This window comes from Oryctolagus cuniculus, chromosome 16 (genome assembly GCF_051225735.1).
Source record: "Oryctolagus cuniculus isolate XC-2025 breed Fujian yellow rabbit chromosome 16, ASM5122573v1, whole genome shotgun sequence".
In the NCBI taxonomy this organism is placed as follows: domain Eukaryota; kingdom Metazoa; phylum Chordata; class Mammalia; order Lagomorpha; family Leporidae; genus Oryctolagus; species Oryctolagus cuniculus.
This window is the reverse complement of record NC_142882.1, coordinates 23,682,682-23,734,014: the sequence shown is the minus strand read 5'-3', so window position 1 is coordinate 23,734,014 and position 51,333 is coordinate 23,682,682. Positions and strand designations below refer to the sequence as shown.

At 51.4% G+C, this 51,333-nt stretch overlaps 2 protein-coding genes across 2 annotated transcripts; both read right to left on the bottom strand.

Annotated features, from left to right (window-relative positions):
- Positions 1 to 23,393: 23,393 nt before the first annotated feature.
- CASP14 (caspase 14) lies at positions 23,394 to 27,426 on the bottom strand. Its single transcript, XM_008250693.5, has 6 exons — positions 27,362 to 27,426; positions 26,450 to 26,599; positions 26,120 to 26,345; positions 25,916 to 26,032; positions 25,695 to 25,798; positions 23,394 to 25,228 (listed from the first exon to the last, which is right to left on the bottom strand). Exons 1-6 carry the CDS (start codon positions 27,386 to 27,388, stop codon positions 25,124 to 25,126), a joined length of 729 nt encoding a protein of 242 aa, XP_008248915.3. The 5' UTR covers positions 27,389 to 27,426; the 3' UTR covers positions 23,394 to 25,123.
- Positions 27,427 to 43,789: 16,363 nt separating this feature from the next.
- On the bottom strand, positions 43,790 to 50,947 carry TEKTL1 (tektin like 1). The gene is made up of 7 exons (XM_070058809.2): positions 50,307 to 50,947; positions 49,081 to 49,185; positions 46,907 to 47,105; positions 46,262 to 46,428; positions 45,852 to 45,947; positions 45,628 to 45,741; positions 43,790 to 45,164 (listed from the first exon to the last, which is right to left on the bottom strand). The coding sequence occupies exons 1-7, from the start codon at positions 50,874 to 50,876 to the stop codon at positions 44,916 to 44,918; spliced, it is 1,500 nt and encodes a 499-aa protein (XP_069914910.2). The 5' UTR covers positions 50,877 to 50,947; the 3' UTR covers positions 43,790 to 44,915.
- Positions 50,948 to 51,333: the final 386 nt, after the last annotated feature.

The following is a 51,333-nucleotide window of genomic DNA, read 5'->3' as shown; positions in this document are numbered from 1 at the left end:
ATTGGTTCACTCCTCAAATGCCCACAACAGCCAGGGCTGGCTCAGCCTAAAGCCAGGAGCGTCAGGAGTTCCATCTGGGTCTCCCATGTGGGTGGCAGGGACCCAAGCACTTGAGCCATCACCTGTTACATCCCAGGGTGTGAATTAGCAGGGAGCTGGACTAGAAAGCAGAAGTGGGACTTGAACCCAGGCACTCTGACAGGGGATGCGGGTGTCCCAAACCCTCCCCCAAAGTCTGTACCTAAAAACATTGCATCTATTGCATGCAACAAGGTGTTTTGAAAATGTATGCTGGGGTTGGCGCTGTGGCATAGCAGGTAAAACCACTGCCTGCCATGCTGGCATCTCGTATGGGCACTGGTTGGAATCCTGGCTGCTCCACTTCTGATCCGGCTCCCTGCTAATGCACCTGGGAAAGCAGTAGAAGATGGCCCAAGTGCTTGAGTCCCTGCACCCATAGGGGAGACCTGGAAGAAGCTCCTGGGTCCTGACTTTGGATTGGCACAGCTCTGGCTGTTACAGCCACCTGGGAAGTGAACTAGTGGATGGAAGACTTTCTCTCTCTCTCTCTCTCTCTCTTTCCCACCCTGCCTCTGCATAATTCTGCCTTTCAAATAAATAAATAAATCCTAAAAAAAAGGAAAATGCATGCACTGTGACATGGCTACATTGAGGGACGTAACATACACTGAACCTCACATTTTTATGCTTTTAGGGGCTGGGGTGAGCACATTGCAATTTACTTACGTGATTTCCCACAGTACAGGCATTGTTATGAGCTTCAGTCTGTGCTGTACAATATATCACTGCACTTATTCCTATCTAACTGACCTTTCAATTTTGAAATATTTTGACTATGGGGGGCAGCATTGTGGAATAGCGGGTAGAGTCACCATGTGCAGTGCTGGCATCCCATATGTGTGCCGGTTCGAGTCCCGGCTGCTCCACTTCTGATCCAGCTCTCTGCTATGGCCTGGGAAAGCAATAGAAGATGGCCCAAGTTCTTGGGCCCCTGCACTCATGTGGGAGACCCAGAGGAAGCTCCTGGCTCCTGGCTTTGGATTGGCCTAGCTTCCGCTGTTGCGGCCAATTGGGGAGTGAATCATCAGATGGAAGACTCTCTCTCTCTCTGCCTCTCTGTCTCTTTGTGTAACTCTGACTTTCAAATAAATAAATAAAATATTTTAAAAAGTGATTTATGGTCAATAACAGGAGTCACTGAGCACTTGCTCCCCATGTAGGACCTCTGTCCTTAATGTGTTTTACTATGAGAATTAATGGTAAAAGTAGTCTTAAAACAGTACTTTATACTTGTGTGTCTGTGTGGGTGCAAGCTGTTGAAATCTTTACTTAGCATAGAGTTGATTTTCTGTATATAAAGATAATAAAAATGAATCTTAATGGAGAATGGGATGGGAGAAGGACTAGGAGGTGGGATGGTTTGGGAGTGGGAGGGCACGTATTGGGGGAAGAACTGCTATATTCCAAAAAGCTGTACCTATGCAATTTATCTCTATTAAATAAAAGCTTTCAAAAAATGATTTATGGGGTGAGCAGTTGGGGCAACAGTTAAGCTGCCACTGGGTTGCCTGCATCCCATATTGGAGTGCCTGGATTCCAGCCCTGCTCCGCTTCTGATCCAGCCTCCTATAATGTGCACCCTTGGGAGGCCGGCTGTGATGGCTGCCCATGTGGGAGACCGGTGTGGAGTTTCTGGCTTTTGGCCTTGGCCTGGCCCAGCCCTGGGTGTTGTTCATTTGGGGAATGAATTGGCAGATGGGGGAATCTCTCTATCTCTCTGCCTTTCAAATAAATAATAAAATTTAAAAATTCTGAAAAAGAATGTGTCAGGTACCATTTCTCTTATGATAAATCTAAGGGGACTTGAAAAAAATTTATAGAAAATTGAATTAAAAGATAAGTTGATTTTGGGATAAAAATGTTGAAATTCACTCATAGTTTTTTCCTAATATGCATTTCCATGAGCTTTTTGAGGACCCCTGGCAGGATGTGAAAACTCGTACTATCCCTCATGGTTCTTTCTCTCTAGAATAATAGGTTATGAGGTGTGAGGTTATTCTAGAATCAGGTAAAATAGAACATGATGAGACATCCTCACAGCATGACTTACCAGAGTCCTTGTAGAACCTTAATACAGTCTCTTCCCAGCCGAGAGGTTTTTCCTTTGTTAGCGCATTTCTTTTTAAAAATTATTGATTTGTTTATTTGAAAATTCGAATTACAGCAAGATGGAGAGAGGCAGAGAGAAGTCTTCCATCTGCTGGGTCAGTCCCCAGATGGCCACAACACCCAGGGCTGGGCCAGGCTGAAGCCAGGAGCCAGGAGCTCCATCCAGGTCTCCCAGGTGTGTGCAGGGACTCAAGCACTTGGGCCATCTTCCACTGCTTTCCCAGGCACATCAGCAGGGAGTTGGATCGAAAGAGGAGCAGCCGGGACTCGAACCGGCACTCACATGGGTTGCTGGCATCACAGTTGGCTGCTTAACCCACTGCGCCACAGTGCTGACCCTGGTCCTTGTGTTTTAAAAAAGCAGTTGCCAACGAGAATCCAGTGATAACTTTAATGACAGGATCTCTATGGGGTTGATTCTGCTCAGGAGCCAGGTCCCCCACGTGTTGGTCTCTAAGAGCTAGCAGGTGTTAGCTGTACTTTACCATCGGACTGGGGCTGATACAGGCGCTAGGGGTGTGCAAAGGCCCAAGTCTCTCACCGGCATTTAGGTGTCCAATTCAGCCACCAAATCTCACGGCTTCTTAGAGTTCCTGCTTGCAGACTCTGTAACTGGGTTTCCACCCTTTTGTACATCAACCAAGCACCTGAATGCTTTCACTGTTGACTTTCACAGAGGGACCCGTCCCGGGGCAGGGAGGGGTACACCTATACGGACATCCGAAGCACAGCACCCAGAGAGGCCAGCAAAGCCCTCCATCACTGTTTCGGATTAGGGCTGGAGGTTTCTGTTGTGCCATTGGCTCCCTGGCCACACACACACACACACACACACACACACTCATGGGCAGGAGCCCTCCTGGTGGGCAGTTCTCAGCCTTGAGCTCGTGTCAGACTCACCTGGAGGGCTTGCTCAAACAGACCCTTACACCCAGGATCTCCGGGGTGAGCCTGGTGAACTAGCACCTGTGGACAGATGCCAGGCCCTGGGACTGCTGGAGCTGATGGGTCAGGGTCACACCTGCAGAAGCTGTTTCAATCTCTCCTGGTCAGACAGGTGCACCCGGCTGCAGACCCCACCTGTTGTTCTCTGCTTCTCCTCCCCTGAGACCCTCAGGCAGCCTAGAATTGGTCTCAATCTCTTCTCTCTCTCCCCTCCTCACATCCAAGAAGGGCAAGGATTCCTCTCCTCTCCCCTCCTCTCCCCTCCCCTCCTCTCCTCTCCTCTCCCCTCCCCTCCTCTCCTCTCCCCTCCCCTCCTCTCCTCTCCCCTCCCCTCCTCTCCTCTCCCCTCCCCTCCTCTCCTCTCCCCTCCCCTCCCCTCCTCTCCTTCTCTCTCTCTCTCTCTCTCTCTCTCTCTCTCTCTCTCTCTCTCTCTCCCCCCTCCTCACATCCAAGAAGGGCAAGGATTCCTCCCCCTGGCCCCTGCAGCCCCGTCCCCTTCCCCATCTCCATCCCTCTCCCATCTGCTCACTGGGACGATGTTACCAAGGAGCTAGCTTTAGCAACTCCTCCTCTGCTGGTTATCTGAGCAACCTGAGGTCAGTGCTAAGCCCCAAGAAGGAATGACAACCACTCACTATGACAGCTGGAGTGAGCCTGGTGTCCCTCCTTCCCTCTCCCCCACCCCAGACCCAGCCTGGGGCAGGTGAGTGGGGGGCTGGAGAACAGCAGGAGGTTTATACTTCGGGGGCTCTTGGGGGCTCCATCCCCATGGCTCCTTGTTAAGGAGGAAGATTCTAATTATTCCGTTTCTACTGTGACTCACTCCCTAGGGTGTGCATGCACTTGGGGACATAAGGAGTTGGAGATTCACTCTCATTAGGACCTCTCCCCTGGGTCCCCTCCCTGCCCAGACTGGGCCCCAGGGTGCTGCCCAAGCAAGGTGGCGTGGAGTCCCAGGCGCTGAAGCCCAAATCTAAGCTGTCCTCTGCTTCATCTCATCGTGATGGAAACTCCATGAGAGAAGGGGATTTGCACAGTGGTGCTTTGAGAAAGTCACGGAATTGGCCATGAAATCTAAGGGGATTTCATTTCAAACATGTTTGCGATCCATGCAGTTTTTTTTCTCATCATACGTATTTTCCTAATTTTTTTAAAAAAGATTTGTTTATTTATTTGAAAGGCAGAGAGAGAGAGAAAGAGAGAGAGTGAGTCTTCCACCTGCTGGTTTACTACTCAAATGGTCACCGCAGCAGGGCTGGACCAGGCTGAAGCCAGGAGCCAGGAGCTCCATCCAGGTCTCCTATGTGGGTGGCAGGGACCCAATCACTTGAACCCTCACCTGCTGCCTCCCACAGTGCACATGAGCAGGAGACTGGATTGGAAGGGAAGTAGCTGAGACTTGAATCAGCTACTTCAATATGGGATGTGAATGTTCTAGGTGGCAGCTTAACTGCATACTATATTCAGGGCAATATCATAGAATTTTTGGGGCACCTGGTTGGTGTTGTGGCACAGTGGGTTAAGCCACTGCCTACAATGCTGGCTGCCATTCCGTATCAGAGTGCCTGTTCCAGTCCTGCCTGCTCTGCTTCCAATCTAGCTCCCTGCTAGTGTGAAAAATGCCATTATCTGTCAAACCCAGTGCAGCAAAGACAGCCCGGATAGCTGACACTTGCAGTGAGCTTCGTGCTATGTATTTTTAAAAAACTGGCTGCTACTTTTTTTCCTTTTTAATTATCCTTTTATCGGAGCAGGCCCCTCCCTTCAGGTAATTCACCCATAGATTTCCCAGGTAACTCACATCAACAGCAGGGGGCGTCCTGGTGTTTTCCTTCAAGTCTTCCTTCATACCTGAGACTACACTGTGTATGTGTCTGTAAAAGTTGCTTACTGCTTATTTATTTATTTTTATAAAGATTTATTTATTCATTTGAGAGGCAGTGTTACAGACAGAGAGGGAGAGAGAGAGAGAGAGAGAGAGAGAGAGAGAGAGAGGGAATCTTCCATCTGCTTGCTCACTTCCCAAATGAAGCCCGGGTCTCCCACATGGGTGCAGGGGCCCAAGGACTTAGACCATCTTCTACAGCTTTCCCAGGCCATAGCAGAGAGCTGGATCAGAGTGGAGCAGCCGGGAATGGAACTGGTGTCCACATGGGATGCCAGCACTGCAGGCAGATTAACTCACTATGCCATGACACTGGTCCCTTCTCATTTATTTTTTTAAAGCTCAGAGCACTTCCAGAATTCCTCCAGCTAAAGAGATGCATATCTAACACAGTAGCTGCATGACATCTTGTAGTGTGCGTAGGCTCTGATTATCCATTCATTACACTCTGAGGGCTTGTGGTTATATATTATATATATATTTGACAGGCAGAGTGGACAGTGAGAGAGAGAGAGAGACAGAGAGAAAGGTCTTCCTTTGCCATTGGTTCACCCTCTAATGGCCGCCGCGGCTGGCACACTGCGGCTGGCGCACCGCGCTGATCTGATGGCAGGAGCCAGGTGCTTCTCCTGGTCTCCCATGGGGTGCAGGGCCCAAGCACTTGGGCCATCCTCCACTGCACTCCCGGGCCACAGCAGAGAGCTGGCCTGGAAGACGGGCAACCGGGACAGAATCTGGTGCCCCAACTGGGACTAGAACCCGGTGTGCCGGCGCCGCAATGTGGCGGATTAGCCTACTGAGCCACGGCGCTGGCCCAGCTTGTGGTTATTTTCAACTTGGTCTGTCATCACCACCACAAACGATTCCTGGGTAAACACAGTTCTACAGGTGGAGTCTCTGATCTACGAATCCAGACAGGTGTCATCACGTGAATTTCCCCCAGCTGCAGTAAGTTGTCATCCCACTAACGGCAGGCATGCTCCTTACAACACATTGTTGTGTGTGCTGGGTCTTACTTGTTTCCCTCTGTGTATTTAGTGGTTGCCAGTCTCATTCGTGGAAAGCACCCATCATTGTTAACTTTCTTTTTTTTTTTTTTAAAGATTTCATTTGTTTATTTGAAAGTCAGTGTTACGTAGAGAGAGAAGGAGAGGCAGAGAGAGAGAGAGAGAGAGAGAGAGAGAGAGATAGGTCTTCCATCTGTTGGCTAATTGGCTGCAACGGCCAGAGCTGCACCAATCTGAAGCCAGGAGCCAGGAGCTTCTTCTGGTTCTCCCACGTGGGTGCAGGGGCCCAAGGACTTGGGCCGTCTTCTTCTGCCTTCCCAGGCCATAGCAGAGAGCTAGATGGGAAGTGGAGCAGCCAGAACTGAACCGGCGCCCATATGGGATGCTGGCACTTCAGGCGATGGCTTTACCTGCTACACCACAGTGCTGGCCCTCCATTGTTAACTTCTGTTTATTTCCTCTCCTTTACCTTTGTTCATTGAGTTGTTTATTTTCTTTCTCCTGGGATACCTCATGTCACATACTGCTTGCGTATTTGGACATGTTTGGGTTGCTGGTGATTTATTTGCAAGAGCTTACTTTTTCCAGTCAAAAATGTTTATTTAAGCGATCAGAGATAGGAGAGCTATAGTCATAGAATGTATTTTATAAATCACAGATTTATTTTATTTATTCCAAAGGTAGAGTTAGGGGCCGGCACTGTGGCAGTGTGCCTGCAGTGCTGGCATCCCATGTAGGTGCTGGTTCGAGTCCCAGCTGCTCCACTTCGGATCTAGCTCTCTGCTATGGCCTGGGAAAGCAGCAGAAGATGGCCCAAGTACTTGGGCCCCTGAACCTGTGTGGGAGACCCGGAAGAAGCTCCTGGCTGCTGATTTCAGATCAGCTCAGCTTGCCGTTGTGGCCATCGGGGGAGTGAACCAGCGGATGGAAGACCCCTCTCTCTTTCTCTCTCTCTCTGCCTCTCTCTGTAACTCTCCCTCTCAAATAAATAAATAAATATTTTAAAAAATGAAAGGCAGAGAGAGAGAGACTCTCAATGGCCCCCCAAAGGGTAATATTTTATGATATGAATCCAGTGCATGTCCTAGAAAATTCCTCTCTGTGACTGTAGCCTCTGGAATCCTCCCCCTGCTTCTCTGTTGCAACGCTGTCTTGTTGTTGTGATAGAGGCATTGATTATCAGCAGTTTAAACTCTCGAGATTAAACTGTCCTTACGTTTTTCTAAAGAGAGAAGCTAACCATCCAAATTTTTTCAGCATTGCGTCTTTGGCCCACTTCCTGAGAAAATAAGGAGATCAGATTTAATTAATACTGAATTTTTTTTTTAACGTGCGAAAACCTAGTTCTGGTTTTCGTTGACTTTTTTTTTTTTTTAACAGGCAGAGTTAGACAGTGAGAGAGGGAGAGACAGAGAGAAAGGTCTTCCTTTTTCCATTGGTTCACCCCCCAAATGGCTGCTACAGCTGGCGCGCTGCTCTGATCTGAAGTCAGGAGCCAAGTGCCTCTTCCTGGTCTCCCATGGGGTGCAGGGCCCAAGCACTTGGGCCATCCTCCACTGCACTCCCAGGCCACAGCAGAGAGCTGGACTGGATAGGAGCAACCGGGACAGAATCCGGCGCCACGACTGGGACTAGAACCCGGTGTGCCGGTGCTGCAGGCGGAGGATTAGCCTAGTGAGCCGCGGCACTGGCCTAGTTCTGCTTTTTAATGCAAATAAAAGGAATAAAAATATGCCACCATTCCAATGATCAAATGCCAATAAAAACAAAAAAATGCATCATACAAAGATCTAAGCAACTCACAAATACAGCAGGTTAGTAATTAGCACATCCTGTTATGATTTGGACTTAAAAAAGTTTGCTTGGCCGGTGCTGTGGCATAGCAGGTAAAGCCGCTGCCTGCAGTGCCAGCATCCCATTCGGGAACTGGTTCGAGTCCTGGCTGCTCCACTTCTGATCCAGCTCTCTGCTGTGGTCTGGGAAAGCAGTGCAAGATGGCCTAAGTCCTTGGGTCCCTGGACCCGCGTGGAAGACCGGGAAGAAGCTCCTGGCTCCTGGCTTCAGCCTGGCCCAGTGCTGGCCATTGTGTCCATCTGGAGAGTGAACCAGCAGATGGAAGATCCTGCCCTCCCTCTCTCTGTAATTCTGACTTTTTTTTTTTAATTTATTTTTTGACAGGCAGAGTGGACAGTGAGAGAGACAGAGAGAAAGGTCTTCCTTTGCCGTTGGTTCACCCTCTAATGGCCGCCTCAGCCGATGCGCTGTGGCCGGCACACCGCGCTGATCCGATGGCAGGAGCCAGGTGCTTCTCCTGGTCTCCCATGGGGTGCAGGGCCCAAGCACCTGGGCCATCCTCCACTGCACTCCCGGGCCACAGCAGAGAGCTGGCCTGGAAGAGGGGCAACTGGGACAGAATCTGGCTCCCTGACCGGGATTAGAACCCGGTGTGCCGGCGCCGCAAGGCAGAGGATTAGCCTAGTGAGCCGCGGCGCCGGCCTCTGACCAATATTTTCTATCAAATTCCATGTGCTAAGCAGGTGCAGCAGCCCTGGGTCTCCTTGGCGTCCATCAAATAGTCACCTTGAAAATGCACACATTTCCTCTGCTCAGCGTGGGGGCTGGGGAGGCTCGGGTTTGTTTTTCCCACTCGTTTTGCTCCTGGTGGTGTTTTTTAGACTGGAATTCGATCCCGTCTGCAGAGCTGCTTCTTCAACACATAGAGGGGGGAAGCAGTTTTGAAGCCCAGCATGACTGTTCCAAGGATTCAACTTCATCTCATAGATTGGCCAAGAACCTTGTCATCTAATTATCATGCACTTCTGAACAGCCTGGCCTCAGCTGCCTTTGTTTAAAAATATTTTTATTTATTTATTTGAGAGGCAGAGTTACAGAGAGGGAGAAACAGAAAGGGCTTCCACCCGCTGGTTCACTCCCCACATGCCTACAACAGCCAGGGCTGGCTCAGGACAAAGCCAGGAGCCTAGAACTCCATCTGGCTCTCCCATGTGGGTAGCAAGGGCTCAAGTTCTTGAGCCATCACTGCCTCCTCCCAGGAACTCAACAGGAAGCCGGATTGGAAGTAGAGCAGCTGGGACTTGAATAAGGCACTCTGGTATGGGATATTGGCATCCCAAGTGACTTTAAAAAGATTTGTTTATTTATTTGAGACGCAGAGTTAGAGAGAGAGAGAGAGAGGGACAAAGAGGGAGAGAAATCATCTTCCTTGCACTGGTTTGCTCCCCAGATGACCACAGTGGATGGAGCTGAGCTGATCTGAAGCCAGGAGCCAAGAACTTCTTCCAGGTCTCCCATGTGGGTGCAAGGGCTTAAGGCCATCTTCCACTGCTTTCTCAGCTCACCAGCAAGGAGCTGGATCAGAAATGGAGCAGCCAGAACTCAAACCAGTTCCCAAATGGGATGCTGGTACTGCATCCCACACTGCTGGCCCCCAGGTGATGGTTTAAGCCACTGCACCACAATGCCTACCTGAAACAAAACACTTCTGAATGTTTTCCACTTAGACGGTGAGTCTGCACCAGTATCTGCTGCTGTGGTTCAGTGGTCCACGGAACTGGACGAAGACTTCAGTCTCCTTGGGGACTTTGGTGATGGATGGGAAAAAAAAGAGAGGAACTTCTGGCGTTTTATAACTGGGATTTTGTTGAGGGATAATTGGAAAAGCTCAACATTGGGTTAGTCTAGTTTTAAGCAGTAGCAATATATATCTATATCTATAGATATAGATATTTAAAAGATTTGTTTATTTGTAAGGCAGAGTTACAGAGAGGCAGAGGCAGAGAAAGAGAGGAAGAAAGAGAGAGAGAGCGAGAGAGAGAGAGAAAGAGAGAGAGAGAGAATCTTTCGTTTGCTGGTTCACTTCCCAGGTAGCCACAATGGCTGGAGCTGATACAAAGCCAGGAGCCAGGAGCTTCTTCTGGGTCTCCCATATGGGTGCAGGGACCCAAGCACCTGGGCCATCTTCTACTGCTTTCCCAGGCCATAGCAGAGATCTGGATTGAAAATGGAGCAGCTGGGAACGGTGCCGTGGCTCACTTGGTTAATCCTCTGCCTGTGGGGCCGGCATTCCATATGGGCGCCAGGTTCTAGTCCTGGTTACTCCTTTTCCAGTCCAGCTCTCTGCTGTGGCCCGGGAGGGCAGTGGAGGATGGCCCAAGTGCTTGGGCCCTGCACCCGCATGGCAGACCAGGAGGAAGCACCTCACTCCTGGCTTTGTATCAGCTCCAGCCATAGTGGCTATCTGGGGAGTAGCGGCCCTTTGGGGAGTGAACCAATGGAAGGAAGACCTTTCTCTCTGTCTCTCTCTCTCTCTCGCTGTCTACAACTCTACCTGTCAAATAAAAAAAAAAAAATGGAGCAGCTGGAACTCGAACCCATGCCCGTATGGGATGCTGGCACTGCAGGTGGCGGTTTAACCTGCTACACCACAGCACCTGCCCTGCAGGAGCAATACTTTTTTTAAAGAATTATTTTATTTATTTGGAAGTCAGAGTCACACACAGAGAGAGGAAGAGGCAGAGAGGAAGAGGCAGAGAGAGAGAGAGAGAGAGAGAGAAAGTTTTCCATTCCACTGGTTCATTCCCCAAATGACTGCAATGGCCAGAGCTGTGCTGATCTAAAGCCAGAAGCCAGGAGCTTCATCCTGGTCTCTCACATGGGTGCAGGAGCCCAAGGACTTGGGCCATCCTCCACTGCTTCTCCAGGCCATAGCAGAGAGCTGGATCAGAAGAGGAGCAACTGGGATTCGAACACTGGAATCTAGTGCTGCAGGCCGGGTCTTTTAACCCACTGCGCCACAGTGTTGGCCCCAGGAGCAATATTTTTAAAAAGGATTTATTTATTTATTTGAAAGTCAGAGCTACAGAGAATCTTCCATCTGCTGCTTAATTCCTCAGATGGCTGCAATGGCCAGGTCTGGGCCAGGTGCCTTGCAATGCTGGCATCCCATATTGGAATTCTGGTTTGAGCCCCGACTGCTCTGCTTTCAATCCAGCTCTCTGCTAAGGCATCTGGGAAGGCAGTGGAGGTTGGCACAAGTGCTTGGGCCCCTGCCAGCCACATTGGGGACCCAGATGGAGTTCCTGGCTCCCATCTTCAGGCTGGTACAGCCCTGGCTCTTGTAGCCATTTGGGGAGTGAACCAATGGATGGAAGAGATCCCTCTCACCCTCTCTCTCTGTGCCACCCTGCCTTTAAACAGTAAATAAATAAGTTCAAGGATGGAGATTCAGAGAATTCTGCATCCAGGATTATAATCATATTCTTAGCTATTGAGTGCTTTGTACCAAGCACTGATCCTAAGCTCATGTGTTAATGATTACATTAACCATCACAGCAACAACTCTGTGAAGTCAGTGTGACCAAGCTTGCTCATATCAATACATGAGGAAACAAGTTCCAGGGACATGAACTTGCTTGCTTCATATCTTGTGTCTGGGGAGTGGTAGAACTGGAATTTGACCCAGGGTCTAGGTCCAAATTTCTTCCCTCTGTGGATTAGTATGATATAGATTTTCTTGGGTGTGGATAAATAGTAGTGATGGATTCTATTGATTGGGTACTTGTTACACACACTATCACTCATTTGCCCAACCCTGCAGCTGAGATATCATCAGCCCATTTCACTGGGGAGCAACTGAGACTCAGGCTGGTCACGTAAGATTTATTCATTGAGACCTTGCCAGCATCTTCAAGGTCATCTACGTGGCTCCCTTTTTAATTTTTTTATTTTTAAAATTTTTTTTATTTTTTTAACCAAAATAAAATTATACTTTATTTCCATTTTCCACAAACTTTTTAAAAAGAGATTTTTAAATTTATGTATTTGACAGGCAGAGTGATAGAATGGGTATGTATGTGTGTGTGTGTGTGTGTGTGTGAGAGAGAGAGAGAGAGAGAGAGAGAGAGAGAGAGAGAGAGAAAATGGATCTTCCATCCACTGGCTCACTCCCCAAATGGCTGCAATGGCCATGGGTGGTCCAGGCCAAAGTCAGGAGACCAGACCCAGAACTCCCTCCAGGTCTTCCATGTTTCAATAAACATTTTGAAGCATCCTCATGTTTTTTGAACTTTCACTGTGTTGTCCTTCATTATCATTAAAAAAGAAACACAAATAATTACACTTAAAAGTAATGTTCTCAACAAGCTTGGCTCCCTGTTGACTGAATCCTGCTTCGTGTGGTGGGAGTGGGTTCCTGATCAGTTGTTGTCAGTTCTCATTGTTAGCTTCTCATAATACCAGGTAAAGAGGCCCCTGCTATAGCAGGTAAAGCTGCCACCAGTAACGCCGGCCTCCCATATGTGTACCGGGTGGAGTCTCAGCTGCTCTACTTCTGATCCAGCTCCCTGCTGATGCACTGGAAAAGCAGCAGAAGATGGTGCAGGTGCTTGGGCCCCTGCATGCACATGGGAGACCCAGAAGAAGCTCTGGGCTCCTGATTTCAAATTGGCTCAGCTCCGGCTGTTGTGTGGCCATTTGTGGAGTGAACCAGCAGAGGAAGACTTCTGTCTATCTCTCTCCCTCCCTGTAACTCTGTTTTTCAAATAAATAAATAAATCTTTAAAAAATAAATAAAAAAGGAACCCAGTGGGGCTGGCGCTGTGGCATAGCGGGTAAAGCCACTGCCTGCAGCGCCGGCATTGCACATGGGTGCCGGTTTGAGTTCCAGTTGCTCCACTTCTGATCCTCCTCTCTGCTATGGCCTGGGAAAGCAGTGGAAGATGGCCCAAGTCTTTGGGCCTCTGCACCCACATGGGAGAAACAGAAGAAGCTCCTGGCTCCTGGCTTTGGATCGGTGTAGCTCCGGCCGTTGTAGCCAATTGGGGAGTGAACCAGTGGATGGAGGACTCTCTCTCTCTCTGCCTCTCCTTCTCTCTCTGCGTAACTCTGACTTTAAACTAAAAAAAAAAATCTTTAAAAAATAAAAAAATAAAAAGGATCTTATTTATCATGGCTTGGAGGATGATCCAATTTCCTAAGGATCCTAGATATTCCTGGTATCCAATTTCCTAGGGAAAAGGGAGTTCAAAGATTCCATTTGTGTTTGGATATTTGGACTTCATAAGGACTCAACCCTTTTGTAGGTGTTAATTTATACAATCATGGGGCCAGCACTGTGGCGCAGTGGGTTAATGCCCTGGCCTGAAGCACCGGCATCCCATAAGGGTGCTGGTTCTAGTCCAGGCTGCTCCTCTTCCGATCCAGCTCTCTCCTATGGCCTGGGAAAGCAGTGGAAGATGGCCTAAGTGCTTGGGCCTCTGCACCCTTGTGGGAGACCTGGAAGAAGCTCCTGGCTCCTGGCTTCGGATCAGCACAGCTCTGGCCATTGCAGCCAATTGGGGAGTGAACCAGCGGGTGGAAGACCTCTCTCTCTCTCTCTCTCTCTCTCTCTCTCTCTCTCTCTCTCCCCCCCCTCTCCTCTCTCTGTGTAACTCTGACTTTCAAATAAATAAATAAATCTTTAAAAAAATTTGTACAATGACATAAATGCAGGCAAAAATATTCACGCAGTTGGGTTGCACATTTAACAAGCTTCCAAGAATATTTTTCCCTTGGCTTTACTTTGGATTTACTGAATCAGAGCTTCTGGGCCCAGGGACATGCCTGTGATGCTCCTACAGTCAAGGTTCAGGAAACACAGGGCTGAAATCAGTGTGTCCCAAAATCTGACTCAGGAATCTCTGAACTTTAGGTTTTATGAGCAGGAAGAAGGTGAGATGAGGCATGGTGACTTAGCTCTGTGGTGCCGTAGAGCTGCGCCACGTTGGGCCACCTCCCAGATGTGGAAAGCCACACTCTTTCTCAACAGCTAGAAGCAGGCTTTGCCACACCCTGATGTGAGCCGCCATCCCTTCCCTTTCCATCCCCTTTGGAGGTTTGCTGTGACCTCTCTGCCCTTGTCCCCACCTGTGAAGCCTGACTGATCCCAAAGCCCATCTCATGGTAATCGACGTGTACAGAACTCCAGACAGAGATGGGACTGGCTTGTGACCACGCCTTGAAGCTTCTGTTTCTTTGAAGACAGAATAGCAGTGCATGAAAGGTAACAGTATCTGATGTGCAGGATGAAGGGTGGATGTGGAGGACCCAGTACAGTGGGAGACTCTGGGTAGAAGGCTCAGGCTTGCTGTGCCTCCCTCTCCTAATGGGGGCAACATGCCTGCCCATTTCTTCCTCCAAGGTCAGCATCTCGGAGTAGAAAACAGAAGGGGAAAGGATTTATCCACAGTTCCCCAAGGCCTCTAAAATGCTTGCAGTGAATGTTTCTCAGGATTTTCCAGCTGAGAGCCTGGGCAAAGCTTTTCTGGGAAGGACCACCGAGCAAGCGTTGTGGGGAGCAATCCGGACCAGACTAAGTTACTCGAATTAGGACTTATTCTATGCATCTGCTCTCCCACAATATGGCGCTGGGAGAGAAGTAAACAGCTTCCGCACAGCTGCCTCCAGTTCAACCAATTAACTGTAGGACTTGCTCCTGATTGGAGAGCAGCGTACTCGGCGTGTGGGCAGCCGAGTTGGGATTGGCAGAGAAGGACTATAAAGGAGGAGAGAGACGGCATGCACCGGGAACATCTATGGGGAACATCTGAGGGAACCCGTGCAGCCCCCAGAGAGCCGGCCGGCGGTGTGCCGCTCCCCTGCGGAAGTGGGGAATGCGGCCAGGGGGAACTGCCCTTCCACGGAGGTGGAAGGGATAGTAGCCAACCCGGGAAGAACCAGCAGCAAACCCGGGGAGGGCCGAGCAGACGAAAGAACAGCGCAGGGTCCTGTGTCGTTCCTCCACGAAGAGGGGGAGCGACATAATGGTGCCGTGACTCGGATAGGAAACCTAGCTCGGATAGGAAACTTAGGACGGATATGAAACTTAGGAGGGAAGAAACGGGAAGAACTGGGAAAATATCGGAGAGAGAGACTAGCAAATAGCCTAGGGAAAAGCCGGACGAAAAAGGTGCCGGAAGAAGCTATTGAAAGCCTAGGCATAGACTCGGATACGGACTACGGGGGGAAGCTGGGAGAAATCTCTAAGGTCGAAAGCGAAAGTGAAAGCTAGAACAAACAGACTCGGACGCGGACTGTGGGGAGAGGCCAGGAGAAATGAGGGAGGAATATCGTTGGAGGAAAGTTTGGGGAAACATACCGGGTAGAGAAAACTGTTAGGGAAATTGAAGCCGCGGGGGGCAGGCCAAGGCGGAAACGAAAGCCACTTTGGGATTCTCAAGTTAGCCCGGGAATAGGGGGCGAAAAGTTAAAACCAGAAGCTGAGACGCAAGCCAGATTGGGATCCGTCTGATTAGCCCGGGGAGCAAAGGACGGGAAGCCAAATCGTGGGGCGGAGACGTACGCTGGGTTGAATTCGCCAGGCTAGCCCGGGGAACTTGGATTGAATGCTAGTGGTGGAGACGCAAGCTACGCTGTGTTACTCGCGGAAGCCGCCGCGTGCAGAGAAAGCACGGGGCGTGAATAGATAGGGAACGCTGGCGTAGGCCGTGGTTCAGACGCGAAAGGGTTAAGCGTGAAGACCGCGGAGCGCGCAAAGCCGGGAAGCTGCGCAGATGAGAGAGGCGCGCGGGCTGAAGCGGCGCAGAGCCGGGAACCCGCCGGCGGGGCGAGGTGCCGGAAAGCTGCGGGGATAAGAGAAACAGAAGTTTAGAAGTAAAAGAGAAATAGGAATGTTGGCAGACAGAAGTAAAATGGGAGAAATAGAAATGCCCGGAGATAGAGAAATAGAGAAAAATAAGGCCTCCCCTCAACAATGCAACAATTAGGAGGCTTGGATTCGGTCTGCCTGATTTAAGGCGGTAAGCGCCAGCAAAGCTCGACCAGAGTATGAGCTGCAGGTCACCGAAGATAGGCACAAACCAACACTAATAAGTCTCCCCCACAATACGGCAATGAGAAGGCTTGGATTCGGTTTGCCTGATAGGTTTTGTAAACACCTGCAGGCAGTTCTAGCAGAGCAGAGTATGCGCTGCAGGGCACCGAACACAGGCACGCATCAGCGCCTAAAAACCTCCTCACAACATGGCGAAGAGAGGACCCGGATTCGGTTTTCCTGATTGATAGGACTTGTAAGAGCCTGTGGCGGCTCTAGCAAGTAGAGCAGAGTGTGTGCCGCGGGACACCGAGGACAGGCGCGTATCAACGCTAAAAAATAAAAAGAAAGGGGGATCTGTGGGGAGCAATCCGGACCAGACTAAGTTACTCGAATTAGGACTTATTCTATGCATCTGCTCTCCCACAATATGGCGCTGGGAGAGAAGTAAACAGCTTCCGCACAGCTGCCTCCAGTTCAACCAATTAACTGTAGGACTTGCTCCTGATTGGAGAGCAGCGTACTCGGCGTGTGGGCAGCCGAGTTGGGATTGGCAGAGAAGGACTATAAAGGAGGAGAGAGACGGCATGCACCGGGAACATCTATGGGGAACATCTGAGGGAACCCGTGCAGCCCCCAGAGAGCCGGCCGGCGGTGTGCCGCTCCCCTGCGGAAGTGGGGAATGCGGCCAGGGGGAACTGCCCTTCCACGGAGGTGGAAGGGATAGTAGCCAACCCGGGAAGAACCAGCAGCAAACCCGGGGAGGGCCGAGCAGACGAAAGAACAGCGCAGGGTCCTGTGTCGTTCCTCCACGAAGAGGGGGAGCGACAAGCGTTTCCAGCTTTATGAGCCGCATGGTCTCTGTGGGAACTACACATCTCTGCCTCTGCCATTCCAGAGCAGCCCCAGATGGTGCGTTAACAATGGTCATGGTTTGGCACCAACAAAAACTTATTTTGTAAGGCAGGGAGTCTTGTTGTGGTCTGTAGACCCCTGGACTAGGCTGGCATCGTCCCACATAAAGCAAGGTCTTTTCTCCAATACTCATGGCAGATGGTGGAATGCATCTTTCTCTCTCTGGCTCAGGGGTTGGGTTCCTGCCACCCATGTGGGAGACCTGGGTGGAGCCTTGGGCTCCTGGTTTCAGCATGGCTCAGTCTTGGCTATTGTGGGCATTTGGGAGAGTGAAGCAGAGATAGAATCAATCTCTCTCTCTCTCTCTGTCTCATTGACTTCCAGGTTGATTAAAAGGAACAGGGGCCAGTATTGTGGCATAATGGGTAAAGCTTCTGTCCCTGATGCCGGCATCCCATACGGGTGCCAATTCCAGACACAGCTGCTCCACTTCTGTCCCGGCTCCCTGCTAATGCACCTGGGAAGGCAGCAGGTGATGGCCCTAGTGCTTGGGCCCCTGCCACCCACATGGGAGACCAGGAAGAAACTCCTGGCTCCAGGCCTGGTTGTTGCAGCCAACTGGGGAGTGACCCAGTGGATAGAAGATCTCTCTCTCTCTCTCTCTCTCTCTCTGTAACTCTGACTTTCAAATAAATAAATAAATCTTAAAATAAATGAACTTGTTGTAGTTTTGTTGAATTTCGAGTCCTGCCTGGCATTGCTTTGGCAGGGTTGGACCAGGTGATTCCATGAGTCTTATGTAGTCTGTGGGCTGGACAATCCCCACCCCTTCATGAGGCTCACAGAGATCCATTACCACCCCACTCAGCAGAGAGAACTGTGTGGTGTTCCATGGGCTCGTAGCTACAGGGAGATGACAAGCATAGAAACAAAAATCTCCAACTCAACAAGGCAAAGGTTATTGCTGAGTGGATGTGCTGGGTGGAGGGGGAGGAGGCTGGGCCTGGAACCAGCCTGGTGTATTCCTAGCTCCTGGAGGAGTTTAGCATTCGCATGATGTTTGTGGGATGAACATGTGGATGAACACACAGGAGTCTCCCCTGTGTCAGGTTATGGAGAAGGGAAAAGCAGCCTGAAAACATGGAACCAGAATCTGGAGAAGCGACTGTTTGTGAATGTGTGTACATGAATCTTGTGGGCATGTGTGCACATGTGTGCATATGTGTGTATGAATCGAAAAATGGAATGATAGAAAGTACATGAGACACTGAGTTTCATCCCTGTGCTTTCCCCAGATAAGGTTGTGTGATCTCATCTAATTACGACTGTCATGCTTGCTTGCCCTTCCAGGAGGAGCCTAAGTAATGATTCACCTTTCTGTCCATTTACAAATGGTAGATAAGGCTTAAAACCCCCTGCCTGAAATTGGCTTCCTCTTCTGTTGAATCATCTCTCCCCCTACCCACCCCTGCCAAGATGCCTGGATCCAAGAGAGAGAACATTTTTTCTTTTTAAGATTTATTTATTTATTTTAAAGTCAGAGTTACACACACACACACACACACACACACACACAGAGAGAGAAGTCTTCCATCTGTTGGTTCACTTCCCAGTTGGCCACAATGGCCGGGGCTGAGCTGATCTGAAGCCAGGAGCCAGGAGCTCCATCTGGGTTTTCCAGATGGGTGTAGAGGCCCAAGAACTTGGGCCATCTTCTACTGCTTTCCCAGGCCATAGCAGAGAGCTGGATTGGAAATGGAGCAGCTGGGATTTGAACCAGTGCCCATATGGGATGCTAGCACTGCAGGCAGCAGCTTTACCCGCTATGCTACAGCGCCCCAAGGAGAGAACAATTTTACAGCTGGTGAATTCCAAGGTTTTATTGTCGGCTCATAAATCTCCAAGCCATCCTGGGAAGGCTTTGAGAGGCACCTGCAGGGCTGGAGTGGTTTGCATTTCTCTGAAGGCTGATGAACAGGGACATTCCTGGTGTGACTCGTTCGAGGGGGACGTCTGAAGCTTGGGGGGGGGGGTGGCAGGGCTGTGGCCACACCTGAGTCTTTTTTTTTTATTTTTGACAGGCAGAGTAGACAGTGAGAGAGAGAGAGAGACAGAGATAAAGGTCTTCCTTTTGCTGTTGGTTCACCCTCCAATGGCCACCGCGGCTGGCACGCTGTGGCCGGCTCATCGCGCTGATCCGAAGGCAGGAGCCAGGTGCTTCTCCTGGTCTCCCATGGGGTGCAGGGCCCAAGGACCTGGGCCATCCTCCACTGCACTCCCTGGCCACAGCAGAGAGCTGGCCTGGAAGAGGAGCAACCGGGACAGAATCTGGCGCCCCGACCCGGTGTGCCGGCGCAGGATTAGCCTATTGAGCCTCGGCGCCAGCCAACCACACCTGAGTCTCCTATCAGAGTGCTGGTTAGAATCCTGCTTACTCCATAGTGCCTTCCACAGTGGCTGCACCAGTTTGCATTCCCACCAAGAGTGGATTAGGGTACCTTTTCTCCCACATCCTCGCCAGCATCCGTTTTGTTGTTGTTGTTGTTGTTGATTTCTGTATGAAACCCATTCTAACCAGGGTGAGGTGAAACCTCATTGTGGTTTTGATCTGCATTTCCCTGATGGCTAGTGATTCTGAGCAATTTTTCTTGTGTCTGTTGGCCATTTTGACTTCTTCTTTTGAAAAATGCCTGAGGGTCAACACTGTGGTGTAGTGGGTAAAGACGCCGCTGCTCCCCTTCCAATCCAGCTCTCTCCCTGGCCTGGGAAAGCAGTAGAAAATAGCCCAAGTCTTTGGGCTGCTGCACCCTTGTGGGAGACCTGGAAGAAGCTGCTGGCTTCAGATCTGCTCAGCTCTGGCCGTTGCAGCCATTTGGGGAGCGGATGGAAGCAGTGGATGGAAGATCTGTCTGTCTGTCTGTCTGTCTGTAGCTCTGCCTTTCAAAAAAAATAGTGATGCTGCATGAAAAAGGCCAGTGGTGGGCGTGGCCCGCAGAGACCTCCCAGGGCACATGCACAGTCAGCCAGGACACACGCCCTTCGGTTGTGTGGTTGGGACAAGATGTGGGCTCATTCCGTCTTCCCACGGATGCTGGTGTCACCCTGCTCTGCAGCAGAGTCCATGGGGATAGTGCTGAGTGGGAGAGTTTGCTTAGGAAATGCACAGCGTCTGTTCCCTCCCTCCTCCCAGCCGCCCCTCACCAGGCATCTGTCCAAAGGCAGATCTAGCTTGCCTGAAACTTCTACCCAAGAAGGATAGAGCACAGTGCTTGAATGACAGGCATCCTTGAGCCCAGAGAGTTCTAACCCCACATGCCAGGAGCAAAAGCAAGGCAGGCATAATATCAGAATGTATGATTTGCCAGTCGGGAATTGCATTGTATTCTAATAGCACCACATTACAACACACAGACCCATTTACATGGGTTAGATGCTCCGGCTCTGATTGCCCTACTTTGCAACCGATGATGATGAAGACCTGTTGCAATCAGGGTGATAGGAGGGCAACAACAACAACAAAAAACCCAGTTATTATTATTTTTTGCTTGTCTTAATAAACTTTTAAAAAGAGATTTATTTAATAATTTGAGAGGTAGAGTTCCAGACAGAGAGAGGGAGAGACAAAGAGAGAGAGGTCTTCCATCCCCTGGTTCATTCCCTAAATGGCTGCAATGGCTGGAGCTGTGCCGATTCAAAGACAGAAGCCAGGAGCTTTTCCTGGGTCTCCCATGCAGGTACAGGGGCCCAAGCACTTGGGCCATCTTCTGCTGCTTTCCCAGGCGCAATAGCAGAGAGCTGGATTAGAAGTGGAGCAGCCGGGACTTGAACCAGTGCCCATGTGCGATGCTGGCACTGTAGGCAGTGGCTTCACCCAATACACCACTGTGTCAGCCCATACACCTAGTTCTTGTCCACCCTTCATCCAGCTTCCTTTGATGTTAACATGCACTTGTTAGAACCAACACTGACCAAGGAGCACTAACTGTGGACAGGACTGTCGCCTGTCACTTAAGGTGTCCCAGTCCCGCATCTGAGTGCTCCGGATTCCAGCTTCCTGCTAACGTGCACCCTGGGAGGCAGCAGGTGAGGGCTCAGGCAAGTTGAGTCCCTGCCACCCACAGGGAGACCTGGATGGAGTTCCCACCTCCTGGCTTCTGCCTGGCTGGGTCCCGGCTGTTGTGGGCATTTGAGGGAGTGAACCAGTGGGTGAAATATCTGTATCTCTCAAACGCACACATCGATGATAAAAGAAAGGACGACCAGCTCAACTCTGGACTTCATTCAGCTGTCTCTTGTTTTTCTACAAATGTCTTTTTCCAGTCATTTTGTTTCCTTAACGGCTTCCAATTTGCATTTAATTTTTTACAACTGTGGCTGTGTTCAACAGCACTGATTAGGTATTTTACAGAACGGCCTTCAATTTGAGTCTATTTTTCTCATTGTTAGCCTGTGGTCATGGCATTTTCGAAAAAAAAAAAAAACCCGCTAAATTTATCTACTTCCTTTAAAAACAAAACTGAACTCTGGGAGCCGGTGCCATGGCACAGAGGATTAAGGCACCACTTGCAGTGCCGGCATCCCATATGGGTGCCGGTTTGAGTCCCGACAGCTCCACTTCTGATCCAGCTCTCTGCTAATGCACCTGGGAAAGCAGTAAAAGATGGCCCAAGTGCTTGGGCCCCTGCACCTTCATGGGAGACCGGGAAGGAGCTCCTGGCTCCTGACTTCGGATTGGCGTAGCTCTGGCCATTGCAAGCCTCTGGGGAGTGAACCAGTGGACAGAACACCTCCCCTCCCCCACTCTGTCTCAACTTTCTCTCTTTATAAGTCTGCCTTTCAAATAAATAAATGCATCTTAAAAAAAAAAAAAAAAAAACCAAACATGGCGCTGCGGGGCCGGGGGCTGAGGATCGGACTGGGGCTGGGGCAGGGGGCCGGGGGCCGGGGTGAGGGCGGGAAGCTGCCGGGTGCTCAGCCCACCGTGTAGGTTTCGTTTCCTGGCGACTTGTGGTTTCGTTTTCCTGGGCGGCTCCGGGCCCGCCCCCTTCATGCGGCCTTTCCCACGGCCTCTGCAGGGTCCGGCCTGCAGACCTGAGTAGTTTTTCCTTCATTGTTCTTATTTTGTTTTTGCTTTTTTCTTCTGTTCTGGGGTCCAACCTGGAGCACCACACTGATAGAAAAATAGGCCCCTCCCCACTATCTGGTGAGGGGAAAACTCAACCAATCAGCTTCAGTGAGGAATGCTCATGTTATGTGCTAGAACTTGTCATTAAGGAGCTCTGTGCTGTTGTCTAGGTAATGAGAACTCTACAAATCTTGGGGAGTATTTTTGTGTGTTTGCTGTGGAGTCTTGCTTGGAACTGTCATCCAATTAGCCAACCATAAAAAATTGTTTTAAAGACTAATTTATGTATTTGAAAGGCGGAGTTACAGAGAGGGAGAGGCAGAGAGAGGGAGAGAGAGAGAGCGAGCGAGGAAGCGAGCGAGCCAGAAATTTTCTATCCATTGTTTCACTCCCCAAATGGCCTCAATGGCTAGGAACCCCATCCAGGTCTCCCATGTGGGAGCAGGGGCCCAAGCACTTGGGCCATCCTCTGCTGCTTTCCCAGGTGCATTTGCAGGGAGCTGGATCAGAACACAGCTGCTGAGACCCAAACCAGCACTGATGTGAGATGCTGGCATTGCAAGTGGCCCGTGGGAGACCCAGCTTTGAATTCTGGGTTCCAGGCTATGGTCTGTACCAGTTCCAGCCATTGCGTCTACTGGGTAGTACACCAGAGGTTGGAAGATCTCTCTGTCACCTCCTGGTCAAATAAATGAACACATCTTTAAAAAGGAAGTATTTTCAGCCTGCAGGGTGTGTGTTATCTGTCATAAAGACTCAAATCTGGAGGCAGAAAATGGTCACACACTGTATGTAAATAAGCATGTGTGTCAATAAAACTTTATAAAGACAGGCTGCAGGCTGATTTGACAAATGGACCACAGTTTTGTGAAATGCCAAAATAACTGGGTGTATGGACCATAGGGATGCACAGGGATGGGAGCACAGGACTCGATGTGTGCGTCACCCCAGCTACCTGGCCCTGCATCCCCAGCCCTGCCTTGTCCACCTTCTCAGCTTTCCAAGGATAAAGCTCCAATCACTGCATGGCTACGGCACCACCACGGCCCTAAGACCTCTGAGTCTGCCACTTACAATGTCCCCACAGGTGTCACTTGCCAATGAGGGGTTCACCTGGGTCAGGGAATGACCTGTCTGTGCTTCCTGGGTGCTGAGAAGAGAAACACTGTGAGGTTACAGCTGAGTTTAGTAGGAAAGATGGTGTGATTGATTAGTCATGTCTGCACTGGGCACCAGGATGGAGAGAGCAGCACACGTGGTAAATATTTGCAATCCTGTAACTAGTTGATTTCCAAGGCCCTTATAGCTTTGAAACAGTGTGGTTGAGTGTCTGAAGGATTCCTTGGGAATATTCTAGAGATGCCCAATCAAGTGTAGATTCTCTTATACCTCTGCCTTTATGATAGAGGCAGCAGGAGGCTCCTGATCCTCTCTTCGTGATGGACATACCTGGGAGGCGGCTGGCCCTCAGGAAAAAGAACCCAAAACCATCACTGCCTTCACATTATCCCCATGGTTGAAGCCCAGAATGAAGATTCAAACACATTAATTCAAAGCTTAATGAGCTTTTATTGAATACTCAGTACGTTGATCACAGTCTCATTCCCTGCCCTTTAGATCTGGAGATTACGGATTTTGATCCTGAGTCAGAAGACAGGCATCAGGTAGAAGGAATCACCTTCTGCAGAAAGCAGGGGTGAGGGACAGTCGTGAGAGAGGGAGCGCAGAGAGGACGCCTGGCTTGGTGGAATGTGAACAAGTGTAGGGGAGCCGAGAGATGCATTTAGCTGAGTGTTGATAGGGGGTGGGATTGGAAAGATGTGAGAACTCGGGATAAATGAGCTTGGCTTTGGTCTCTGCATATCAGGGATCCATTGAGTCTCCATGGGTGTTCCAGGGAGATGGTGGTGGGGAGGATTTATTGGACTGAGACAAGTTGGAAGAGAGGCAAGGGGAGACCTTGGGTGCAGAGGTGCAGATCTGGGAAGATGGAGCCTGGAATCTGAAGGGTTACACTCAAGGGGGAACACAGGTATGGGTGTCACCCTCGGTTGGGCATGGTGACTGGGGTTGCATGAAGGGTGCAGGAAGAGAGAGGAATCAAAGGTACAGCTGAATTCCCATCTTGGAGCCTGAGGTTGAAGATTCCATGGAATATTGGAGGAGGGACTGAGAAGGAAAGAGAAATGGTCGCCATGAGGTTGCTATGGTGCCAGATGTGGCTTCAGCCTTTTGAGCAGGAAAGAGCAAGGCTGGAGATGGTGAGACACAGATCATAGACATGGAAGACAGTGTCTGTGATCCAGCTCCTGGCCTGGTGCTGAAATTTCCCAGAGGTGAGCTTGGCTGGAGTTCTAGTGAGAACATCTACACATCTTCTGGAAAAGACTTCTCTTGGGCAGCTCTTCCAATGAAAGACATTTTCTAATGGACCAAGCAGGCTAGGCTGGAGGTGAGGACTTGGCCCTGCTCTGTCTCACTGTGTGGTTTCTTGAGAAGTGATTGAACCTGTCTGAGCCTCTACTGTGTGTCCTTCGAAGAATGAGTGGATCCCAGGGGACTGGCCATGGCGTCAACATGGTTCCAGGTGGCTGGAAGTTGCAAGTGTGAGAAGAGATTTTTTTTGGATCTCCTTTCTGGGGTAGAATGCAGAGTCCAGGTTTGTGGCTGGGGGAGAGGCATTAGGATGGAAAGAGCCAGAGCAGGAGGAGGCAGGGCAGCTGGGTTATCTAGAGAGGACATGAGGTCATTCCAAGGAGAATGTGTTGGGGCATCCAGCTGTTGGCCAAGGAAGAGAGGTCATGGAGAGACAGAGAGAGGAGGATTCTTGCCTCTTGGAATAGGCAGGATTTGGGAGAAGGGGATGGGTATGTGTTCAGGAAGAGGTGACAGCTCCAGGTGAGATGCAGGAGCCAGCAAGGGTGAGGTGGTTTAGCAGGTGGTGTGCAGTCTTGGCTTTGCTGGGGACACCCTTGAACTTTATGTGGTTTCTTTTGTGCAGGTTATTCCCAGGAGAAAGACAAGGAGAGGAGCAGAAAGTGGGATCTGAGAATGTCCTCTAGGTTGCACTAACCAAGGTAGAGAATCCAGCCTGAGAGAGATGATGTTAATGCTGAGGTCATGTCCCAGGCTTGTATTTGGCTGACTTTCTCTCAGAAGGACAGAGGCTCATCAAAGGGCTAAAAGTGTTGTAGGTTGGAAGATGGACTAGGTACCACAAAGTCTAGGGAGGAGGGGATGCAAGATCTCCGTATCTTCAGTATCTGAAGCTCAGCCTCTCCCTGCCTCTACTGCAAATAGAGCCGTTTTCGGAGGGTGCTTTGGATTTCAGGGTTCACTTTCCTCGCTTTTCCTTCCTGGAACAGCTCTGCTTCTGCCATCCGCCGGGTCACCTGCAGCAATGGGTGTGGTTAGCTCAGGGGTCTGGACCCTTGGGGGGTGGGCTTATGTATAGAAGGTTGGAGAACAGGGTCTGGTGGGTGCCCGTGATCCAAGATGAGAGAGCTTTATGGTCTCATCCTATGTCATAGTTTCTATGCAATCATTGATTGGACATCACACACACACACACACACACACACACATTCCTCCCCCAGTTCACTGGATAGACACATCAACATTAGAAGAGTAAAGTCTGTCCAACCATTGGTTCCATTCAAGGGTTTTGTCATAGAATGCTCCTCGAAACTCTCTTTGGGTTTCCAGTTGCTGCTAGAAGATGGACATCCTAGTTTCTTGGTGGATCCCAGGTTGGGTTGGGTACATAAGGGAGGGAGAAAGGGAAGGAGCAGGCTCAGCCCACACCACTCACTCCGTGCTTGGCCTTGATTGGTCTCCAGATGCTTTGTCTGGGCTCACCTCAGTCAGAAGCTCCAGAATGGGGCCCGTCCTGTTCATGAACACGTCGGTCAGGGTCTGGATGAAGCAGGAGCCCTTCTGGTCGTGTCTGTAGGCTATGTAACCTGGGAGACATCCAGAGGTGGGCTTGGGGGAGCTCCAGGGTGTGGGACTAGGGAAGACATTCAGGAGTCAGGAGCAGTGGGTGAGGGGGAGGAGCCAAGCCAGCTGGGAGCTCCTACCCTCCACTGTGGAGTAGACGTGGAGTGTGTCTGTGTACGTGGGGATGGTCTGGGGGCTGTCTCTGGTGATCGTCATCACCTGGTCTTCACCCACCGTCTCACCAAGGTCCCTGTGTTCTGAACACCAAAAGGAGGGAAAGGCAAGTCAGAGAGAAAGACGGGAAAGAGGTCCAGGTCTGTGATCGAGTCGGGCTCTGTTCCCACCTCCTCGGCAAGCCTGCACGATGTACACCTTGGGTTTGGCTCTCAGGGCCTTGCAGTTCTTGTTGTTGAGGACCTCGAAGAGGTCCTCCAGCTTGACCATCTCCTCGTCTTCTCCCTTGAGGACGCCTTCATCCCCATGAGCCATGAGCACCACGAAGGCACAACTGACCGGGTCTTTCCAGGCATCTATGGTCTGCTGGAACTTCTCCAGCTCCTCCTGGAATTGCTGGAGCAAAAGAGCAAAGAGCTGGCTCAGGGAGAGCCCCAGAACCCACCCACCTTGTGGTGCAACCCCTTCCCGGCCAGACTTTGGGCTACATGGTCACATACCTGGGCAGTGGGGTCTCTCTTCACAGTGCTCTCAAATCCCAGCTGCTGGAACATGCGCTCCAAGGCATCCAAATCTGCCTCGGAACCTTCCCGAGCTTTAGTGACGCACAGCGTCAGAGCCAGACGGGCTCCTGACATGTCATACCTCTCCTGGACCAAGGGTGAAAAAAATCAGCCAGGGAAAGGAGATTAAGGGGAAGCCGGAGACACCCTCCTAGGATGCCTGGGGTCGGGTCTCAGGTGAAATACAGGATGTCCAGTTATACTCAAAATTCCAACAAAAAGTTTTTGGTATAAATATATCCCCGATATTGCGTGGAATATACTTATACGATAAACTCATTTGTAGTTGATGTGAAGTCAGCTTAATTGCAGAGGACAGGGTTCTCTCTTTTCATTTTTCCCAACCTTGCAGTTCAAGTGTGAACTTGGACAAATCCCTGAGGCTCAGTTTCCAAACAGACAGACAATGAGAGTGTATGAGATTTTGGAGGTCTCTTCCAGGCTCATGTTTGGTGGCTGTGCCCCCTCTCCATTCTTCCTGAGAGAATTCTGAATATTCCTCCTTGACTTCCTCATTTGCAGAGACCTCAGAGTTTCTGAAGCTAACACTGAGGTGCTATCTACGGCATCTGAGACAGAAGGATACTGGGATCAAAATGTCTTTTTTTTTTTTTTTAAGAGGAGGTGGGGCTTCTTTCTCTGTACAATAGTGACAGGAGCTTCAGCTTTGTTAATTTCTCTCCACCTTGGGTTGCCCCTCTGATTTTTTTTTTTTTTTGCCATCTGGTTGAACACTAAGTGCCCTGTAGCTCCAAGTACCAATCATAACTGATCCCTCCCACTCTTCATGAAACATTTAGCATCTCTCATCCCTGTTCTCCTCCTCCCCTCCCCCTGCACCCAGCCCACCTCCTGCAATGGCCGAGGGTTGCTCATTTCTCCTTCAATTCCAAGCTGGCTTTCAGCACCCCTTTCGGATCCTGGTGATGAGAAGAAGGCAGGCTGAAGATCTCCAAAGGAAGGCAGAGAGGATCGGAGGACAGAAGGGTTTGTGTGTCTGGGTATTTGAGATTGAATAGCACCCCAGGGATGGGGACATGGTACAGAGTCAAACTTGGGCACAAAATGACAGTAGGTCCATTCTAGAGAGACAGCCTGGTAGAGCCTTCCATTTGGGATGTCCTTAGAACTCCTGCTATTCCCATCCCAAAATGTCATCCCTCTGGAGCTTCCCTGTTCATCCTTTAAAGCACCCACCAGCCTGTGACATAGTGAAGTTTCCCAGGAAGCATTGGATTGAGAAATAGGGTAAGGAGCTACATACTCCTCTTCTTTTCTATCCTTGAGCTGACAGACTGAAGGAGCATCAGTAAAGAGATGTTTGGGGGTTTGTTTAAAACAAGGATGTCATCCAAGTGAGGAGTGCTACTCCAATACTATCCCAGTGGTCTCCAGTCTGAAGAGGTCACTCTTCTTCCTTCCCTCTGCCTTGAGCGTGAACACCCATTCTACTCTCTCAGTTCTCTTCTGCTCTCCAAATGAAAGACTTCCTCTGGACTGACAGCATTTCCCCATCGCCTTGCCTTTTCTTGCATTTCTTCCTCAGCCTAGTGAATATCCTTCCTTGATGACTTGTGTGGCATGATATCTGCTACCCCTTCCCCTTGTCAGCCATTCATCCCACTCTTCCACTCACTCATCAATTCATTCACCCTTCCTTTCACACACTCATGCATACATCAACTCACTCACCCCTCCATGTTTTTCCACACACCCATTCATTCTTCCATCCAACTGTTGGTCCATCCATCCACCCTCCAATCCATCCATCCATCCATCCATCCATCCATCCATTTACCAATCCATCCATCAACCCATCCATCCATCCATCTATCCACCAACCCACCCACCCACCCATTCATCCATCCATCCATTTACCAATTCATCCATCCATCCATCCACTCACCCAACCACCCATCAATCCATCCATTCACCAATTCATCCCTCTAGCCATTCATACATCCATCAACCTGTCTATAATTCCATTACTCCATATTTCCACTTAACCATCCATCCTTGCATCTCCCTGTCTACCTACTCACCTATCCACTAAACATCTATCTAAACATCTATTCATCTAAACATCTATCTGTCCACTCAACCATCCATTGATCCATGCACTGATTCATCAATCAATCAATCGACTGATCTGTCCATCCACTTATTCACCTAAGCATCCGTTCTTCCATCTACTAGGCAAAAATGTTCTGGGTATGTCTATGTGTAATGTACTTGGGGTACACCAGAGAAGACTGGCATTCTTCTTGCACATATGTAGCTGTAATATATGACACATAAACATGAAATCTCCCTGTTTCTCTCTCTCTCTCTCTCTCTCTCTCTCTCTCTCTCTCTCTCTCTCCCTCTCACAGATACACAAATGGAGCAAGTACTGTAAGGAAAGAGGAACCCACTGTTGTGTAGGAGGAAGTGCCCAGTGCACAGTTCTGGAACCAGATCAACCAGAATCAGGTCCTGCTTCCATCCCACTCAGCACTGTGAGCTTCAGCATCTCATTCCCCTCGTTCAGACCCAGTGTTCCCATCTTAAAAGGACCTGGGAAGACACTAGATTCTGAGCAGCGATGGCAAAAGCAAGGTAGGTCTTGTGACCCCCTGTGAGCCTTCTGGAAGTTGCCTGCCCTTTCTGTTTTCCAGCTCCACCGGTTTAGGCTTGCATTACAGCCATGCCTTGGATTCCTATTCTTGTGACTGACCTGGCAGCTAAACTTGTGGGACTGAAAGCCTGACCCCTTTTTCTCTGTCTCCATCAGAGCTGACAGTGTGGGCGTACATACAGAGGTGGTGTCTGGGATATAATTTGTTGGAGAAGCAAACAATAAACAAATGAACAAGTAAAGGAAATCTTGGGTGGATGAATGGATGGGAATTTCTTCAGTTCTGCCCAAACTGATGAGAGTATCCATTCATGAGAGTGTGTGTGTGTGAGTGTGTATGTGTGTGTGTATGTGAGTCTGTATGTGTGTGTGTGTGAGAGAGAGAGGGGGGGAGGGAGGGAGGGAAGGTAAGGAAGGGAGGGAAGGAAAGAGGGAGAGAGAGATGAAGGGAGAGAGAGGGAGGGAGGGAGAGAGCGAGTGAGCGAGCGAGCAAGCGAGAGTGAGCTAATAGCTATCAAATCACTTACCAGTGGTAAGACAGTTGACCCTTAAGTCCAAGCCCAGGCTTGCCACTCACCTAGCTGCCAGGACAGGGCTGGGCACGTAAGAGGATCAGCCCCACGTGCTGATCTCAAGAAGTGACTGACAGTGTGGGATCTTCTCAGGTGTCTCCTGAGAGGCCTGGCTCTGAATCGGGCAGCTCAATCCTCTGGCCCTTTATTGCCAGCCAGTTTTCTGTCACTCAAGATATCTCATGACAAGAGGGACACACCCTTGGACCAGCCCTGGTGTGGAAATACAACCAAATGTCTGTGGTATAAGTGATGGCTCAATAAGCCCCTGTGGCTAAAGGGGCTGAGATCAGGCTCTGGTCCCAGCCCAACCACAAGGTCCCCTGCTCCCACTCCTGTTCCAGCTCACCTGGTTATCACCACCCGTCATTCCCGTCACTAAACCCATTGTATCCATTCCACCACCTTCTATTGTGTACATAACACCAGCCTCACTTTCCTAGTGCCTCATCGAGTCATCAAGAGCCCTACCTGTCTTCCTGGGGGCATCGTCACCTCCATTTTGCAGATGGGGAAACTGAGGCTCATTGAGTTGAAACTACTGCCCAGGTTGATGAGCCGGTCACTGGCACGGTTATTGTTCAAACCCAGGAGGATCTGGTGCAGCTGCTTCCACTGGAATTTCATGTCTGCCTGACCCCTCTTCTTGTCCTTGTGGTTTTCCTTCTCTGTTCTTTTCCAGAATTTTATTTTATGATTCTGTTTCATTCTCTGATAGATAATTCATGTACCATCAAGTGCACCAAGGGTTTTTAGCATATTCGGTGTTGCAATCCTACCAATAGTCTTAGAAGATTTATTATGTCAAAAAAAAAACACCCTGTATCCATTACCTGTCACTCCCAATCCCTCCACATGGATCAGCCGTAGGCACTCACTAATCTGCCTTCTCTCTCTCTAGATTCCTCTGCTCTGAACATTTCACAGGAATGGAATCACATTACATGTGATCTTTTGAGCCCGACTTCTGTCTAGTATGATGTCTTCAAGGTTCATCCACGTTGTAGCACGTATCATTCTTCTTCATGGCCAAATAATATTCCAACACATGGATAACCCTCATTATGTTTGCCATTTATCTGTTGATGGACATTTGGATTGTTTCTGCAGCTTGCTAGCTTGAATGCTGCTGTTATTTGTGTGAAAATTTTCATTCCATTCCATTCCTAAGAGACGAATGCTTACACAAACTTCTTCCTTTAACACAACCAAACCATTCCCATTTTTCTGAATATTTACTTTGCAATCCTGGGCACAAGACTGGAAAGTTTGCTTTTAGTTTCTGTCTCAGTCTTGACTCCTTCTTAGCTGCTTGTGGTTACAATTGTTCTTTTTTAAAAAAATTATTTAAGGTAAACCAATTTCATATATTTCACATATGCAGATTTATGAACACACTGATACTTCCTACCCTCCTCTCCCTCCTGCCCACGCTCCTACCCTTCCTCCTCCTTCATTTCTTAATTTTTACAATGATTTTTACACTAACCCTACACAATGTATTTTACATTGATCTTATACTAATCCTACACATGCATTTTACAATGATTTTTATATTAACTGTATACAAGTAAAGAGTTCAACAAATAGTAAGAAAGCAACTGTTTCTCAACAGTAGAGACAAGGGCTGTAAACAATCATTGAATCTCAATCCAATTGTTCTTTAACTTAACTTTGTTCGTTTAACTATATGACTGGGTCATCTTATGTCAGTACATAGGGAACAAAACTATTTATTGTGTTCTTTAAAACAACTTTTAACTAAAGAATAAGCTATATTCAGGGGGCAGGTGCTGTGGCGTAGTAGGCTAAGCCTCTGCCTGTGGTGTCGGCATTCCATTTGGGTGCTAGTTTGTGTCCTGCCTGCTTCTGTTCCCTGCTAATGGCCTGGGAAAGCAGTAGAAGGTGGCCCAAGTGTGTGGGCCCCCTGCACCCATTTGGGAGACCTGGAAGAAGCTCCTGGCTTTGGATTGGCCCAGCTCTGGCTGTTGCAGCCATTTGGGGAGTGATCAGTGGTTGGAAGACCTCTCTCTGTCTCTCTCTCTTTGTCTCTTTCTGTCTGTATGACTCTGCCTCTCAAATAAATAAATAAAATCTTTTTTTTTTAAAAAAAGCTCTATGCAAAAAAGAGCACACATTGTAAGTGCAACTTCATGGATTTTCACCAACTCAACACACCCATGCCACTGGCACCTGACCAAGCCGAGGAGCATGATCAGTTCCCTGCTCCTGAATTTCCTCTCCTGCTTCCTCCAGCTACTACCATACCCCTCCCTTCCCCAGACAAGATCCCAACACAGGACACTGTAGATTAATTTCTCCTGCTTTTAATATTTCACGTGGAGTCACACCATGGACGTTGTGCATGTGTGTGTGTGTGTGTATGTGTGTGTAGTTGGCTTCATTATCTCAAGCTTATGTTTGTGAGGGCCAATAATTTTTAGTGCATGCATGTAGATCCCGAGTCTTACTGCTTTATGTTCCATTATCCTCACCTCCATGATATTTCATACCACAGATCACAGATATATTTTACATCTATTTATCACCTATCTGTCCTTCTGCCCATCCGTTTTTTGTCTATGTATCTATCATATGTTATCTATGTATCTGTCCACCAATTTCTTTCATCTATCTATCCATCTATTAATTTCTTTCTTGGCCGGCGCCGCAGCTCACTAGGCTAATCCTCTGCCTTGCGGTGCCAGCACACCGGGTTCTAGTCCCGGTTGGGGCGCCGGATTCTGTCCCGGTTGCCCCTCTTCCAGGCCAGCTCTCTGCTGTGGCCAGGGAGTGCAGTGGAGGATGGCCCAAGTGCTTAGGCCCTGCACCCGCATGGGAGACCAGGAGAAGCACCTGGCTCCTGTCTTCGGATCAGTGTGGTGCGCCAGCCGCAGCGCGCCAGCCGCAGCGGACATTGGAGGGTGAACCAACGGCAAAGGAAGACCTTTCTCTCTGTCTCTCTCTCTCTCACTATCCACTCTGCCTGTCAAAAAAATTCTCTTATATCATCTATGTATCCATTTATTATCTCTATTATCTATTCATCTTCCCATCCCTCTTTCTTTTATCCATCAATTTCTCTCTTTCTTATTTCATCTATCTATCTATCTATCTATCTTAGTTTGTCCATCCATTCACCCATCCAGCCACTCATATATCTATGATCTACATGTATGTATGTTTCTATATACATCCATATCTATATTTATTTCTGAATCTATATACTGCACATATATATATATATATTTATGCATTAGGCATAAAAAGAATGATTGTTGCTACTCTCCCAACCCAGCTTTTGCCCTGTGGAGTTGATACCGCTCTCACTGAGAGTGTCTGTTCACTGTTGTGTCTCACAGGGTGCATCTATCACAACTTATCTGCCCTGGCCGCTATTGGTGGGAATTGGGTGGTTCTCAGTTTTCAGATGGTGAGCTGTGAAACCCTGAACATCCTAGTACATACCCCCTTGGTGAATATGTGTGTGTCTTTCTTTTGTGTATACTAACAAATGGAATCGTCGGCTTAGCGGGAATGTACAAGGGCCCTTCAAAATGTTCATGAAAAATTGAATCAAGTGTGACATTTATTTTGGTGCAAAAACTGAAATCCAGGTGTGTACAAGGAGTCTTTGGAAACTTCATGAAAACATGCATATTACAAAATAATGAGGCCAGGAGCCAGGAGCTTCCTCCGGGTCTCCCCCATGGGTGCAGGAACCCAAGCACTTGGGCCATTTTTCTGCTGCTTTTCCAGGCACATTAGGAGGGAGCTGGATTGGAGGAGGAGCAGCTGGGACTTGATCTGGCACCCATAGGGGATGCTGGTGCCATAGACAGAGGCTTAGCCTATTATTCCACAGCACCAGCACTGAATGAACATTTCATTTTATAAACAGAGAGAGGGAGAGGGAGAGGGAGAGGGAGAGAGAGAGAGAGAGAATCCATCCATTAGTTCACTCCCCAAATGACCACAATGGCTGGAGCTGAGCCGATCCAAAGTCAGGAGCTAGGAGCTTCTTCTCGGTCTCCCACACAGGTGCAGGGGCCCAAGGACTTGGGCCATCTTCCACTGCTTTCCCAGGCCAGAGCAGGGATTTGGATGGGAAGTGGAGCAGCCGGGACTCAAACTGGTGCCTATATGGGATGCTCGTGTTGCAAGTGATGGCTTTGCCTGCTGTACCACAGTTCTGGCCCCTGACTTAACTCTCAAGTGGATTGGGGTGAGGTACCCAGGCCCCAGGCTCCCTACCTAGGACTGTTTCGCAAAAGAGTAAAGGGAGAGACTTCTGCATGCACCTGCTCCAAGGATTCCATTCTCATTGGGGCTCACAGGCCTGGGGGTTACACATGGCCAGGGAGTAGCCAGGGACCCAGATGGCTCGGGCTCCCTCCCCGAGGGCATCCATGAACCCCAGCTCTGCAGCCACAGAGCATTTTCTCCACCTGCTGCACCATTGGCTGCTCTCACTCTAGCCCAGTGCTCCGGCCTCAGCCTCAGCCTCAGCCCCTGATCTTGGAGGTGGTGACGAAATCCGGGGTGGTGTCACATGGCTCCCAGACTTCTGGTAACAGCTGCTCATCCTGGCTCCCTTGAGGAGTTCAACCATCCGCACGCGCCCCAACATGAAGCCATGGCATCTGGTCGGACAGGGTTTTGTCAGCCGCGATCTGATCATAGGGAAGACGCCCAGGTGCCCCAGGCACTCTGCCTCCCTGAAATGCCTCCAAGTTGTGCAATCTGAATTCACAATGCAACAAAGGGTGCCCATCCCAGCCACAATTGTCAGGCATTCATCTATTCGGAGAATTTGATTGCGCTTTTGTGTGTGAGTGTGTGTGTATGTGTTACTCCTAGTATCAGCTGTCAGGTACTTTCATAATAAAAGATCCAAATCTGTTTAGGACCAGGATGAAGGGACTTCAGTATGTTTGTGGAGAGAATGGAATGAAAAAATGTTTCTTTGGGTGCAAAAAATATTTGAATTCAATGCATAAAAGAGATCTTCAAGAAGTTCAGCTTCCTCGTGCAGTGCCGGCATCCCATATGGGCTCCATGAGTCCTAGCTGCTCCCCTTCTGATCCAGCTCCCTACTAATGCACTTGGGAAAGCAGTGAAAGATGGCCCAAGTGCTTGGGCCCCTGCACCCACGTGGGAGACCTGGATGGAGCTCCTGGCTCCTGGCTTCTGCTTGGCCCAGCCCCAGCTGTTGTGGTCATTTAGGGAGTGCACCAGTGGATGGAAACACACACACTCTCTCTCTCCTTCTCTCTCTGTAGTTATTCTTTTCAAATGAATGAATAAATCTTTAAAAATAAAGAAGTTCATAAAAATGTGCATTATGAGAAAACCATATGTGGATTTCAAAAATGTGTTGCACCTAAATAAACTGACTTTTAAAAATCATTTGAGAAGCAAAGAGACGCCACAGATGCCCATGCACACACACACACACACACACACAGAGGAGGAATCTTCAGTTCTCTGGTTCTTTCCCCAAATGCCTACAACAGCTAGGGCTGGGTCAGATTGAAGCCAGGTCATTGGAACTGAATCCAAGTTTCCCATGTGGGTGGCAGGGGCCCACCTTATTGAGCCATCACCTGCTGCCTCCCACGATGCACAGTAGCAGGAAGCTGGCGTTGGGAACAGGGACTCCAAGCCAGGCACTGCAGTGTAGGACACGGGGGTCTTAACAGCTCAGCCAAATACCCACCCTTAAACACTTGTTCTTTTAATTCTATTTTCCATGAAATTTTTAAAGATTTATGTACTTGAAAGGCACAGTTATAGGGCGGGGTGGACAGAGAGAGAGAGAGAGAGAGAGAGAGATATCCTACATCCGCTGGTTCACTCCCCAGATGGCCACAACATTCAGCGTTAGGTCAGGAGCCAGGAGTTTCCTCCAGGTCTCCCACACAGGTGCAGGAGCCCAGGCACTTGGGCCCTCTTCCACTGCTTTCCCAGGCCAGAGCAGAGGGCTGGAGCAGGTTACAGTGTAGCTGGGACTTTGATCCCAGGCAGTCTGGTGTGGGCTGTACCACCTGTCCACCCCGCCTAACCTCTACTTTCAGTCCTACTGGAATTCTGTTACCCAACCTTCTCTCACCCGGGTGCGTGGATTCAGGGATGCCCTCTATTCTGTAAGGTGTTTTAATTACAGGGACTCTAATCCTGACGACTGTGCAGCCTCAGGGACAAGTGGAGGCTTAAGGAGAGTGAAGTTGGGGCTGGCACTGTGGTGTAGTTGGCTAAATCTCTATTCGCAGTGCTGGCATCCCATAAGGTGCTGCTGGTTCCAGTCCAGGCTGCTCCACTTCTGATCCAGCTCCCTGTTAATGCACCCAGGAAAGTAGCAGAAGGTGGCCCAAGTCCTTGGGCCCCTGCACCCACATGGGAGACCCTGAAGAAGTTCCTGGCTTTTGGCTTCAGATCAGCTCAGCTCCAGGCATTGCAGTTCTTTGGGGAGTGAACCAGCAGATGGAAGACCTCTCTCTCTCTCTCTCTCTCTCAAATAAAATATGATCCTATAAAAAAGAAGAGTATAGCTGACTTCCAGGGGTGCAAACGCCTCCTGAAGGCAGCTCCCTTGGACTCCTGAGCTCTTTTATTTCCCATTCTTCCCGGCCCAAGGTTAAACGAAGAAGAAATGAAGCGAGGCTTGGCTGCCCTGCGTGCCCATCTTTCGCTGTCACATGACCTCAGAGGAACGAATGAGCACCACCCAAATGGCTCTGCCGGAACCAGGACCCGTCCCAAACGCTGTCTTTCCTGTGACTGTGAGCTCACCTTGCATGTCCGATTTCTCCACCCTGATCTGTCCCAGGGGCAGTGGTGCGGTGCTCCCGTTCCTGCTTGCAAAATGCATACCAGACAGAAAAACGACACGTGGGTTTTAGAACTGTGTTTGCACCCAAGCAGGCTCATACTTACAAAAAAATCAATTTAAAAATTATTTGAATTTTCTTTTTTTAACGATTTATTTATTTTATTCAAAAGGCAGAGTCAGAGAGGGGGGGGTCTTCCATCTGCTGGTTCACTCCTCAAATGGCTGCAATGGCTGGAGCTGGGTCTGTCCGAAGCCAGGAGTGAGGAGCTTCCTCCGGGTCTCCCACATGGGTGCAGGAGCCCAAGGATTTGGGCCATCTTCTACTGCTTTCCCAGGCACATTATCAAGGAGCTGGCTTGTAAATGGAGCAGCCGAGATTTGAACTGGTGCCCCTGTAGGATGCCGGCACTAGATGGAGGCTTAATGTACTATGTCACAGCACCGGCCCCAAAAAATTTTATTTGAAGGGTACACTCAAGCAGAGATGGCGGGGGGGGGGGGAGAGGGAGAGAGAGAGAGAGAGAAAGAGAGAGAGAGAGGGAGGAAGATTATCTATCTATCTATATCTTCCATCCACTGGTTTACTCCCCAAATACCTGTAATAGCCAGGGCTGGGCAAGATCAAAGTCAGGAGTCTGAAATTCTCTCTGGGTCTCCCAATACGGGTGACAAGAACCCCAACTACTTTAGCCAGCCTCCTGCCTCCGAGGGTGCACCTTAGCAGGAAGCTGGAATTGGAAGCCGAGCTGCTGAGACTGGAACCCAGACCCTCTGACACAGGTGTCCTAAGCAGTGTCTTAACGTCCAAGCTCACACTTCCAATTCCATTTTCCCATGATGTTTTTGAAATATTCCTGCCGAAGTGGGGGGAATGGCACTGTAGCAAGCCTCCTGTGTGTGTGTGTGTGCGTGTGGGAAATTGCAGCAGTGCTACGGTAATGCATGTACGCTCTGGAATTGGAAGCTGTCTCCGTGGGACTTCCTGGCTACAGCAATGCCCACTTGGAGCACTGAGAGGGGCTGATGTACCTAAAACGCTCAGAACATTTCCTGGGGCTGGTGTTCTGGTGCTGCGGGTTAAGCTGCTGCTCAGGATGCCTGCATTCACTCTTGCAGCGCTGGTTCGAGTCCTGGCTGCTTTGTTTCTGGATCCAGCTCCTTGCTAACACGCCTGGGAAAGCGGTAGTGAGAACCCAAGTGCTTGGGTCCTTGCCACGCATGCTGGAGATCAGGGTGGAGCTGTTGGCTCCTGGTTTCAGCCTGGTCCAACCATGGCTGTTGCGGGCATTGAAATCAGTGGAGCTGGCACCGCGGCTCAACAGGCTAATCCTCCACCTAGCGGTGCCAGCACACCAGGTTCTAGTCCCGGTCGTGGCGCTGGATTCTTTCCCGGTTGCCCCTCTTCCAGGCCAGCTCTCTGCTGTGGCCCGGGAAGGCAGTGGAGGATGGCCCAAGTGCTTGGGCCCTGCACCCCATGGGAGACCAGGAGAAGCACCTGGCTCCTGCCATCGGATCAGCACGGTGCGTCGGCTGCAGCGCGCCAGCCGTGGCGGCCATTGGAGGGTGAACCAACGGCAAAAGGAAGACCTTTCTCTCTGTCTCTCTCTCTCATTGTCCACTCTGCGTGTCCAAAAAAAAAAAAAAATCAGTGGATGGAGGATCTCTCTCTCTCTCTCTCTCTCTCTCTCTATTTTACTTCCTAAATATGTCTTGAATTCTTCTGCCCTCAACGTCACTTCCTCTACAACTAGTCCAGATGGGTGGCACCTGTGACCTTGTTCAGCAAGTGCTGACCCCCTGTGGAGCCCCCATCAGCTGCGCATGAGTCTCCCCCCTTCTCCCCACCTAAGGCCCATTCCGTGTCCCCCTGCGCTGTTGCTGTTTCACTGCGCACACCAGGGGGCGCCAGCCCTGGCCAGCTCGCTGCTGTTTTGGAAGGCGTGAGGAAGAAGGTTCGGCGGCTAGAAGCTGAGAGCGACCATGCCGCGGAACCACGTCCTCCAGGCGGGGCTGGCCGGCACCGCTGTAGGACGTGACGCCCTCAGAGCACTCAGGGTCGGCTGTAATCGTTGTGCGAGGGCAGGATGGAGATAAGAGCCTGACCTCGATGTGTGCCAGGGCAAGCAGAGATCGTGGCTGGCGGTGATTCTTGCAACAAGAGTCGCAAATATGTTTTTGTATTTGGAAACGGGTGAGGGAAGAGATGGGGGTGAAGAATGGGCGTGGGGGCACCCCCCTCCCTGCGAGGACGTGCAAGGGCCCTGTGGTGAGAGATGACTGATGGAGAAGGGATTTCTGGAGACAGGTGTGTGCACGAAGCCACGCCTCCACCCAGGGGTGCTCTTAGTTCCACAGGAGACCTATTCAAGGTCAAGGGGACTTGTTGATGAGATGCTGAGGCCTCTGAGGACCGGAGAAGCTGGGGGTGGAACACGCCTGTGAGAAATCAGGTCTTGGAAATGCTGTCCTCACGGGGGGTGTCCTGCTTGTGCGTGGGTGAGACCTGGGATTGCTTCCTGGTGTTACACCCACACGAGAGGCTCCTCCCCCCATCTTGGGGGAATGTTTTTATTTATTTAGAAATTTTATTTATTTGAGAAACAACGAGGGGGGTGAGAGAGAGAGAGAGGTTCCATCCACTGCTTCACTTCACTCTCCAAATGCCTGCAACAGCCAGAGCTGGGCCAAGCTAAAGCCAGGAGCCTGCAGCTCCATCCAGGTCTCCCACGTAGGTGCAGGGACCCAAGCACTTGGGCCATCTGCTGCTTTCCCAGCCACATTAGCAGGGAACTGGATCGAAAGTGGAGGAGCTGGGACTTCAACCAGTGCCCACAGGGGATGCCGGCTCTTGTAGACAGTGGCTTTACTTGCTACACCATAGCGCTGGCCCCCAAAAATAATTTTTTAAAAAAGTTTCTTCTAGGGAGTAGTAAAATAACACTGCTTAAAAAACATAACTGTAGAATGTGCTGCAAGTGCATTGTCCTGAGCTAGGGGGAAACTGCCCAAGATGACCCAGGCAGGGCTGCTCTCCCTGGGGTCCCTTGGCTGTGGTGCAGGTGGGATGGAGTCGCTGGCTCCTGGCTTTGGTCTGGCTCCAGCCACGGCTGTTGTGTGCATTTGGGGGCAGGCACCAGCAGAAGGCAGATTGATCTGAACTCAGCATCCCAGAGCTCCATCTGGGTCTCCCACGTGGGTGGCAGGGATCCAAGGACTTGGGCCAACACCTGCTGCCTCCCAGTATGCACTAAGAGGGAGCTGGCTGAGAAGCAACATAGCGGAGCCTGGGACCCAAGCAGCAGCTTAATCCTACTGCTCCACCACCACAGCTTTTCAAAGTCCAGGCTTTAGCCCCTTGGTTGCTGGGTGGTACTGACAAGTCTCGCCCTGCGCTGAGCCTGCTTCTTCTTGTCTGACGCGGGGGAGAGTGGTCTCCTCCTTGTGGTGTCATTGGGAGGCTTTGCTGGGTGCCCGGGGCTCACACCGAGGACAGCGGGTATTCCAAGGCAATGGCGGGGATTGTGTGAACCCCGTTGGTCTGGAAACCCTGAGCTGATGGGGTGATGGGCAGGGGCAGCCCCCTGGGGGTGGGGAGGGGCAAGGCATCCTTGCATCTCGGTGTGAGGTTTCTGGGAATCAGAATGTACGGAAGGCACAGACGGAGGAACAAGCGCCCCCCCCGCACCCCGGAAACACAAGAGGCTCCCATGTTAGCATAGGGATCCAAAAAGGGAGCAGAGGCTAGGGAGGGAGAAGCAGCTGGGGTATTTATAACCCAGGTGCACAATACAGCAAGCACTTTACTACTTTCAGTCCCTAACAGCTTCTTTCCTTTAAACTCCCTACGGGAGTGAGCATTTAGCACAGCAGTTAAGATACCACTGGCGGGGGAGGGGGGTGCAGCGCTGTGGCATAGTAGGCTAAGCCTCCGCCTGCGGTGCCTGCATCCCATTTGGGGGCTGGTTTGAGTCCCGAATGCTCCTCTTCCATTCCAGCTTCCTGCTGATGGCCTGGGAAAGCAGTAGAAGATGGACCAAGTGCTTGGGTCCCTGCAGCCATGTGGGGAGACCTGGAGGGATCTCCCAGCTCCTGGCTTCGGATCAGCACAGCTCAGCTCTGGCTGTTGCAGCCAGTTGGGGGGAGTGAATCAGTGGATAGAAGACTTCTCTCTCTCTCTATCCCTGCTTTTCAAATAAATAAATAATAATCTTACGATACCATTTGGGGTTCTCACATCCCTTATCCGTGTGCCTGCATTTGAGTTCCAGCTCCTCCACTTTCTGTCCAGCTTCCTGCAGATGCAAAGCCTGGAAAAGCAGCAGGTGATGGCCCAAGTGCTTGGGTCCCTGCCACCCACGTGGGGAGACCCTGATGGAGGTCCAGGCTTCTGGCTTAGGTCTGAGCCATCCCAGGCTGTTGTGGGCATTTGGGGAATGAAATCTGCTGATGGAAGACATCTCTCTCACCCCGTCTCTCTTCCTCTCTCTTCTGCCTTTCAAATAAAATGCAAATAAGTACATGTGCAATTTAGAAAAACCAGCAGAAAAGCACCAACAAAATGCAAAACACGTGGCACTCAAAGACTGTGACAGACACTTTCTAGTGAGAGAATGGAACTGAGAAGGCAGAATGTCATCTGGTTGGAACCCAGGTTGGGAGTGGGCAGAGGGAGAGAGGGAGAACATGTACCTGCGGCAGCTAAAACTCCTCACTGCTCTCAGTGCATCTGCAAACGGCCACAAAAGAACCACAAAGACTGACACTGGGGCTGCCATGAGATCTCAGTGAATTGGCGAGTTCACAAATACAGAATCTGTGAATGCTGAGAATCCGCTCCCAGACTGAACGTGCTGGCCAGAGTCTGGGCCCTTGTGAGACCCAGTGAGCCCTCCTGCCAGCTGTAAGGTCCCCTCTTGAGATAAGGCAGTTGGCTGGGATGTGTGCAGGAGCCAGGAACTCCATCTGGGTCTCCCACATGGGTGATAGAGAGACCTAAGCACCTGCTGCTTCCCAGGGTGCACTAGCAGGGAGCTGGATCAGAAGTGGAGCAACCAGGACTTGAACCTGGCACTCTGATATGGGATTAGCCTGCTATGCTATGACAAGATTCTCGTGTCTGTTGAGGGCAACTCTTGGTATATGATTCGTCAGCTCCATGAGGGCGGAATACACCTGGCTTAGCTCCCATTATATGCCCCCCCCCAGGCACTCAAACCCTGCCTCTGGGGTCAGGTGCTCAGGAAATTCAGTCATCTCTTGATGTCCCTAGGGATTGGTTTCAGGACCTCTGTGGGCACCCACATCTGTACATGTTGAACCCCCTCTTTCATAAAGTGATGCATTTGTGGGGCCGCCACCTGCAATACTGGCATCCCATATGGGCGCTGGTTCAAGTCTCAGCTGCTCTGGTCCAGCTCCCTGCTAATGCACCTGGGAAAGCAGCAGGAGAAGGCCCAACTCCTTGGGCCCCTGCACCCACGTGGGAGACCTGGATGAAGCTCCTGGCTCTTGGCTTTGACTTGGCCCAGCCCCAGCATTGCAGCCTTTTGGGGAGTGAATCAGCAGATAGAAGACCTCTCTCTCTCTCTCTCTCTCTCTCCCTTACCTTTCTCTGTGACTCGGATTTTCAAATAAGTAAAACAAATCTTAGAAAGTGTAACATGTATGACTTACTTTAAATTTATGACTTACTTTAAATCATCTCTAGATTATTTGCAGCACCTAACACAGCAGAATTAAAAGATAAGTTTGGGGTCAATGTGGCACAGTAGGTTAAGCTGCTGCCTGCAATGCTGGCATACTATAAGAGCACTGGTTCGAGTCCCAGCTGCTCCACTTCTGATCCAGCTCTCTGCTAATGCACCTGGGATAGCAGCAGAGGATGGCCCAACTGTTTGGGCCCTTGCACCCATGTGGGAGACCTGGATGGAGTTCCTGGCTTCTGGCTTCTGGCTTCTGGATGGCCCAGCCCTGGCTGTTGTTGCCACTTGGGGAGTGAACCAGCAGGTGGAAAATCTCTGTCTCTCCCTCTCTCTGTAGCTCTCTGTAGCTCTGCCTTTCAAATCACTAATCTTAAAAACAGGTAAGTTTATTTTGGTGCAAAAAATTTTGAAACCTTTGTGTAGTTTTTTTTTCCCACAGTATGCATTTCCTTATGAATGGTAGCTATGGATTGCAAAATTTCTTGCATCAAAATAAATATCTCTTAACTCGTTTTTTCTGTGAACACTTGTTATGTGAATAGTTGTTAAATTGTTTTGTTGAGAGTTTGTGCAGCAGCATCCCTTATGAGCACAAGGTTGAGTCCTGGCTGCTCCACTTCCAATCCAGCTCCCTGCTAATGTGCTTGGGAAGGCAGAAGGTGGTCCAAGTGCTTGGATCCTGGCAACCCATATAGGAGACTAGGATGTAGTTGGCTATTTGGGGAGTGAACCAGAGAAAGGAAGACCCCTCTCTGTCTCTCGCCCCTTCTCTCTGTCACTCTGCCTTCCAAATAAATTTTTTTAAAGAGATTTTTTCTGTTTATTTGAGAGGCAGAGTTACAGACAGTAAGAAGGAGAGACAGAGAGAAAGGTCTTCCTTCCATTGGTTCACTTCACAAATGGCTGCAATGGCTGGAGCTGCGCTGATCTGAAGCCAGGAGCCTCTCCTATGTAGGTGCGGGGGCCCAAGGACTTGAACCATCTTCTACTGCTTTCCCAGGCCACAGAAGAGTTGGATTAGAAGGGAAGCAGCCAGAACTCAAACCAATGCCCATATGGGATGCCAGCGTCACAGGCAGAGGATAAATAAATCTTTTTTAAAAATTTTTTTTGACAGGCAGAGTGGACAGTGAGAGAGAGAGACAGAGAGAAAGGTCTTCCTTTGCCGTTGGTTCACCCTCCATTGGCCGCCGTGGCCGGCGCGCTGTGGCAGGCGCACCGTGCTGATCTGATGGCAGGAGCCAGGTGCTTCTCCTGGTCTCCCATGGGGTGCAGGGCCCAAGCACTTGGGCCATCCTCCACTGCACTCCCTGGCCACAGCAGAGAGCTGGCTTGGAAGAGGGGCAACCGGGACAGAATCCGGAGCCCCTACCGGGACTAGAACCCGGTGTGCCGGCGCTGCAAGGCGGAGGATTAGCCTAGTGAGCTGCGGCGCCGGCTTCAAATAAATCTTAAAAAACCATTTGGATAGTTTAGGGAGTAAGAGTAACAAAAAACACCTGCATATGTTCAGTAAACATACAATTTTTTTGAAAGAAGATTTATTTTTTATCTGAGAGGCAGAGAGTGAGAGGGAGAGATCTTCCATCCGCTGGTTAACCCCCAAATGACTGTAACAGCCAGATCTGGGCCAGGCCAAAGCCAGGAGCCTGAGTGAGATTCCATCCTGGTGCAGGGGCCCAAGCACTTGGCCCAAGCTTTCCCAGGTGCATTAGCAGGGGGCTGCATCAGAAGTGGAGCAGCCGGGACTCGAGCTGGCGCACCAATTATGAGATGTTGGTGTTACAAGCCACCGCCTTATCGTGTCGCCTGTGCCACGATGCTGGCTCCAGGTGCAGTGTTTTGATGTGAGGTTGGTGGAATCTGCAGATGTGGCACCACGGACAGCCCAGGCTGCCTGTGGCTGTAGTGGTCACCTCCTCGTCCATGAATGCCTCACCCAGCATGGTGAAGAGTTCCCCGACAGCCGAGAGTCTCAGAGGCATTGGGACCCCTGGGAGAGGGATGGGGCTGTGACTGGATGGGTGGATTCAGTCAGGGCAGGCTTCCTGGAGGAGGCTGCACCCAGAAGGATGACTTTTTTTTGCAGCATTGGATCCATTTGTGAGCTCCCTCAGAGGGCAGAGGCCAGGTCAGCCCCACCCACTGCTGTCCACTTACTGTGTGGTCGTGATTAAGTGGCTTCACCTCTGTGCCTCAGCTTCCCTATCTGCAACACGAACCTGGTCACAGTAACAGCTTCCGGCTCACATCACGCGACAGACCCATCCTCACCTATCTCAACCACAACCACGTGAAGTGGCCTTGGCTCATCTCACCTGTGGGGCGAGACCGAGACCAGAGAGGGCCAGCGCCTTGCCCGAAGCCACACAGCGAGAAACTGGGGAGCCGCCGCCGCCGGGTGCCCAGATCCAGCCTGCTAAATAATTTGTGGGATGCACTTTCTTCTCCCGTATTGGATGCTAAGTGATTGGTTTACAGTGGGTGCCTACTAAATGATCGTCGGTATTGTTTTTAATTATAAATTCTGCTAGAAGGCTCTGGGAGGGAAGGTGAGGCGAGGGGAGCGGGGGCCGTGGGCTGGCTGTGAGTTTCCTTTCCTGGGGTCCCGCGCGCGCGTGTGTGCGCACGCATGCCAGGCCAGCGGGGCTGCGGCGGGTGGGGGTTGCGGGCACGCTGGTCACTCGGGGTCGGCGCAGGTGTCGTGGCGCGGCGGCGTGCGCGGGTCCCAGTCGTTGACCAAGCGCTGCGCCTGCTCGTAGTGGATGTGTGAGTGTCTCTGGCGCAAGCGCAGGCGCACCACGTTGGCGTCCACTTCCTGCCCGATCTTCTTGGAGTTGAGGCTCTGGGTGAGGTGCCGGTGCGTGGTGAGCAGCTTGTCTAGGTTTTTTTCCACGTGCGCGATGTGGCGCTGCAGCTTGTCCGTGCCCTGGTGGCGGAGATGGGGGAGGGACGGGCGGATAGACACACCTGTGCCAGGTGCGCTTGTGGGAGGAGCGATGTGAGGGGGCTGGGCTGGGGCAAGGGCTCTACCACTCAGGGTGGCCAGGTGAGGCGCGGCTGCCGCTGGAGAGTGAGGGGGCGAGGGGGGACTTGGGAGGGGGGCCAGGTAGGCGCGGGAGGCGGAGTCTCCTCCAGGACAGGTGTCGGGATTCAGAAAAAAGATCCAGAAGACGTATCCGACCCAGACCCAAGCGTAGGAGTTGCAGGGGCCTCATCGCGTGGGCAGGGGTTGAAGGCCAGGCAGATCCTGCGAAGGGGGCTGGGGTGGGGGGTGTGCCTTACCTGGTCCAGGTGTGCTTGAAAGAAGGAGCCTTCCCAGGCCGGGAGGAAGAGACACGGAAGGGACTGTGTGTGTGTGTGTGTGTATGTGTGTGTGAGGGGGCGCGTACCTGGGCAAGGCGCGTGGCCTCAGGCAGCTGGGTGCCCACGTGTCTCTGGTACACGCGGACCAGGGGTCGGTCCAGCTTCTCCCGAGTCTCCAGGTGGGTTTCCGACAGCGGACCCTGGCGGGGTGAGGAGGGCAGGCAATGAGGGCGTGGCCTCCGCGCAACACCTCTTCCGCCCGCCCCCCACCCTGGGCACCCTTGCCCGTTTCCCCCACCCCAGCCGGTACCTTGATGAGTCCACGGGTAATGTGCATCTCTTCGCTGAATTTTGTGCACCGGTGGATCGTCCCCCTCATCAGCCCTAAGGTCATGTTCATCCTTTCCTGGGTTGGGGAGGGGGGTCCGGGAGAGAGAAAGAGAGAGAGAGAGAGAGAGAGCAGGGAGGCCGGGGAAGGGGTAGGGTTGGGGGAAGGGGGCCCAGGGGAAGAGAGCGCAGGGAGGCAGTGTGGGGGAGAGAGGGTCGGGGAGAGAGAGAGGGCAGGGAGGTGGGGGATGGAGAAGAGTGGATGGGGGAGGTCGTGCACGCCCGGTGTCTCCCCCATCGCCCTGGTCCCGCCACCAGCCTCTCCCGCAGCTTCCAAGCCCCACCCCCGCCTCCGGGGGCGTGGTGGGCGGTGGTAAGGGAGGCCCCTTTCACCTTCAGCTCCAAAGTCTCGCGCATCTTCTGCGCCAGCGAGGCGCACACGCGGTCGCTCATCTGGTGCTGGCGCTCGCTGATGTCCGCCTCATTCTTGGCCATTTCCACCAGGGCGTCCTTGGACTCCATCAGCAGCTGCTTGGCTTCATACAGCGCCAGGGCGCACTCTGCGAATGGCACCGGGTGCGCGCGTGGGGTTGGGGGACCCGAGCCCCACTTTCCCAGACCCTGCCTTTTTTTTTTTTTTTACTTTTTTTCTTTTCTTTCTTTCTTTCTTTCTTTCTTTCCCTTCCTTCCTTCCTTCCTTCCTTCCTTCCTTCCTTCCTTCCTTCCTTCCTTCCTTCCTTCCTTCCTTTCTTTCTTTCTTTCTTTCTTTCTTTCTTTCTTTTTTGCAGCCCCGTTCTCTGCTCTCAGCAGGTGATGAGTTAGTGAGTGAGTGGGCTCCGGAGGTGGGGGGAGAGGGCGTGACTTGGGGGGTGGGTGTGGCTGGGAGCTCCTAGCAGGGATGATGTAGGTAGCCTCTTGGGTTGGTTTCCTTACACTCAGAACTTGTGCCAGGGCCCTTCCCCAAGACAGGGAGCAGCTAAGCAGCCAAGGAGGGGCCAGGGTAGACTCCAAGGTGTCCTTCCTTCCTGGGAGATCTACCTGGGGTGTAGGTGCCCACAGGGTCCGGAGGTGGCGTTTTCTGGCCTTGAGGGCGGGGGGTTGGGGGCCTGGAGAGGTTCACCCAGGAGTGGCGGCCTGCTTGCTCCAGAACCTTGTCCAGCGGCTGGTTCATGAGGTCCACGGCTTGCAGCCTCTCCTTACAGCAGAAGCCCAGGTTGTCGCGGCAGGAGGCCAGAGCCTAGATGCGAGGGGTGACGAAGCGTGAGCAGGGAGGATGATCGAGCAATCGAATGATCCAGCAGTCGGGCCATTGACTGAACGATCGAGTGACTGAGCCAGGTGGCAATTTGTCTGCAACCAGCCAGGGACAAAGGTTTCTCACTGTAAACAGAACCTCTCCTCCTGCACCACCCCTCCCCCCCCCCCCCCCCCCCGTGCTGGTTGATTTGTATAGAAGTCAGAGTGAGAAAGGGAGATGGATAGGGACCTTGCATCTGCTGGTTCATTCCCCCCTCTAATGCCTGCAATAGTTGGGGCTGGGCCAGGCTGAAACCAGGAGCCTAGAGCTCTTATCCAGGTCTCCCACGTGGGTGGTAGGGCCCAAGCACTAGAGGCGGGCTTCCAGGGTACGCATTAGCAGGGAGCTGGAATTGGGAGTGGAGCTGGGACTTGAACCCAAGCCCTCCGGAGTGGGCATCCCAAGCAGCGTCTTGAAGCACTGCACCAAACACTTGCTCCGCTTTGCCAGTTCTTGGAAGGAAGGGATTTCTAAGTAGAAGCTCCCACAGCTTCCAATCCCTTGCCCTCTGTTCTGAGGGTTTAATGAGCCCCTTCATTGGGGGTACAAGGGACAGAAGGGGCTGGCAGGAGCTTCTGTGTCCTGGTGTCAGTTGTTTGGGACTCAAAGCAGCACTCGGATCTGCTGGTGCTGGTGTCGCAAGTGGTGACTTAACCCACCGTGCCACCATGCTGGCCCTCGGTGGTGTCTGGAGAGAGAAATGGACAGACAGGTGTGTGTGCCCTGTCTCTCTTGCCCTGAGTTACTCTGCCATCAACAGAGGCTTCAGCCAATGGGGCCGCTCAATCTCAGACTGTGAACCTCCCAAATTGTGAGTCAAAGGAAATGGTCAGGCTGCCTCTTGCATTTTGTTATAGTAACAAAAAGCGGACCAGACACTGGGGACTCCTTGCCCAGTGAATGAGTCAAGGGCACACACAGGGTACCAGATAATCCCATTGCATCCCAAAGACTCCCTGGAATGGGGCTCTCCTCCCACTTCCACTCAGCTGTTTATATGGAAATCCTTGTTCCGACACGGAAGGAAGCAGTGAGAGACTGTTTGGCTGGAGTTGTAGAGATGGAACACACATCAGCATGTAAAAACTCCATCCAGATACCTGAGCTGGAGCAGCAGCTGGAGCAGGTGTTCTGTGTAGCATTGAGTGCCTGTGTTTGAGTCCTGGCTCCATTTTTTTTTAAAAAAAGATTTATTTGAAAGGCAGAGTAACAGAGAGAGAGAGAGAGAGAGAGAGAGAGAGAGATCTTCCATCTGCTGGTTCATTCCCCCAAAAGGCTTCAATGGCCAGGGCTGGGTCAGGCTTAAGCCAGGAGCCAGGAGCTTCATCTGGGTCTCGCATGTGGGTATAGGGGCCCAACGACTTGGAGCCATCTTCTGCTGCTTTCCTAGGTACATTAGCAGGGAGTTGGATCAGAAGTGGAGCAGCCGGGACTTGAACCGGCACCCACATGGGATGCCAGTGCTGCAGGCAGAGGCTTAACCTACTATGCCCCAGTGTTGTCCTCTGTTTGCCTTTCAATTGAAAAAGAAGCAAGACACAGGAGCTGAGGTCATGGCCCTAGCACTGGTAGGCTCTGTGCATTGAGTGAGTTCATTTCTCCAAGAGCCCCAATTTCTCAGTCTCTCATTGGGGTAGGGGGTGAGGAGGTCACAGTTTCTATCTCCCAGGGGGAGTTTAAGGACTTGATTTAACGACTGCTGAGTTTGTCCCACAGTGGGCAGTCACCGTCATTCTCAAGCCCAGCTCCCGATCAGCTCCTGGGCCAGCCTCTCCCTACCTCTGTTCTGCTGCTTTGCAAAAGTGAAAATGCACTGAGCCCCCCCCCCCCCCCCCGGTGAGCATGGGCTGAGGGATTTGCCGCTCTCACAGTCCCCAAGGTCACAGCCACTTGCCCAGCCCCAGGTCTCTTTCACCTTGAGCAGGGTCTCTGACTGCTCCATGTCTTTCTCCAGCTTCCGCTTCATACTCTTTAGCTCCTCTTTCTCCCAGGTGAGCACACTGTCAGCTTTGTCGGGGACCTGCGAGGCAAGGACAGACTCTTTCACACCCTCGGGAGCTGGCTGGAAAGCAGATTGCTTCCTGCAGGGCTGCAGAGGGCTTGCCATTAGGGGATAAAGTTGGAGGCATGTTGTGGTGGATTCATTCCTGAGAGGAGGAGCGTGGTGGGGGCAAGAGGCGTGGAGTCACCACACAGACTCCGGAGTCGATTGCAAGCGGGCCAGAGGCAAGCAGCCCACAGACTCGTTTATTTCAGTTGGTACAGCAGCTTATATAGCCAAGGCAGCCAATCCGGTCAAGGGGTGGTCTATGCCCTAACCAATCACAGCCTGTTGCCAGGCAGACTTTGTTGCCAGGTGGGTTTCAAAGCCATTCCTGAGTAACTGATGCTCACTTGCCAGTGGCCATCTTGGCTTGGCCTTCTCATTCCACCACATTGGCAGTTGCACCCTTTGGAGATGGGTTGCACACTCTGAGAAGACTTGGTTCTCTCTAGGGCCTCTCTCACTTGGTGGTGATAGTGGTGGTGGGGTCTCACGCTCTGGAGATTGGGTCTGGGGGCTTCTCTTTTACAGAGGGCTGGGATGGAGGTGCCTCACTTCGCAGGTGGAATGGAGCTAGGGACCCCTCACCCCCTCTCCCAGGGGCTACAGGTGGAGGAATCTCATTTCGCAGGCATGTGCAGGTTTGTGCTACTGGTTCTGGGAACTAGAAGTAGGTACCTCACAGGGCAGATGAGATCTTGTCTCTCTCCCCAAGGTGGAGCTCTGGGGTTACCTAGAGAGTGCTGCCTGCCACTGGTTCACTCCCTGCCGAATGCCTGCAACAGCTGGTAGCTGGGCCAGGCATAAGTCAGGAGCCAAGAACTCAATCCGGGTCTCGCATGACAATGTTGGTGGCTGGGACCCAAGGACTTGAGCCATCACCTGCTGCCTCCCAGGGTTGCATTAGTAGGCAGCTGGGGCAGGACTCAAACTCTCCATAGGGGGGTATCTGATGTGCCTGGGACATAGAGGGTCTCACTCTCTAGGCCCTGGGTGGGGGTGGGAGACTCATCCTGGGATGGTCTCATCTTTGGGAACGGAAGCCTCAACTTTTGCAACCAGGTGTGTGTGTGTGTAGGGGGAGGTGAGATTCCTACCTTCTCTGACTTGGGCCGGTAGCCTCGCAGCTTGACGCTCTGCTGGTTGACCAGCAGGCCCTTGCGCACCTGGCTGAGCCTGCGGTCGGTGGCCTCGCGTTGGCGCTGCAGCTGGCGCAGCCGCGCGTTCACTTGGTGCTGCGCGCGGCCCAGGCGGGCAGCAGTGAGGCGCGCCCCGCGCGCGTGCGCGTGCACCACCTCTGCCGTCTGCAGGGCGCGCGCGTCGCGGTGCAGGGGCAGCGGCAGGCGCGCGTGCCAGGCGGGCGGCTTCATCTTGCCCTTCCACAGCGTGACGCCGTCGCCAGGGGGCGGCTTCTCCACGGTGCTGCCACCTTTCAGCATCTCCACGCGGAAGCGCCAGGGAAGGATGTAGGCGGCGCGGCACAGGTGGCGCGCCACGTGCGGGTCCCGCACGCTGGCCTTGGGCTGCCACATGGTCACCACCTCCTGCCCGCAGCGATCCGTCACGTGGTGCGCTCGGCGAGTCGTGGCCTGTGCCGCCTCGCGCCATGCCGGGGCCCCCACGCGACTGTCTTGGCTGAGCTCAGCCGGGGGCGCCAACACGGGCATGGTCCCTGCTAGGTGCCCTGGGGTCTGGCCCGGGGATCTCCACGCACAGGAATAGGGGGCCCTGCTAGCAACACCACTGGGCTTTCCCGGCTGGTGGAGTGAATTGAGAGCGTCTGTCGCCATGGCGACGGAGCAACAACTCAGAACGCTCCAGAGGTGGGGGAGGGGCCGGACGCAGCCTCCAGCAGGTGTCTGCGACTTGTGCGGGGGGTGGGGTGGGTGTGGGGTTTTGGTAGAGCTGATCTCTCTCTGCCACTTTTTATAGGGCACCCTAAACTCTTTTCCCGCTTCAAACCGGAGCTGGGTCAGGCGGCTTCCAGGAACCCATAACTTAATTCAAGTCTCCCAAGTGGGTGGCAGGGACCCAAACTTTTGAGCCATCCCCTCCCAGAGAGCCAGAATTGGGAACAGAGCCAGGACTGGAATCCAGGTGCGATGGTGTGGGATGCAGGTGTCC

Coding starts and splice junctions, on each gene's coding strand:
- CASP14 (XM_008250693.5), bottom strand. CDS start 27,388: ATGAGCAACCCTCGGCCATTGCAGGAG. Junction 25,799..25,915: donor CGTCTACTCCACAGTGGAGG/GTAGGAGCTCCC, acceptor GATGTCTCCCAG/GTTACATAGCCTACAGACAC. Junction 25,229..25,694: donor TTCTGGAGCTTCTGACTGAG/GTGAGCCCAGAC, acceptor CCATTGCTGCAG/GTGACCCGGCGGATGGCAGA.
- TEKTL1 (XM_070058809.2), bottom strand. CDS start 50,876: ATGCCCGTGTTGGCGCCCCCGGCTGAGCTCAGCCAAGACAGTCGCGTG. Junction 46,429..46,906: donor TGTGGGCACCTACACCCCAG/GTAGATCTCCCA, acceptor TGCCATTCGCAG/AGTGCGCCCTGGCGCTGTAT. Junction 45,742..45,851: donor TTACCCGTGGACTCATCAAG/GTACCGGCTGGG, acceptor TCACCCCGCCAG/GGTCCGCTGTCGGAAACCCA.